This window comes from Pyxicephalus adspersus, chromosome 3 (genome assembly GCF_032062135.1).
Source record: "Pyxicephalus adspersus chromosome 3, UCB_Pads_2.0, whole genome shotgun sequence".
Lineage (NCBI taxonomy): Eukaryota > Metazoa > Chordata > Amphibia > Anura > Pyxicephalidae > Pyxicephalus > Pyxicephalus adspersus.
In genome coordinates this window covers 85342429-85410329 of record NC_092860.1, presented here as the reverse complement: position 1 = coordinate 85410329, position 67901 = coordinate 85342429, and the positions used below count along the sequence as shown (strand labels likewise).

The window sequence follows — 67901 nt, the reverse complement described above, 5'->3', positions numbered from 1 at the left end:
GTCTTATTCGCGGGTGAGTGCCTTATTTTAATTATTTAAGCAAAAATCGGGGCTGCCTTATTTGATAGGGATGCCTTATCATCGGAGAAACACGGTAGCGATCTTTCCAGAAGAATCTGCACCAAAACATGGTTGATATGTGAGCTCACATATGTTGACACTAAAGTTTACAGTACAACTTAAGTCTCAAAAATCATGTACAAAATCAACTGTAGTTGCTACATAATGCAGGAGAATCATAATGAAAAGAAAACATTTTATTTGCCTCCCTTGACTGAGCCTTATTCTCCTTCATTTGTGTCTTACATGTTCCACATCCCAAACAAACATGTTTTTGTTGCAATACATATGTTTCCTGGAAATATTGTATTTTCCTTGAAGGATTTTAAAAGTAGGACTAAAATGCCAATGTACTTTAGGCTAGGTCTACAGGGACGGTTTTAAAAACACATGTAAACGTTCCTACCGCATTTACATGCGTTTTTATGCACTTTTACTAGCGTTTTAAAGTTTGCCTTGCCTGAAAATCGTCTATGCCACGTTTCTGTGTTTTCTGTGCTAACCCATGTTAACCCTGCATTTTCATTTTTTAAAACGTTGCGGAGCGTTATCTATAATTGTCCAAAAATGTACCTCAAGAAAATGTCCTGGTGTAGATTAGCCCATTGGAATGCATGGGAATTTCAAACATGGGCTTTCAAAGCCTCAAAGTGCATGCATAGTTATGACCTCTCAATTCGTTTAGTTTCCTGTTAACCCCCCTAGAAGTATTCCCGAGTGTGACTCGGGTTGGATTTTACTTGCAAAAAGCGGTAATCCTGAGTCACTCGGAGCCGCTAAAAAACAATAAAAAAACCCTACTTACCTTGTTCCTTTGGCATCCCCTGGCATCCAGGTCCTTGATACACGTCCTCCTTTTTCGATCTTCTCCCGGAGGCTGCAAGGACGTGCATGCGTCGGTTCGTGCAGGAGGTATGGCTGGAAATTTGAAAAATGTTGTATAATATATATATATATATATATATATATATATACTATATATATAAAATAAATGTATCAAATATTGGACATTTTTCAGTGAGTTGTGCCTCATAAGAATTATAAACCTACAATGTAAAATAATGTACCGCTTTTTCCATGAAAATACGGACAGAGTTAGAACGCTATGGGGTTAACAGACTAAGGTCCTACAATTTCTTACCACACTACAAGTTGTGGCTCTTCATAAAGATACATTGCAGTTCAGGTAATATGGGCTGTTCATTTTTTGTATTTATGTGCTTAGGTATTCCTTGCAACTTGAATTCAGTTCCAGCACATTCAGTTATGTGAAATATCCATTGAAAAGGTAAAATTAGTTTTGCTAAAAGAACACCCTATATTTCTTTTGTAAATCAAACTTGCTTTTACTGTAATGGAGGGATAATACAAATAGTGATCTGGTATCTCTTGTTCTTCCTTCTTTAAGTATCTCTTGAATTGTCAGGAGACTCACTTTCTCAAAATTGTCCTTATTACTAAAGTCATCAGGAAAAGTAGTGAAAGGGGAATCTTATGAAGTGAACACTAGTTCCTGAAACATTTGTATAAGAGGGGGTTTACCACACACATATTGTCTTACTTTCTGAGTCCGCAGGGCTGGAAGTAACTCTCCCTACTTTGACACATTGGGCCTCATTTAATCAAGCTCTCCAAGGCTGGAGAGGATATACTTCCGTCAGTGAAGCTGGATGATCCAGCAAACCTGGAATGGATCTGGTCCAGGATTAAAAACTTTTGCTAGCAAAAGCAAATTATTTTAGGAAATCCATTCCAGGTTTGCTGGATCACCCAGCATCGCTGATAAAAGTGTAACTTCTCCAGCCTTGGAGAGCTGTGATAAATCATGCCCAAAAACTTTTGATATACTTTAAATAAAAAGTACATTAAAAAATATAGTATTTGTATGATAGAAAGTAATATCATCGTCAGTTTCATTAGTTCAGTTGTTATACAAAGACTCTGTATACTATATCTAAAATAGCAGTAAGATACTCAAAACACTTAGTGGGCTAAATGATCCAGTGGAAGTTCTGTATATACTGTTTCAGTAGCATGTTAGGGTTCATGTTTAGAATTACAGCCCTGTATCTTGTTGGTTGTAGGGTGCTGCATAAATAAGTGGAATATGATAAAAAGATACTTTATAAGTGAATTCATACAGCTAAAGAAGCTGGAGAAATTATAACAAAGGGTTAGCATTTCATAGCATTCATATGCCATAAGAAGAACAAATGTACTTCATTATAAATTGAGTTCTTGAAATCTTTTATGGTCTTGGGCTCTCTAAAGTGCTGTTTGAGTAGATCACTTATCCAAAATCAACAGCTAATAATGCCTTCTGATATATTTTCCTGGTGTAATTTACAATATAATACATTTGCAATATAATAAATCTTTTATCCCAACTTAGCCATTATATTATAGGAGTAGTTGTTGTTCATGTTGTATGCTTTTGCTAATACAACTAAATAAATGTGATAATCTCACTGATCACACAGATTATTTTAAACTTCTGGAGCAGGTGATGGTATGCTCTGATCATTTGGTTATTGTTAAAACTTCCCCTCAAGACAGGGTGGCTTTCAGAAGTTTTTGAGCCCTATACTAGGTAAACTTCCTGTATCCCCCTCCTACAAAAGTAAAGCTCTTAAATAGGACCCCCCCCCCCCCCCACCACCATCTGATGGCTGCCTAAAGACATACAAAAGAGAAGGTTCACATATTTCCACCTACTAGGAAGTATATGTATTTTCTGAATTTACATATTTGATATATCCCTTTTTTTATATATATATATATAAACTCTTACAAATAATTAGCTTTCCATTTCAAGACAAGCACAGGCTATAGAATGACTTTGCTCTTGGTGTTTGTAGTAATGGTTTGGACATCCGTAACATATCCTTTTAATTATCCAATCTGCTTCCATTTCCTTAGGAATTAAACTCATCAACTCTAACATTTCATGGCAGCTGACTAAATGAGCCTGCACCAATAGCATTCATGAGACTTAATTGTAGGAGTCCCTTTCAAAAAACATCATTCTTTGTTAGCAAGGGCACTATTTTATTTCTCTCCCATCCTGTGGTCCTTGAATTAAATATTGGTTTCCAAGCTGTCTGTTGTTTCATCTCTTCCTTTGTCCTTTGGATAGAAATGGTTTATCTGTGGCAGAGAAAGCTATAAATTACCCAGTGCGCAGGGCTGATTACAAATGTTCATTTGCATTTAATTGATCTATGTTCTCTTAAATGTAAGGCAATGTTGTAGAACAATTTGATCCTGATTTAAATAACACTGAGGGGAATAGCCATATTTTCTTTAGCTCTAATTATTGTTCATAAAATATGGCAAGATTTTATGTGTTCCATGCTGAAAGTATCTGGACAACAAATTATTTTTCCCTTTTGCAGTAGTTTATTATGAAAGCTTCTTCTGGTTTATAGATTCTGCTGGTATGTGGTTTGATTGATTTTAGGGTGTCTCTTTGTAGCAGGCCACAAGTACTCTTGTAAATCTGGCTGGTAACAGGCAAACTCATGAAAAGAAAAAGCTGTTGAAGTAGAGCAAAACCTGCTATTCTCACCTGTTCCCGTCTCGTTACAGAGCACCACCATTATCTTGCTTCTTCACTTCCTCCATGCCATCTTGATTGGCCCAGCCAGGATGGTGTAACTCACAAAGGTGTGTAGTTCATTCAGTCCCAGCAAGCATAGGGGAGGCTTGGATTGCTAGGTATCCTATTCTTGACAATTCCCAGGGGATCAGGAAAATAAGATGCATTATCACAATTGGGACATTGCCTGTCCTTTGCTGCATTAATGTCCTGCCTGATCGAAAACTTTTAAAGATGGAACTATATTTTCACTTTTAGAGTAATTTGACCTGCAGTAATAACCAAAACACAAGCCGGTTATATATTCATAGTAACATCCATCCATATGGCCACTCAGTAAACACATACAAAAAAATGTTGCAATGCTTTGTTAAATGAGAAGTGAATAATTTACTGTTAATTTGCCTAATAAACTCTGCTCTATATGTTTTATGTTAATTTGACATAACTGCTATTTTTCAGTTTGTAGCATTTTTAGCTGTGCCTTATATAACATTATGAGATTTATGGTGTAAAAAACTGTCTGTGCTCATAAATATACTATCATAGCAAATCCCTTGGATATCCTGCGAATAAATTATTGAATAAACTTTTATTTTTCTAGTATGGTTAAACTTTATGAAAAAAGTTGCCAAAATAAAGCAATATACAGAAATATAGAGCGTGTTAACAGTTGTTTACACATCATAAAAAACATGCAACACTAAAAAAAAAGACAAATGTGTGTGTATATGTATATCTATATATAAAAAAATTTGATGTATGTGTGTATGTATGTATGTTCCACCATCACTCGAAAATGCAAAGAGACATTTTAACTTAATTTGCCATACTTATGACTGAGACTCCTGTGAGTGCACCAGTCATCTTTGTACTGTGCTGTGCTATATGTCAGAGCTATATTTAGATGTGTGTATGTCATCACTCGGAAATGCATTGACACATTTCAACCAAACTTGCTAAAAATATGACTCATACTCATGTGAGTGCACTGCTGATCTTTGTACAGTGCTTTGCTATATGTCAGAGCTATATTTGGGGGTCACTAGGAAACACATGGAGACATTTCAACCAAACTTGCTTGTTCCACCATCACTCAGAAACGCATCAAGACATTTAAACCAAACTTGCTGGACATATGACTCAGACTCATGTGAGTGCACCGCTTATCTTTGTACAGCGCTGTGATATATGTCAGAGGTATATTTGCATGCATGTATGTATGTATGTGTGTATGTATTGCTCAGTGACAGTGTGCCTTTTGCTTATATTTTTACATCCTTTTTTTTTTGACTCTTCTACAAATTTCTGGCCTGTAATAATGCCTTCGAGAAAACGTAAGGTAATTGGCCGAGTGCAATCAATCAAGTGCAGGTAGAAAAATGAAACAACACTGTACACAAGAAAATCACTATAGCTTTATTTGATTCCTTTTCCTGTATAATTTAAGTTTGCAATAAATAATTACCCGGGCAACGCTGGGTTATCAGCTACTATATATATTTTTGTTTTGGCTGTAACTATTGCAAGTTGAGCTTCAAGCAATTTGCAGAGAAGAAAACCACATATGAAATATATCTGTAATTTTTTTACATGCCAAAAACATAGGATCAGTTATAAAGACTTGCATTGTTGATCATTTGTAAACAATCAAAGACATCCTTATGCAGCTATTTAGGCCTCAAGGTCCATTTAACCTACTGTATTGCATTTACGTACAATATTAGTGTTTCTTAGCTTGAAAATCACCCTATCTCTAACAGCACAAAAACAACTGGTGAGGTTTCATTTGAAGGATAAAATAACTTTTATGGAAATGCACAATTATTCACTTTAAAGTCATTACAAAGGACAAGTGGGAACTTTTTGCGTCAGGAGGAAAGGAAGTTTAATCCTTGCAAAAGGATGGGATTTCTCACAGTAAGGTCAGTGGAATAGGCTCCTTCAAGGGATAGTTTTAGCACGTTCCAAAGATTGCTTTAAGAAAAAGCTGGATGTATTTTTAGTAGCACTTAATATAACTTGGTATTAAAGTTTTAAAGAAATGGTTCCAAATACTCAAGGAACATCTGATTGCCGCACGGGAACAACATTTCTCTGTTGGGGCAAATTAAACCATGTTTCTAAGGGGTTTTGTCTTCCTCTAGATCAACTATATATATATATATGGTTTTATCAGAGATATGCTAATTTGTAGTATGTTTATTTCTCTAGTGATTGAACATGATGGCCTTTTTTTAACCTGACTAACTACTGTATGTAACTTACTACAGCTACTTTTTTATGTACACCTTGCTTGTACTGGGTTGAACCCCCTTTTGGCTTTAGAACTGCAATAATTCTTCCTGGCATAGATTAAACATGGTGCTGGAAGGATTCCCATGGGGATTTTAGTTCAAATTGAAATGATAGCATCACACTATTGCAGAAGATTTGTTGACTTCACATACATAATGCACATCTCCTGTCCCACCACGTCCCAAATGTGTTCTAATGGATTGAGATCTGCCAAGAAACCAGTTTGAAATTATCTGAGCTTTGTGCTCTGGCGCATTATCCTCCTGGAATTCTCCATCAGAAAATGGGTACACTGTGGTCATAAAGGGATAGACATGGTCAGCAATGCTAAGACAGGCTGTGGCATTTAAATTATGCTCAACTACTACTATGAGGGTCTAAAAAGTTGCAAGAAAAATGTCCCCCACACCATTACACCAACTTCCTGAATTGTTGAAATAAGTCAGAATGGACCCATGGTTTCATTGTTGATACCAAATTCTGACCCTACCAACCCAATGTTACAGCAGAAATCAAGACTCATCAGACCAGGCAATGATTTTCCAATTTTCTCTTGTCCAATTTTAATGAAAATGCAAATTGTGTCCTCTGGTGCCTGTTGTGGTCTTCTGCTGCTGCAGCACTTCTGCTTCAAGGTTCAACATGTGTTGGGTTTAGCAATGCTCTTCTGCATACCTAAGTTGCATTGCACAGTGACCTACCCTTGAAAATGTTTTTAATATGTTATAAATTGTATTTTCTTGTTTTTAAATTGTATTTCACAAGGCTAATGTAACACTATCATCAACATGAACATTTGTTTAGAAAACAAATATCCTAAGAACATTTTAATATGCCATATTCGCACAACAGCCACAGCCATGCATTGTTCAAACAATTCCTTAACTATTGAGCAAATACTGGTTAAAGTCACGTGGAATGAATGTACTTTCAGTTGACCTCAATGTATTTATACACTGTTGTCCCCCCAAATGAACACTAATTACATTGCATCATTGCATTTGGTTTGTATGAAATGCATGCAAATTAATTATTAAGGGAAACAATAATGCACTGTTCGAGGATAATAAGGATCAATCAAAGATGTGTTGCAGAAGACTTAGAGTCATACTGGAAATTGTATTTGGAAGATTCCACATCTATAGTTACTGGTTCCACTGCAACACTTTGACTTTTTTTGTGTCAGCAATCTGAAGACAGGATGCTGGTGCCTACAGATTCAGAATCTATTAGAAATAAAACTGATAAATCTATTTTCCTAAATAACTTTTTTTACATATTGACCCTATAATGCTGCAAATCCACAGTATGTTCTATTCACAACCTAAAAGTAATAATCCTATGTAGTTAAGTAGACTGTATCAAAATACAGATATAGTGGTGACAATTATTAATACTAATATTAATAATAACTAGTTTTTATAAAGTGCCAACATATTACGCAGCACATCACAAAGTCCACAGACAATTGCTGAATTGCTTTTACAATTATCAAGTAACAACAGTATCAGTGATACTTTTACTAAAATAGTAGATTATAATGTTTTTTTTTTAAGAATAATAGTTTTATGATAATGGTGGTGATAATTAACCTCCTGGGCGTTACACTGATGTCTAGATTTCTGTACCAAAAGCGTTACACTGTTTTTCATGAAATTTTTTTACATTTTAGACCTGTAAGTTACAGAAATATGTCCGAACAAGGGTCTAGTAAATATCATGAATATAAAAAAAAGTTTGAAACACACAATCATGTAAAAAAAAAAAAATGCACTTTTAATAAAATCCTATCCTATTTTTTTTTGCATAGAAATTTTTGTTTATATTGTGGGCTTGTAATTCTTAGGGTTAACTCCCGGGTATGATAATTATATTTATTTATTATATTAAAATCATAAATTAAAATATAATACATAAATATAAATAATAATTTAAAACAATAATGAAATAATAGACAACAATGTAAAATAAAATTAAAAATGTACTTTTATTTTTATTTCATGTTGTGTGGTGTTTTTGTACTGTAAAAACCATTTAAAAGCAGATTACATTGTACTCTGCTTTTAAATTTCCCTCCCTGACACACCCCCATACTTCACCAATCACATCACTGGAAGATGACTCATCCTCCGAGTGATGTGAGAGGGGATTTCCCTGCCCAGCTCACACAGACACAGACAGAGACGATGGATGCTGGAAGCTGCTGACATCTCCGGAGAGAAGCACAGCACAATGTAGGATTTCTGCATTGTGCTATACATCTCACTGCAGATGCCAGCAAGAGGAGCTGCGGACACTGGGTGAGTATTTTCTTTTTAGTTGTAATCCGATTGTCATACAATGTATGACAATCGGATTGCAATATAACATTTGTTTACATTTAACCACCTGGTGAGAAAAACTCAGGGTTAACGAAAATTGCAAAAGTTTTTACCCCGAGCATGCTCGGGCTTAATGGCCAGGTGGTTAATACACAGTGGTAGAAATAAAAGCAAATGTTAATTTTTGGCAAATGCATATAAAAATGTACATATGCAATGACAGAAGCAATCAATAACGTATTATTGATTCATAGGGAACAGAATAATAAATTGTAAATGGGTAAATGGAACAGATAACAACTTCTTCTTTTCATGTAATGTTGTTGATCTAAAAGGAACCATATTCTTTAAAAACATGTGGTGTGATTAAAATGTTCGGGAGATTAAAGGGACCACTGACTTAATAATGTAGGTAAAGGAGCTAAAAATCCAGTATTTGTACAGTGTTTTCTTTTCCATAATTGTGTTTTATTGATTGCAATGTGCCTTTGATTTTGCTAGAAAATAAGACTACTCAAAGAAGAGTAAATTCCCCACACATACCCTTACCTCTCTGCACATCATAACCCTCTTTTCTTATATTACTCTCTATGCTGGCTAACCTTTTATGGAGCAGCTAGGGAAAAGTGTGGGGTAATATTATAGAATGCTACTTGATTGACAGCTTTGTGTCTTCTGACATTAAAGAAGCAGAGGTCCTAGGCCTTTTGGATGTCTACACAAGGGAGGCTTTTACAGGTAAATGACAAGCATAAAACTTGATAAATGTATCTGTGGTTCTTTCTTCTTTGGAAGATTTTTATGGAAATGAATGGTCTGGCAATAGGGTTTCCTGTAGGGAATGTGCAAAAGAAATCCATAAAATCAATTTTGTTGCAAAAACAACTTAATTTTTTTTTGTTCAATGTTTCACTTCCTCTGTATTTCTTTTACAAATATCATGTCATGTTTCTAAAGTTTTGCACCTTACCAAACCTTGGCAAAAAACATAGAGGTTGACATAGGCCATAGGATTGATTTATGCAAGGAATATCAAATGCTACCACCACCACCATGCTTTGAACTGGTGTCCTTTTTTAGTACAAGAATAGGTCCAGTATGGTTGAAACAAGCTTTTGTACCAGAGACAATGTCAAACCCTGTGCATTCCTAATAAACACCTAACATCACTTTCATTTTACCTTACACCAATGGACTATAGTGTATTTTACCTTGCCTTTTTACAAAAGCTACACTACCTTTGCCACAATTCAGGCAAATCTTAATTAGGCATTTTGCTCATTGCTAGTCGAGTTACTTATTTTTCTAAGCCACGTACATTTAGGTAATATGTCAGTAAAAATGTGTTTCAATTTTCCATATTATAATCCGTTTATTCATTTATTGTACCTAATAAAATATTTCACACAATAAAATGTAATTCATATGATGGACTATGCTTGCTGTACCTACTCAGTATATATATTACAGCTACTGGGCTATCACTTTTTCCAGAAGCCTGAAATGATTTTGCGTCGGAATAATTACAACTGTCGTTCATTGTTGTTTCTTCCAAAACTCGTCCAAATCCTTGAAAGCCACAATTGCTTGGTGATAACAAGCCAACTGAAGATCTTTTAAAAAAAACAATCTTTTCTCAATTCTTTATGTAGACATTTAGACAATATCATTAGATTCATTTGTGGGGATTTGGGTAGTTTTTCTCCAAATATTTAGAATTGTGTCACAGAATGACTGGATATTAAATACATGTTACCAAATGTTTGTGGACATTTACAGACATAGCCTAAAGTTTGTGGACATTTAGTTTGGGTGTTTCTGGTAAAGTTTACAGTTAAAGCTACAGCAAACAAAGAAATTTTAGACACTGATGTTCTTCCAATTTCTAGCAACTGTTTGGCAAAGACCCTTTTTGCTCCAGCATTACTATGCCCCTGTGTGCAAAGCCTGTGTGTTATGTTCAGTGCAGAGACATGCCAGTGATTTGCATAAAACCCTAAATTCAACTTTACCAAACACAATTGAGATGAACTAGAACATGAAGGTGGAAGAAGCAGAATGGTCCAGTCAGTTTATTTGCCAACAAAGAACATGCTAATAGGAGGTGAAAGAATGGGTCTGATTTATTAAAGCTCTCCAAGGCTGAAGAAGATATACTTTCATCAGTGAACCTGGGTGATCCAGAAAACAATGAATTGGTTTCTTAAAAATCATTTGCTATGTGGGAGATTGGCTTTTATTGGGTTGCTTATGTCTTAACTGGATAAAGCAGCGCTGAACTGAAAGAGGCTGGTCATCAGACTTGGGGAATTTTTGTGATGTAAAATAAGTATTGTGGAACATTCTCCAGAATGAAGGTGAATACTGAATAGTGAAAGTGAATAGTTAATAGTGCTTTTTATTGTTTTTCTTAGTAACATATATCATATAATCCCCAAACAAAGCCTTTGTTCAGTATTCTTACAGCAGCTTCACCATAGCCTCACCTGAAAGATACCAAAACAGAACTGTGATGCCAGAAACCAAAGATCTATTCTCTGTTAGGAGGATGTATTAATATGAAACCCATAAAAAATATTTATTTTGTAGGAAATCACTGGATTCAGTAGAAAGCAAAATGTTATTGATCACTGAGAAACAAACTTGCTGTACATATCCTACAACACAGTATGCATGCAAATATTTGATGGAATTCATTTTACCTTAAAATATATATAAAAAGTGAGTAAAGATATAGGCACACTCTTTCTTTTTTCTGTTCCCCCAACCCCCTGTACTTGGCTGTGCACCCCTCCATGCTCTCTGGCAGCTTCCCCTTCCCCTACACTTAATTATTTTGCAGCCCTGACGCCCATTCCATATGACATTATCTGTTGTACCTCCCCCAATAGGGATAAATCTTGGTGAAAGGGCAACCCTTAGGCAAGGTTAAAGTTTTATAGGTTTAACCTCAGGTTAACAGTTAGGTCGATGGTTTCAGTTAAGGCTAATAGGTTATGGTAAGTGGTTTCAGATAGATTTAGGCTCAATATAAGGTTTAGACTTAGTCATTTAAGCTGAACTAAAATTGATAGATATCCAATCTGTGTGATCCAAATGCCTTTGTAAACCCAGATAAAAGTGCAGGAGATTTCTTGCTGGATTACTGAACACAGCTGATGGAAATCCCCAAAGGACATGAAGGTTCTAGTAAAAATACACATGCCTCTTGTATTTAGACAATAGTTGTTTACCCTGATTTTCAGCTTTAGGTGAAAGGACATAAGAAAAGATTTACTATGCTTGAATATTTTCAGATGGCATAATAAGTTTTTTAGATATCCTCATTTTATTTTTTATTCTATATAGGGTCTGTGTTATATACAGTATGTGTTTCTATTCAAGATTCACTCATTATTCTAATTGAATCGTATACTAAAAATTAATGAATCTAACATGACAATTGGTTAAATCTTGTGTGTAAACATTGATTATTAGACTGTTATATCTTTTTGGTATGCGCATAATAATGCAGCCATTTTATTAAGCTCACAACAAGCACACTGTTTCATATGCTTTCTTTTTATCTTTAAATTCTTTGCATTTTTTTTACCTGTTTTCTTTTTTTACAAATACATTTTCTTTAGTGATACTACAATCAAGAGATTGTAGCTGGATATAAAAAAAAAATAATAAAGGGTTTCATCGTAGATCAATGAACCCTGATTTAAAGAAGGAGAAGAGTAAATATAGATAATATAAAACAACATATCTCGTGTTTACATATTTGTTCTGTAGTAATATTAATGGTCATAAATAAAATTATTGTACTTGATGCTTATCTGTTAACACTTAAGTGACTGCAGGCTTGTGGTTAGAAATATTTATTGTGCAATCACTTATTTGGCAATGAATAATTTAGCACAGCGTGACTACCCCCAGCTGCCTATTTGAGTAAGCTGTTTATGTGCATTTAATGTGGTTGATATATCCAGTGCTTTTTTAGCTCCCATTTCTGAACAGATGTGCTTTCTGCATCTCTGTATGTGTATGGCTAATTAGCAAAATCCAAGCAATCATTTTCTGATGTGACCTGAAGTCTTTAATCTGGAGGAATCCTGCTGATAATGGCTTGCATTATTTGCTAGAGGAGCAGTAAGCTTACAAGTGGTCCAGCTTGGGGAGGTTGCCTGAGATTTTTCAGTTTTCGCACTGGCAAATCAGGCATGTAGAAAGGAAGAGGAGGAGGGAGAAGGAGAGGGTGTTGGGGATGAATAGAAGACTAGTCAATCGAAGGAGCTACTCCTTTACAGTAAAAGTCATCTCTGTACCATTTTTTCTTCTCGCACCTTCTTCCTAATTTTTTTTATACTATTATTATTTTAAAATCTTTACCAGCTGCATTTTACTAGGTTGAATAGTCTACATTCAATCAGGTGTTTGCTTTAGAATGTGCAGGGATTATTTAAGTGGCATGAACTGATTCTTTTTGTATTATATCACTGGCTTCGGAAAAGCAGGTGTTATCCTTACCGGAAGCTCTTCATTCAAAGGCTCACTCACGTAAGTATTAATGTAGATATGCATGTTGCCACAATGCATGTTATATATTCCAAAATGTTTTAAAATATGAGAAATATTTCCTTCGAGGGGGATGAGGGATATGGATTATGATTGCATATAGACACTGTTATTCATTGTTTTTGTTCCATATGTTCAAAGTAAAAGTAAAAAGATTGAGTAATAATTGTCTCACCCTTAATACTAAACCATATTACCTGCTATATATATATATATATATATATATAAAAAAAATAAAATGAAAGTTTTCATTATATCTTTTTGTTACTTGCTAAGCCCTGTTGCACAAAAAAATCAATATGAGGCATAACTGTGCCTCCCTATATTTTCCTAGTAAAAGAATGCTGCTGTCAATTTAATTTTATGTAATTATATTTGTATGGTTATATGACATGTTGTACTACAGTAGGTGGAGTATAAAAGGACCATACGTGTCAGAAGTACTTGAGAGAGGTGTTTAGGTGAGAATGTGAAATATCAGGAAACGAATAGACTGGAATCGTTCCTATAGATAGACTATTTACTATACTGTAGATAATATTATGTGTGCTCCTAGAGAGGTCATTGCTGGTGATTTCACATGAATGATTTATGTTTTACAGCACTTGTAAAGCACTATTGTTAGCCATGGATGTGTTCATGAAAGGTCTTTCCAAAGCTAAAGAGGGAGTCGTGGCAGCTGCAGAAAAAACCAAGCAGGGTGTGGCGGAAGCGGCAGGAAAGACAAAAGAGGGCGTCCTTTATGTGGGTAGGTACAAACTAATCAATAAACTGTCAGCTGTTACATTGAGGACAGCTTTTGATTTCCCTCAAGAATTGTGGGATCTGAAGAATGCAATTTGCATTTATATTCTTTTCCCATATATTTGAAAGTAGTTTGGAGTTTTGACAAATGCATCTTAATAAATGCATTTGTAAATAAATGTTTTTTTTCGAGAAAAAAAACGTGAGTTTATTTGCTAATATCAATAGGCAAATTGGTGCCATTATATATCTATATTCGTATATATATATATATATATATATATATATATATATATATATATATATTCTGATTTGTTTTACAGTTTAGGAACAAACAGATGGCCACTCTCTTTCCATTCCTAATTATTGCATGACTTATCTCTGTCACTAAACATTACCACACTTGTCAATGCGGAGCATTTTGAGAGATTATGTTATCCGAAAATTTCTATAGAGGCAGCATGATCTAAAGCTTACCACATAAGATATGTTGAAGGCTTCCTGAAAAAAGGTTAAAATCTTATGGTGAAAGCAGTTACAGGATATTATCTTTCTTCAACATGGATTCTAAAGAGACATTTTAAATTATAAAAAATCCTGATATCCATTCTCTCGCCTTTGTCTGTGTATTACCTGATCTGGGCAATCAATTGGATATGGATATGTGTAAATAAGGTCACAGCTTACTAGCTATTACAGTACATAGGTTAATGAACAAAGGCATTAATGTTAGTTCTGTGCATCATCTAGTATTACCAGGATCAATGAGATATATGGTGTGTCATTATTCATGCTGCCAAGGTTGAACATCTCTTCAATACATTCTACATTATACTCAGCTATTACTAATAGTATGGCAGATTTAAGCATTATAGGCACAATGCTCTGGGAGACAAATTTTGTTTTTTAAACGTGATAGTAATATAGACATTTTTTTAACAGTACATTCACTGAGAAAATTATTGCAGTAATCGAACACTAGTCATTTTTGTTAAAGTTGGCAATGATGGTCAACTTCACATTTAATAGAAGGGTTAGGAAACCTTATATGCCAACCTACAGTATATACCGTCTCACTTTAACATATGTAAAGAGTGGCAAAATAAAAGTGCTTTTTTTTAACACGTACACAGATTTAGAAACATTAAAAATGTGAAAAATTCTTATTGTGGGTCTGTGATACGTAGGTAATGGATGGGGGTACATAGCACTCAAGGGTAGTATAAACATAATATATCCTCTTTGTATAAGTGGGTGTATGTGTGTAAAGGAAGGATGCTTATGCCATCTGTGTGCATGCAATTGTGGCCAATTTAAGCTTCATCTTATTCTAGTTCTGTGGCTGCAGAACTGAGAACATTCAGCTTCACTGCTAGGGACATCACTTCTCTGGAGAAGCATAATGGTGACTTTTTGGAAAGGTAGCCTCTTTGATGAGGGCAATCAGTAGTGCTGGAATAAAGTGCATTAGAGTCTGTGTACTAATGTAATAGGTTCTGAATAAATGCAGGATAAGGGCTCACAAAAACAGGGTGACTTCACAAGGCACTCCATTTGTCCCACACTAATAATGCTTTCAATGACAAAACATGGCCAAAATGTTGTATGCAACGTTCCCACCAAATTTACACATATAAAACATGAACTTGGAATTATGGCTTAGTACATCCTTTTAAAGTCGATGTGTGGAGGTGCCTGGTAGATGTTGGAAATGCTCCCAAGACTAGCAATCTGGAAACAGAAATGCTGTAATGCTACAATAAGCCAATTTGAGTACAGTTGCAGCAAAATACCAAACTTCACAGTGGCACGAGCACATTCTACCCTAGGATTTGAAAAGCTGTACTGAGTGGTGCCAATACAATACGATACAAATATAACATTAATCCACTGTTGTTAGAATATATTACCATACATAAAGCCAAGCTCTAGGCAGATATAAATAGAGATAACAGTGGTTAGCATTTATTAGTTCAGCATTTATTCTAGTAGAGGGAAGACTGTGCTGATTAGAAAAGAGCAAAGTGAGCAGAGAGATGTGCTTGCCAGTCTACTTCTGTCCATTTACTCCAACACAAATAAAATGTGTAATCCACTTTTCAGTGTTGTATGAGGAAATATAAAATTCCTAGGAATGGACAGACATAAATTCCAATCCTTTGGCAAGTAAATTAAATCCAATAGATATATATTATTTATGCGTTTAGCTGTTTGACTGGAGTTTAATTTTATGGTGAATGCACATCATATGCCATGAGTGATGTGTAGTATGAGGTTGGAGCTATGCTAAATGATATATTGATTTATCAAGTTAAGTGAACTACATCTTTGAGTAATAGAATACAAATAGGTTTCCAAATTAGATTTTATCTATACAAAAACCTATGAAAAGTACAAGAATATGCTAGAATAGGATTTGCCTTATGCAGTTTATCAGTTTGCCATATATATATTATCATGTAAAAGACTGATCCCCCTTAGCATACATATTGCTGTGATATTAGCATTATAAAGATATTTTCTAAGCTAAACCATAAAAAACTATTGATATCACAATATACATGCATTGGTATGGCAAAATTGTCTCTTCATATTAAAGACGAAATTAATGTTCTCAAATTGAGTTTTTTTTTTTTATGTAAGCTTGCCAGGAAGTAGGGCTTCAGTAGAGCAAAATTCTAGCACCACAGATGGACAGCACTTGTACTTGTTAATCTGATTCAGTATAAAGAGTGAGGATGACAAATGAGTCATAAAATGAGACGTGAAGTGTGATATTAAGAGCTAATACAGAATTCAAGACGTCAAGCTGAGAAGCTAAAGCATGGTAAAGGAATCATTTTGATCAAAAATACACGACTTACAGCATACATGCTCATGTGTCTTTATGTTTTAGTCACCTTTGTCAGTGAACAAAGTACAGGAAGCAATTTAGGTCCTATTATTATTATATTGATAGGCTGCATCATTTTATTTCTTTACAGGCCAGATATTGCCTGTTGTTTTGCTCTTTAATTATTTAAAGCTAATTCAATGATGAAAACAAAAATAAATACAGTATAATGTAAATTAATCATTCTCAACAAGGGTTTTGTGGCACCCCAGACTTCCTCAAGCCTATACTAGGGGTTCCACCAACTGTGGCTGATTGACCTCCCAGTTGATGATGTCTGCAGAGATCTGGGACCAACGCCACTTAGTAGAGCCAACTCCATGTCTCTAATTATGTTTTAGGTGTTTTTAACGTCAGTAATCTAAGCACCACTAGGACATTCTTTCCACTGGTCACCAATGTGAGAGGCTTTTTTCCCATTGACCCCCCAAAAAGTGGTTTTAGTAAGCATTCCTCAAGACCTGGAAATTATTTAGAAAAGCTAACGTATTTTTTTTATTGTGTATGAAACTGGGATGCATAAAGGATTGTTGTACTCACCTGCACAACAAATAAGAAGGTGGGGACATTACTAGGATCCAGTCAGACAATAGGCCTGCCATCTTATAAATAGCTAAAGAGAGCATAGCAGCTGTCCTCACCCTTTTACCATGGGGAACCCCTTGAACTAACTTTCATGTCTTCAGTGAACTCCTCCTATAATTACTATATCCACAGCTCACAATATAATAGTGTGTAGGAAGAATAAGTTTTACATTAGCTATTAGAAAGAATGTCATCCTTAAAGATCATTGGTGTCATTTAGACTAACCTAAGAGGCACAAATTGCTCATTACTCAAGGAACCCATAGCAACCTCTGGAGGAACTCGGGTTCTACTGAATCCTGGTGGAGCAACACTGAAATAGTGGAAGGACTAGAACGATGACAACATCATCGTTGTGAAGTTCAAGATAACTGTTATAGTTCACTCATTTCTCCATTTCTTCAGTAAAGATATATTGCAAATGTACAGTCACAGTTTTATACACTGGGCTGTAAACTTTATTTGACATTAATAAAATTAAATCAGCTTATTTGTTTTTTGAATTGTGTTGACTTTTGACCTATATTTCCTTCAGGTTCTAAGACAAAGGAAGGTGTTGTACATGGAGTAACAACAGGTACTGTACTCTATTCTTTTTCTATGTCCCCTTCTAATGCATGATAATAACAGAATGGTAACAATCCGATTTAACAAAATAAAATCCACTTTATTTTATAAGACTTTTCAAGGTGACTTATTTGATTTGTTTAATGATAATTTTACCCTAGAACACCTATTGTGGTTCGATATGAAAACTATAGTGAAGAGAACTGGTCTTGATCAATATTTGCATGGAACTGTTTTGTAATGCCATGTGGCATTATAAATATCCTCATCAGTGGACTTTCATTGATGACTGGGGGCTAGACACAGTTTATCACAGTTCGCATTGTATTCCCAATAAAAATAAACTACTCATTTAACTTTATGGCTTAACAACCATTATTAACTAAATATTTATAGTATATGTTAGCTTGCATCAATTTTCAGTATTGGTAACATCACCCTATGACTATTTTTTGTTACTTGGATTCACAAAAGTATTCCACGTAATGGTAAATTCTGCAGTTAATATGAAACCATCTTTTATTAACCTAAAAAAGGACTCCAGTAGTTTCCTGACTGAATCTTTGTAAATTTGCTGCAGTCTGTTCTTGAAATACTAAAACAGTGAAGAGATCCCGGTCCTTGAGAACTGAAGTTAGACATTCACAATTTAAATTATCCAAAGTTACTTTGCCTTTCAAAGCACATAATAACTGAGTTCTGACTTAATGGCCCTGATTTATTAAAGTTCTCCAAGGCTGGAGAGAATACACTTTTATCAGTGAAGCTAGGTAACCAGCAAACCTGTAATGGATTTCCTAAAAGTCAGGCTATTTGTTAGCAAATGTTTTCAATCCTGGACCAGATCCATTCCAGGTTTGCTGGTTCACCCAGCTTCACTGATGAAAGTGTATTCTCTCCAGCCTTGGAGAACTTTAATAAATCAGGGCCAATATATTAATGACCTATTTAGATAGTCACATTGATCAAATGAATCTATATCAATAATACTAATAGTACTGTACAGAATATATATATAAAAGCATGCATTTCAAAGTCAGGATGCCTGAACGAAATTCAATGATTTTTCGTTTCTATATATATATCTTCATCAGTGGCTGAGAAAACCAAAGAACAAGTTTCTCAAGTGGGGGGAGCAGTAGTTACTGGAGTGACTGCTGTAGCACACAAAACAGTTGAGGGTGCTGGAAACATTGCTGCTGCAACAGGACTGATGAAGAAAGACCAGTCGGGTAAACAGGTATGTACAGCCTAATCTGTTTTAAGATACTTCACCTCATACGTGATATACAATACCCTTGACAATAAATATCCCCAATTATTTTTTTTATTAGTTCACAATTAACCCCAATTGAAACACCCAAGAGAAATACCTAAAATATTTGTTATTGGCTTAACCTCATTTATCAAATAGGAACTACAGTTGTTGAGGAAAAATCTCATCTAGGTCAACAACAGATTGACAACAATACAATACCATACAAAGAATTGTCAAGTGCTGTATGTCTTCAGCTTTATCTGGGTCAAAACAATGACGGATGAAAGGTATACACAGTCTATAGATGATATATGTAAGCTAGACATATATCAGGGAACACATTTTTGTGTCATTGCTTTATTATTCTGCATTAAAATGTAATTACCATAGTAAAAATGTTTAAATAAACGTTATTACAGAATTTTAAGGCATTTTTATCATTAGATTTTCACAAACATATTGATAAAATCGTATTTTTTTATGTAAAAAAATAATGCATATGTCAACATTATTGGACATACACAATGCACATTGTGGGCTCATTTATCTCTCAACGCGTTTCAAAAGATTTGCTTCTTCAGGAAAGAAAAATTGATACTATGTCCTAGTTGCACTACAATAATAATACCAACAATAACAAACACTCACATTACTATCCCATTTTTCAAATAGCTTTGAATTGAGTTTAACAAATAAACATGGTTTAACAAATGAACCCTTACATTTTATACCTTCTTCTCCAGTGTAAAAAAGTTTGCTAGTTGCTAAGTATCCCCCCTATGTGTGTAGAATCATGTGTGTGTGATGGGCAGATGAGCACAAACTTTATACCAAAGAGTGCATAATCGGACAAGGAATTCTAAAGAGTATAAAGTGCAGATTGCTGAGGCACCCTCAATGTAATTTAACATTAGAGTATCTTCAATATTGTTAAAACATATTCTTCTAAGACTGACAAACTTGTTGTAATCGATGCACAGGAAAATTATAAATTTACAGACTATTAAATTATTAATCACAGATTTTCATAATCCAGGGCATACTGTATGAGCCTTATTTATCAAAGCAAACTTGGTGATCCAGAATTTCTTAAAATCATTTACTTTTGTTTGGCAAATATTTTCATTAATGGACTAGGTCCATTCCGAGTTTACTGGATCACCAAGGTTCACCCATGATAGTCTATTGTCTCCAGTCTTGGAGAGCTATGATAAATCAGACCCTTTGTATCATGACAGGTCTCAGTGATGATAATCACATTGATGACAGACACATTTGTAATGAAAACCAAGTGTACCTTGTAACCAAGTGAGCCAAATAATGCCTATTTACAGAAAATATCAATAATTATAAGTGAGCTCAATGCAAAAAGAACATTTGTCAGCCAAGTTACATGCATGAAGGTGTCTTCTTGAAATCTGTTGAAGGTGCTTACTGTTTAGAGGACACTTTGTTCTATGCAGAATGTTGTAGGTTTTTGGGGTCCAGGCTGTTGTAGAAGAAGGGGATTCACTGGAAGTCTTGCATAATCTAAAACGTGTCACCATTTGCAAGGTATGTGTATGGGCAATTGTTCCATTATGAACATGAGCCTTACCATCTGTTGGTTCTAGAATCTTGACATAAGTTCCATGATAAATATTTCTCGTAAAGGTCAGCAAATGGCCATTGCAGGAAGTGACACTGCTAAAACCTGGTTTTGTTTTTAGTAACCTGCAAAACATTATTTAAGCTGCTTCTGTGAACATGGACCCCAACAACCCCTAAATTCTGGGGTTCATCCATCTTGATCTATCTTTGAGGATTTGAAGTATATCTATACCCTAGATATGTATTATGGATAGAATGGACAGAGGCCTAGAATGGACAAGCTTTACTACTACCTGAGGCTGCAACAGAGAAATAGACAAAATATATTTTAGATATAGATATACTCTCTCCTTTATTGCCTCCAGGGTGTCTATTGTTAGCTATTTTCTGTCAGCCCCAAAAGTGTCCACAACCTTATCTGCATCCCTTACCGGTCCCCAACTCTGTAATTGCTTAAAGATATCCTCAAGGGCTGAGGTTAGTTAGACATTAAACATTTTATTTGATATAGGAAAAGTGGTCATCACATTTGATGCCCTTTGGCCTCCATTACACTTGAAAGCCCTTAGCAGAACTTCTTTCTGGGTCAACAGAGGAGGCTGAGATGCTTTGTAATGTGTTCTAGTGCAGGCCTACAGCCAAATGGGGCATGAATCAACCTGTTGTTTGCATGTATGTATTGGTCAATTAATGCCACTATCCCCACTTACAACTAAATTATCAGGAGGAGTTCTCCCCATTATTAGTGGACAGGGGTGGCAGGGAAAAGAAAGAGGGCTGGGTAATAGATACATGGTGATATCCAGATAAACAATCAATATCTAGGATTAATTAATGATGTCATAGTTTCAGTAAAGAAAAATGAGCAACCATCAGAAGTTTAAAGAGAGAAAACATAGCTAACACAAGGAGTGTCTCAGCCAATGTGTGAAGACTGCTCACAACATTCCACAGTAACCTGGAAGCTGAAATTTCTGTTTATTCTTATGTCAAGGCATTCCAAATAGTAAATACTAATAGTACTCTCTCTCTCTCTTTCTCTCTCTCTCTCTAAATATATATATATATATATATGATTATTTGTGTGTGTGATATGTGTGCGTGTGTATGTCTCCAGCCTTGGAGAGCAATAATAAATCGGGCCCAATATGTACACAGAAGAGAGCAAATTGGAAATGTTTGGCCCTAATTCACAGCACCACATTTAATGAATTTGCTGTAATGGGACCTTAAGAGAGCTGTGCAAAAAAATCATGCTTGAAAAACTCATTGAATGGAAGCAATGTTGTAAGAACAGTTGGCCAAAATTATTTCACAATAATGTGTGAGACTAATAACATTATGCAGGGAATGATTACTTCAAGTTATTGCTGCAAAAGTTAGGTTCACCAAACTATTAAATCATAAGGTGTACTCACTTACACATATGGCTTCTCCATGTTGTCTTCATTTTGATTAAATAAATAATGACATGGTGGAAACTGTTCTTTGTCAGTTTACACCTGAGGTTGATTTCAAATAGGAAAAAAGTATATACCATACAGTATAGAAAGCTCCAGGTGACATACAGGGAAAGTAAACATTTTCCAGTATTAACCTTCTTGTATTTGTTGCAACATAGTTATCCGTTAAACTCAATACATCACTCTCTGGTGCCTCATTATTGTAGCTATAGATGAGCAAGGCGGTGTCTCTATTTGTTAGCAGCAAACATCATTACAGTTTACTGCAAGCAAGTTGTACTTGTACATACACCCAGCTGGTTTTGATTTTTACATTTTGACTAAAAAAATGTTTGAGCCTTAAATGTTTGGAGTGACATCTTAGCAATGTATAACAACTCTAACTCTAGATTGAAACCATTACTTTAAAGTTTTTAGTATGTCCAGTGATATACAGAAATACAATAATGAAAACAACTGTTAGGGCTCATTTGAATAAGTATGCAAGGGTAACACACGTCACAACACACATTCCTGCAACACAATGATACAGGTTGAGTTCATTGGTGTGTTAAATATAGCTAGCCCCAGAGACGGGAATGGACCGAGGGGCTATATGACTAAGGGAACAAAGAAGGCATAAAAGGGTTAAGATAATGCAAGGCAGTGTTTCTCAACCTGGTTTCTTTGGAACCCTAGGGCTTTTTTTACTATCCTAAAAATGTTCTTAAACCAGTGGAGTGAAGAGGGGCTGGGTGGCACTGAGTTATGTGTTATGATCAGTAAACACACAAAGATCCTTTCTTGTCAATACTAGTTGTTTATGTTTGGTTCATTTTCAAGTAATATAATTTATTGATTGTTTAATAAAAGGCTGCTGTGACCAATTTAAATTAGGTAGTCATAGTAAAATCCTGAGGGGCAGGAATTGACAAATCCTTTAGTCATGTGATGACACCCTAATGCACCTTTAAAGATCCTTTTGTTCTGTAATGTATGTTGCACTGCAAGAAAATGCAGCCTGCTCCATTTGGTGGGTATCAATGTGCATTTCATCTCATCATTTTGACATACCTCAACGTGTGTCAACACAAATCAATGTTAGTGTTGCAGCATACAATTCTTATGCGTGAATAGGCCCTAGAAAAAATCTTGAACACTTGCCAATAATATACCTTATCTTTCCTTTAACATACAAGACTCCTTACCATTTCATTTTTCAGTTCTCATACATGCAAAATAGCAAAGTTTTACAAACCTAAATCTGAATTTGGGTGTTTTTTCCCAACCCTCATTTTAGCCCACATAGCTAATACCTCCAGCTTTGCTACAAAGATCTTCACTGTGCAGTCCAGATCAGCACTGCACATCCACTGTGAACATATTTTTTACACTGTTTTGTCTCTAATAAAAAGCCTAACTCCTAACAAAAGTTTTTGTGTTGAGTGTTGTAAGTTGGAGTATTGATGGTTCCAATCTCTGCAAGGTTTTACAACCTGAAGGAGGACCTATTTTTTCCTCAGTTAAAAAAAAAGGTTGAGTTGTGAATTCACAGAAAGACCTTAGCTGTTTATCCACCAAATGATTTGTATTTGGGTCAAATTAATCCTGAGAATTGCACAGCACAGTCCAAAGAATTATGCATCTTTCCCTGGTATAGAATATTACTGCAGTGGTGACATCTCCCTGGACCCAACCTGTTGATTAGAAGTCATCTCTCTAGCATGTTACTCATCAGCACATTTACATGTAGCATACCTGGCTCGCTTCTAGAACTTCCCTTCTCAACCAGAATTCTACTGTACAGGAAGTTGCAAGAAGTTGATATCTTTGGGAAATTTTGGTGCTTACTCTAATCAAATTTATAAAAATACATTTAATGATGCAATATTGAATACAGGACCTTTCCTTTTATTTATGGCCAATGGCTAGCTTTATTATCAATTATATTTAAAAAAATTGAATCCACCACTTTTTATTTGTTTAAATTAGAATATCAGTGTCTATTAACTAAATTATTTTAGCACTTACAATGTTCAATATCATTTACATGTAAATTTAATGAAGCCATCACAGAATATGGCTGTTGATGGCATACAGTACTTACTATATACTAAATACTATACTATAACAGGGATATGTCTGAAATTAGTATGCTAGTGAGTTTTGGATATCATTTGGCTAAAAGTCTGCATTGTTCAGTGAAGTGAGACGGTATGTTACTGTTCCAGTTTACAAAAGCTGTAGCTCTGTGATGAATACAAATAAGTGGAAAAAGGAAGAAAAATGATTGTGTATATATATAGAGATGAGTTCATATTTTAAGTGTCAGCATTAGCCTCTTGTGCAGCAAAGGGTGAACCCAAACAAAATCATGTTTTCACACTGCTTGCATTTAAAAAATACTTTAATAGTGTATTACTGACAACAGAACCACAATAATTTGTGTCTTTATATTAGTCTAGAGCAACGATTTTCAACCTTTCTACCTGGGGGGAACCCTTGAAATTAACGCCAGGTCTCAGGAAACCTATGAGTAAAATAAAAATTATTAAGGGTTAGCAGAAAGAATGCTCCCATTACTGTGATAACTGTAAAAGAATGTCTTTTTATAGTGTTAGTAAAGGAACCCATAACAACCACTGGATAAACACTAGGGTTCTACACAAACACAGTTGTGGTTGGTTGGTCTAGAGGTCAGCAATAAAGCTTAACTCCAGGGAAAATCCAAAGTTGCTCTTGAACTGGAGCTTTGCCTGCATAGTAAGGATTAAGGACTGAGTTTTGATAAACAAAAGAGAAAAACAGTTTATTCACCTTGACCCTCAGTTCTGCAGCCATGCTTCTAGCTGCACGATTGCTCCCCTGAAGCCTTTGCCCTTTACTACTACTTCAGTAACAGCCACTCTGATGTCATCACATACAATGAAGGATTGGCAGTCCTGCATTGTAAGTGAGGACGCCAACAACCTGCTCCCAACAAGAGAAGAACACCAGCTGTGAGGGGGAGATAAGGTAAGTAAACTGATAATCTGGACAAAAATTAGCAATAAACCCTTGTAGAATGGAGGAAATTTTACTGGTAGTCCATCTTTACTGTATCCATTGTGAAAGTTACACAAAGGAACAGTTTTGTTGTTTGAATATTGGTTCTTTATTCTGCTGGAAACCATGTGATCCAGACTGCTGTACTTTTGGCATTGAACAGCTGATATGTGATGTACAAGAAACTAGTTGGGTAATTTATCAGTAGAGAAACATTTAGAGACATGGCTGATAAATCACTGTTAAATGTTAGGAAATAAATGAGTTTCTAGGCTGAAGCTCAAGACATAAACTTCAATTAGCTGTCACATGTATGTTGGGATAGTTGACATTATGACATCACTAGTATGAATTGTCTGGTGTTAGACCAAGAATGTTTGTAAGCATGCCTTTTAGATTAACAAATAATAGCTCAATTGAAGAGCAGATGATCGGCATTTCACCATTGCTAACCTCATCATTAACAGCATAGCAGCAGAGACAACAGAAGCCTGCCATTTGGCCTTGCAAATTATTACAGAGAGATATCAGCAGCAGTTGGGGTGGGAGTGGGACTAAACTGAACAGATGCATTAAGCAGAAAGAAGCAGCAATATTTGAAAAAGAAGAATTTACTAATTTATGAAAAGGTTATCTTCAAACCATGCAAACCATTAACTATTGTTTTATTATATAAATTTAGAGAGCTCAATATTAGCCATTATTTGACCCTTAAGCTTATGTTGAGACCTCTTTTAATTGCACTTGACCCAGCTAATGTTTGACCTGAGGGCTTGTATGGACCGAAGCTGGCCATGCTGTTGTGCTGTTGTCTTTTTTACCAACTGTGACCTATGTCATTATTAGAAAGGATTCTGTAACACTACAATATAATTACATTGATGAGTAAATGAAACATTTGACCTGACTGAAGTTCAGGGAATTGTAATAGCAATTTAATAGATGTGTTCTTAAGCAGTATTTTAATCTGTGGGTCAAAATTGTAGTTACTATGTACCATCTGTGCTGTGTGCTGGAAATGTATTTATACATATTTATGAAGTACATGCCTGAAGGAAAAACATAACAATATAGCATTGTTTTTGATAATTTTCTCAAATGATAATATAACCCAAAAAAATATTAGTTCTAGTGAAAAATGGTAATGAAATATGAGACCTTGCAGTAAAGGCATTAAAGTGTGACATAGGGAGGTGCAGAGCGTGCAGCTACACGAGGGCCCCAGGCTCTCCTTAGCTAACATGTACCCCCCACCTCCGTAGATGTGAGACTTGTAAGGCTTGCAAAGCTGCACTGAGAGAAGGACCAGGCAATGAAGGTCTCTTTTGCACACTTGTTCCTATGCTTTGCTAATACTCTATGACTCTCAAACAAAGCCAAGAGTAAGACATCTTGGTAGGTAGGATACATTGACAGCTCTGCTAGATTTCCTATTTGCTGATGCTTTTCTGTGTCATTCAATCTAAGGTGAGCAGTTTTTGGATGTAGATGGACTGTGGGTGGAGGTAGGGCATTGATGGCAAGGAGGCCACATCAGTTCTGCATGGGGGTCCACTGTCGGCTATTTCCAGCCCTGACTGCAATGTATTACATATTTTTTCTTGGGAATAGTCGTCCTTCACATGATTTTAGAATAACAAACATGTTCATAGCCTTGCGTATCAGATATAGGATCCAAAAAAAGTTTACAGTCTAGCTTTAGTTTTATATGAAGAGTATTACCCATGTCATATTTCGTTGTTGGGGAGGTTGCTTTCTGTCTCTATCCCATTCATCATTGTTAGTAAAATAAATGTGAACCCTGTCAGGAATAAATGAAAAACTAAATGTAGCTGGGGAAAAACTTTGAACAAATTTTTTGTTGACTTCAATTTTTAAGCTTATTTACACTAAAATAGGTATGCTGATTCTGAAAGTGCAGAGAGTTTTCTTCTATCACGTCAGTTTTTTTCTCTACTACTTATTTTAATGCGATTACTGTAGCGTGGGTTTGTATAGACTATTCATTTACACCAAGACAGTGTGGTCAGAGCTTGTGCGCTTCTCTACGAAGTCAATGAGCAAATTTTATTTTTCTACTTACACACGGATTTCTCTTTCAGGTCATGTCTAGCTCTGCTGTTTCTCGTCGTAAGTGCCTAAACAAACCTGATTCATTTTGTTATATCTATGGCAATTTCACCATTCCCATTCAAATGGTGAACATCAGCACATTTGCTTATTTGGCATATTTCAAAGTTAAACTTGGTAATCAAGATAAGTCTTGGGCCCCTCATAAGTGTGCAAACAGTGTGTGGAGGGTTTACGGATGTGGACAAAGGGAACACGTTATAAGATGCCATTTGGTATACCTATGGTTTGGCGAGAGCCAGGAGATCATTTCACTGACTTACTTTTGTTTAGCGAAAATTTCAAAATATAACAAGAAAAATAAATGTAACAAAGAGCAACATAAGAGCACTCTGTTCGTAAGGGATTTGACTGCCGAAGAAGGCTTCAGAACTCCTAGCATAAAGAAAGCATGAGAAAAACTTACTTGAAAAAGAAACAAGGGTATCTTACTTGCAAATCAGAGAAATTGTATTTCTGCAGTACTTTAGAACTGACAGTGGCTTTGTGCGTTGCCATAACATACCTGGTTTATCGGAGGAATTGGGAATTCCAATCTATAACTCAATTGAATGGCGACTATTCATTGATAGCTCAGAGCGGAGCTTAAAGTGTGACCTCCTTCACAATGGCAATACATTTGGGTCAGTCCCAATTGGCCATTCAGTTTCTCCTTGTGCAGAATATGCAGACATAAAGAGAGTTATTGAGTTGTTGCAATATCACCAACACAATTGGGTCATCTGTATTGTCCTTAAAATGGTATGCTTCCTTCTTGGTCAGCAACGCGGATACACCAAGTATCCCTGTTATCTGTGCATGTAGGACAGCAGAACTCGTGAGAGGCATTGGGTGGAAGGAATTGGCCTCCAAGTTCTGCCCTAAAACCAAGTGATCCAAACATTCTACATGAGCCACCTGTTGATAGAAAGAATAATATATTCCAGCCTCTGCACATGAAACTGGGTTTGATAAAGCAGTTTGTTAAAGCTTTGCCAACCGAAGGAGACTGTTTCAAGTACCTCATTTTGGCATTTCCTAGCCTGTCATTTGAAAAAATAAAGGCCGGCGTGTTTGATGGTCCACAGAATCGGCAGCTCATCAAGGATGAACATTTCATCAGGACGAAACTGGGGTCATTTCTGGATTCACCACCCAAAAATTAGTACAAAACAACTTCAAGATCTAACTCAACAAAAAATTTGTTCCCCAGTGTTATCAATTATCAGCCCTGAGCTCAGGCAGAAGACTGAGTGGGGGCCTTACAGCTGATGTATGTGCAATGACAGGGATTAAAGAAAAGTGAATAACAGTACACAAATCTATCTCTATAGTTGAGGAAGTACTGTCATAACAACTTAGAAGTGAAGATTCAGATTCCCAGTAGTTCCCAGTAAAGTAGTTCAGGTCTGAACTACTTTACACAGTTCAGACCTGAACTGTGTAAAGTAATTTCTTGGAATTATTGGTTATTATTTAATTACTCTATTACCATAAAATGGTCTTCTGATTTTATGAGAGCTTAGAGCTATTATTTCCTGATTCCCTTTTTTCATCAACTGTTTGTGAAATCTGGTAGAACATGTTAAAGATCTGAATTACCCTCTGGACATACAACCCCATGCTATACAACCTTAAATATGTTTTTGTTTTTACATAAAAACTGGGAATTCTTGGTTCTTTTTTATTGCAGTACATCACGAATCCCTCTCTGGACAGTTCTTACTCTGCTGTGGGAAATGCCAAATAATTGCATAAAGCATACTTGTTTAGACATGCCAATAAAGGATGAAATGACCCAGCTGGAAGCACCTGCATTAACCACCTGGGTGTTTCACTGATGTCTAGATTTCTGTACCAAAAGCGGTACACTGTTTTTCATAACTTTTTTTTTTTAAATTGTAGACCTGTAAGTTACAGAAATATGTCTGAACAAGGGTCTAGTAGGCATCATGAATTTTAAAAAAAGTTTGAAACACACAATCATGTAAAAAAAAAAATGTACTTTTAATAAAATTAAATAAAAAACACAAAAATCAGCTTAACCCCCCTAGCGTTCTAATTGTCAGTTTTTTGATGCAAAAAGTGATCCCATTTTTTTTTTGAAAAAAAAATTTTTGTTTATATTGTGGGCTTGTAATTTTTAGGATTAACTCCTGGGTATGATAACTATATTTATTTATTATATTATAATCATAAATTATAATATAATACATCATTATAAATAATAATTAAAAAAAATAATGAAATAATAGACAACAATGTAATCTAAAAATAAAATTAAAAATGTACTTTTATTTTTATTTCATGTTGTGTGGTGTTTTTGTACTGTAAAAACCATTTAAAAGCAGATTACATTGTAATCTCCTTTTAAATTTCCCTCCCAGACACACCCCCATACATCACCAATCACATCACCCGGAAGATGACTCATCCTAGGGAGTGATGTGAGTGGAGATTTCCCTGCCTGCTCACACAGGCACACAGACGCCGGAGCTGCTGCTGCACGTATCTCCAGAGAGATGCAAAGCACAATGCAGGATTTCTGCATTGTGCTTCACATCTCACTGCAGATGCCAGCAGCAATAGCAAATTTTTTATTGCTGCTGGAGGAGCTGCTGGGACAGGGTAAGTATTTTCTTTCAGTTGTAATCCGATTGTCATACAATGTATGACAATCGGATTGCAATATAACGTTTGTTTATATTTTTAACCACCTGAGAAAAGTTCGGGTTTAACACTTTTTGTAAGTGTTTTTACCCCGAACCAAGGTCGGGTTTAACGGCCAGGTGGTTAATATAATAAAAGTTACAATAATAATGTGGTCTATGTTATGAAGGTGTTAAAATTGTATCAAAAAATGTTGTTTGGTCACTTTCGAACAAGTAAAATAGTTTTAATTTGAAAATACAATTTTAAAATTTAAAGAAAAAGTGTTTTAAAAAATGAACAGTAATGAACCCTAAATAGAGTTAAACTATTTGCTATTTCTATTTCAAATGTTTTATTAAAGTTTTTTTAGAAATAGGTGACTGCAGTTGCGCTGTAGACATAAAAATATAACAAAACAAGTATTCCACACAATTATGGAAATATTATGGCATAAAAAAACATAGCCAGAGAAAAATAGTGTTACAACAATTTAGACAAAAAAGAGCCATTATTTATATCAATGTCAAGTGTGCACACAATTTCATAAAAAAAAAAAAAGAAAAAAGTCAAAACATAGCCACACCTAAAAATAGCATATAACAAACAGAAGTGATAACCTCACATAGGTACCACTTAAGGGAAGGGGTGGGGGAGAAAGACAAGAACACTGAGGGTTGGGGAATTCAAAAATAAAAAAAGTTCTCACTGAAAGATTAGTGTTGGCTATCCACGGGTCCAAAGTTTTATAAAATTTATCCATGTTGTTCTGCAAGGTACAGGGTAATTTATCATTTGTCATGATCCAGTTTAGTTTGTAGTTTAGAGAACAAAGCACTCTCCGCTTTTCTCAGAATGTTGATTTGTGAAAATAGCAGGTTAAAAATGCTAATCCAGAACCTTTGGACTTTATGACAAGTCCACCAAGCATGAAACATGGTGCCCAGCTATCCGCAGCCTCTGTAAGGCAGAGGGGGGATAGTAAGATTCAATTTATTATTCTGGGTGGGCACTATATACCCTCTCAGCAAGACCTTATAGCTAACTTCAATAAGGGAAATGTTTAAAGAAATTGATGACATAGAGGCAGCCAAAGCTTGCCAATCTGGAACCTCCCACTCCTCTGTCAAATCTGTGTCCCATTGAGACATATAAAACAATCTTTTGGCATTGGGAAAAAGTAATGGAACAACATAACTTCTCAAGTGCTGTGTTAGCCCTGCGGGTCGTACCGGTGCCTGCAATTAGGAGTAGCGTCACCGGCACGGTCCACAGGGCTAACATGCTGTGCTTTGGTAAGCGGGAGATAGGCCTTTAAGTTTAGATTGGATAAATTACCTGATTTGGCAATAGTGAAACATTTCTGTGGATGGGAGGCAAAATTTATCCTGTAAGTGGGAGCTACTAATGATATTTTTACCATCCAAAAAATTGCCAATACAGAAAAATCCCTTATTGTGCCACCATACTTCACGCCCCTGTTAACATCCAGGGGGAAAATATGTTTTTTACCATAATGGAGTCAAAGGAGAGTGTTGGGAATAAAGAGCTCGATTAGTTTTCTGACCATCCCACACAGAGAGGGCATAGGAAAAGGAGGGACAAAGAACTGCAGAACATTTCTTCTTCGAAATCAACTTTAATGCTTCAACAGGAATGGTTGGGCAGGACAGTGCCTGTAGATCAGTCCATTGGGGTCTAGAATTCAATAAAGTACATTGGCCCAGAACGGCTATTTCTGCCGGGCTGCTCTATGGTATAATGCCAAATTGGAAACCCCTAGTCCACCAAGCTTCTAGGGAGTATAGTGTTGTTGTATAATTCCTTTGTTGTTTACCATTCCATCAAAATTGGAGTAACTTATTTTGAATATTGCTGAGAATCACCTTGGGAATTGCAATCAGCAGGGTGCAAAATAAATATAGTAATCTGGGCTAAATATTCATTTTATTTGTTGCAATTAATTGAGGAGAGGATTGCAATCTCTGTAGATCATTAGCTAAGGAACGAAACATTGGGAGATTATTAGCTTTAAAAAGTGTCTGAAATGAAGGAGGTTATCTGAATGCCCAGGTAGGTTATGGTCTTAGGGTTCCATTTAAATGCAAAATTGTGTTTAATACCAGGATATCAGGAAGTGAGCGGTTGAGAGGTTCTGATTTACTTCAATTGATTTTGAGTCCTGAAGCCTCTGAGGGTATCGTCCGCAAACAAGCCACATTTATGTTCTGTAGAACCACACTAAATACCTTTAATGTCCTGGTTAAGACGTATTGCTATAGCCAGGGGTTCAATAGCTAATAGAATATTAATGGAGATAGCGGGAAACCCTGTCTAGTTCCACGTCAAATATTGAATAAGGGAAATTCTAGCCGTGGGTGTGGAATTTAGGGACGCCATCAGCCGCATAAAGGCTGGACCAAAACCAATTTGCTGAAATCAAGACATTAAGTAATCCCATGACAGGCTATCAAAGGCCTTACAAAGATCCAGTAAGAATAACATAACGTCACGTTTGGCACCACCATCCCAGTTCCCATGCACTGCCGAAATCAGATCAATGGTTCTCCTAGTTTGTCCTGGGGCCTGACGTTTATGCAGAAACCCAACTTGGTCATATATGTTTAAATATGTATATGTATGTGTATATATATATATGGATGTTAATATCGGTTTAAAAAAAGGCCCTAATCTCAGCGACAAAATTTTTGTCATTATTTTAAGATCGCAGTTAATTAGCGAGATGGGTCTATAGACGGCCACTTCTGTGTGATCCTTACCTGGCTTAGAGGTTACGCATATGTGGACTCTGTTGTTATCAAGCGGAACCAAATTGCCTTTACAGAGGTGGTTAAAAAAAATGGGGAGCTAGGACTTCACTATAAGTTTTATAGTATAGGTTTAAAAATTTCTGCTATTAAGAATTCTTTATCCAATAATTTCACATGGGACGTATGTAGTTTAGGTAAAGGAATTCCAGAAAAGAAAGATTTTTGATCAATTATGAGTTATGATTGTTTTTTAAGTTTGGAGGCTAATGAAATAAGTACACCTTTAATATGGGCTTTATGTGCATCCCAATTAGTAGCAGTGACCTGAGGATCATTGAAACAAAAATAAACTATTTGCTACTTCCAGCATGTTATATTTAAACCCATCTACATACCATAAATATGTTTTCAGTTCAGAAAAAGTCCTTGTCATAACTTTCTACAATCCTTTTGTTGTAATGGCATATGGTGGAACATTAAATTGTTCACATAGACAATACTCTTTATTTTACTGTTATTGAGAAAGAATCACATGGGAGACTAAAATGTGCCAAGTACTAACAAGCCAATAACACGCATTAGCAGTGTTTCTCTTCACCTCCTACATAGCGGGGAAATGTCATCACTGTCTTCAACCAAATCTGCTCACATTTATTGAGTTACATCTTTCTCAAATCACAGCCTTTTTCTAAAATTGTTTTGTCATATATTTGGAACAGATATTCTATTGTTGTTTTACTCAGATTAGTATAATAAAGGCTAGCTGGGCTAAGGACAGAAAAAATAAAATATTAAAATAAATAAAAATAAATATTAAAAATAAAAAAAAATAAAATAAAATAAAAAAAAAATTGTAACAGTAGGCTGTTTTAGCTGCATTTTCATTCCCTGATTTTATGGTTGTATGCATTGTCATTTTTCAGACAGACTATAACTGTGTTATTGTACATGGATTTGTGTGTTGAGTGGCCTCACTAATTAATTTTATAAATACTTAGATGCACCCTTTAATACTTAAAAAAAAATTACCTGCACTTTTTTTCCAACGCAGTATACCATGATGCAAATATATGTGTTACTGTGTTCTAAAACATCTGCGCTATGGTGCACTTGAGTGCTATTTAAAATAATGGCATGGCCAGAAGGAAAACAAACATTATTGCTACTTTCTGTGTTCAAATGTGCCTTTTACTTTATATTACCCCAAGGGATGAGGTTAGGGTTTGCTACAAGAATAAAATTGTCCCGGATTTGCATGTTTATTCAGAGAGCATCTGATTGCCTCATGGGTTTTTTCCCTATTGGATCAAATTGAATCATATTTTTTGATGGTATTTTTGCCTTCCTCTGGATTGACTGTGCATAAATGGTTTTATCTGGGATATGCTGGTTTGTAGTATGTTTATTTCCCTAGTGGTTGAAAATATATTTTTTCAACCTGACTAAATCTGTAACTATGCATGTGTGAGCTTCACCAAACTAAAAGAAGTTGTGGTAGATTAAGGCAGGACACATTTTGGTATAACACTATACACTATGATGTATATTATAATTAATAATTTGTGATAAAAAAAAATTGCATGAATAACCATAATGGGAGTTTATCATATGGGAGATACAATAAAAGATATAAAAGATTACCATACTATACCATACCATAAAGATTAGGGTTAGTAACAGAAAAACTGACATTATTCTTATTGCTTTGTGCAATCAACTTATTTGTTATCTTTATTATTTTGTGTCTTTTATTGTATTTTGTGGTTGATTTTAAGGTAAGCTTACACTTTTTGCCGCCAATTAGCCCCTTATCCAGACATGCAGCCTGGGTGGCCAAGAAATGAAGGGCATAAGCATTCAGCTTCCCTTACTGTAGAAGACCAAGCCACACAGTTTTTGAGTTTGTACCTTGCATGGAGGGCAGTAACCCCTATTGGGTAAATTTCTCATAGCTTCCTTTCCTTTTATTAAGTGCAGAAAACTTCCCCAACACAATCACAGATGACCATAAAACCCTGACAGAGTTTTTATTTCTTCTCTATCCTGAACCTAATTAATATTGTTGGAATGAGTTGGGCTTTAAAGTTTTCAGTCCTCTAAACAGAAGAAGTTACATCTTAACCTATCACTTTGGATATGCTTTTAAATTAAACCACCGGATTTCATAGTTAATCTTTTTTGTTTTATACTACTACATTATATTAGGCAAATTAAAGAGGTATCTATTGTGTGGAGAAATTACAGAATACAAAGAAATATTGTTACATCGACTGCTCCAAAGCATGCTGCAGAACTCAGTCAATGTAAAGCTCTGCTGTTTTCCTCCAGAGGAAATTAATGCATAAAACACAAGGAATGTGTTGTCCAGCAGCGGTATTATCCAGCAATGGGTATTGAATTGCTCAGGGTCACAAAACTTGTACAAATATGTAAAGTAACAAGGAAGCATTAATGGCATAACAATACCAGTTGGGCATTATGTAGCACTTGTGTTTGTACTGTTGGGTGCACAAAACTTAGCTCCAGGAATGTATGTAAATTTACAGTCTAAATACACATATGGAGACAGTTTCACTTGTCAAACTGATTGTAATTGTGTGAAGACAATCTACCAGAGAGCACAGTTAGTCCCTTCAATGTAGTAGTAGCAGCACAGATTGGTCAAATGCCACACACAATTTGTTGATTGGATAATAAATAGGCAGCAGCACATGGATGAAATTATCCCTCTGCTCTTTTTCTGTATGTTCACTGTCAGGACATATATACAGTTCCTAATAATGGCTGTCCTGGTAATATAGGAGGCAAAACTGACCAATTCAATTACATATGGCAGAAAAAAAAGTTCAGCTAATTCTGGTAACAAATAAATACTATGACTGGTTGTATTTTTTTCCCTTTTCATCTGCCTGCATTTCACCTTCTATTATTAAGAATAATTTTTATGACTCAGAATGTTAGAACTGAAAAATAAAGACAGGCAACTCCACTGCAGGGTCGTTTTATGTATTCATTTAAAAGAGTTTAATATTTCAGACTGTTTGCATGTTTTTGTTCCAGAACATCATTAAAGAATAATAGTAATTGTAATCCTAGTAATTGTGGAATGGGGAAATATTTTCTTTATAAAACCTTAATAGAATATTAACCACATGGTCCTGACTGTTTTTGTTGCCCAACAACACTAAATAAACATTTATCTATTTTTTTATTATTAAATAATTTAATTTTCTAAATATAATGATTTTTTTATACAGGTATTCCTGGGTTACATATGAGATAGGGACTGTAGATTTGTTCTTAAGTTGAATTTTTATGTAAGTCGGAACTTACATTTTAATAAATGCAATTAGGACAGATGTTTCTCTCAACATATTATTAGGCAGCGTGGTGTCATTTACTGTATAAAATCACACACAGGAAAAAAAACCTTTATGGAGCTGTGACAGAGTGTCCCGAAATTGTCAGGAAAACTGTATAAAAGGCTCCAGGGAAAGAGTGTGTTAATGTGTATGTAGGTTTTTGGAAGGAAAACCAGGGACTTTAGGGCCCTGGAGCCGGCCAAGGGAGTGAAAGGGTGGGTTCCTTGGCCCAACCCAAGTCTGATTTGGCTGATATTCATCTGCACTCAGGTGCAAGAGGAGATGATCAGCCTGTGTGTTGCAGGCTGGACTGTGATCAGTCAGAGACTGGAGTGTGATGAAAGGGCAGCCAGAGGGTTCCAGGTAGAGAGGAAGTGGGTTCCAGGTAGAGAGGAAGTGGGTTCCAGGTAGAGAGGAAGTGGGTTCCAGGCTGGGAATGGAGCCAGAGTCTGTTCCAGGCTGCAGGAAAAGAGGACAAGCCAGTGGGCAGACAAGACTTAAACTGTGAGTGAACAGTGGTGATATAGTGTGTGTTAGAAAGAGGGGGCATGCAGATAGGTAGCCAGATGCCTAGGCGGGCTACTGTTTATTATTATGTTGTAAAGTTGTGGAGTGTGCTGTAACACTTGGCTAAGAAAATAAATACTGCTGTTATTTTAAACTTTTTGGAGTCTGCTGCCTCTTGTCTGCCCTGTAAGCATCCTGTTACCATGATCAAACCCCCAATAATATACCACACTGCCTAGACATTCATGGAGCCAGCTGTGCTAAATTTAATATGTAAAAGGGATAGACAGATAATTTTAAAATATTTTTTTTACGTTTTTTGGGGAAAATAGACATAACTTTTGGCTTTTTGGCCCTCCTAGTTGGTAAGTATTAGGAAGATCCTTGAACATGGTAATGGCAAAGTCACTGAACAAAGTATTGCCACCAAATTTGCTTGGAAGGGCAGAGTCAGCTTTTTTTATGTTTTTTACTTCGGACATGTTTTCCAAAGTCGTCTGACTTTCGAAAACCTTCCCAAATGATCCTTGTTTAGGGGCTATACAGGAGATGGTGGCGGCTAAGATGGTGGCTGTATTTTTACAAATTTTCATAAAAATGTTATTTCTTTTCCCTACTGCTATTCACTAAAGAGAAAAGTCTTACAGTGGTCTGTTGTTAATAAATAGTATTCACTCCACTCAACTTCACTATCCCACTCTCTGGAATTCTTTTCTACCCCCATTAGGCTTGCTCTTACCTTCAACACAATTAAGCAAGTCCTCAAAACACAAGCGTCCCTGTCCACTTCCCTTTCTATCCTAATCATTGCTACCTATACTAAACTATCTCTTAAACTGTAAGATCAGTTATGCCGGGTAATCTTCTCCTGTGACATAATCCATACTTGTTACAATGTAGAATTGTCCTCAGCCCCTTTTTATTGTACAGAGTTGCATAGCATGTTGGCACTTTATCAATAAAAGATAGTAATAGTACATTGGTGTTAATTGCACAGAAGAAGAATATAACGCATGGCCCTTAAAACCTCCTAAAACAACTACTGTTGTATAAGATAGTGAGGTGGCTGGCTGCCTATACATGTAAGTAAAAGAATAGTACTTGTAGTGCTGTTCTAGTAATTTACCTGAGAACTTACCATCTAAATTTTGGATACATTTTTCAACCATCCTTCTGAATAGTTTATTCACACTTAAGGCAAAAGTAAAAAAATGTCTTTAATAACTTTTCTAATATATGATTTAATTAGCATTTTATCTGTTATTGGGAACCACTAAGAATAAATAAAATAACTCTTAAATTTTTATTTATACAAATCATGATCCAATTACTTCTCACAAATGAATATTTTTATGTTGTAAATAGTCTTTTATCTTGGCAAAAAACAAGCATTAGAGTAAAATGTAGACACGTGTTTAGCTTATCCTTCCATCTTACCTGCCTTATACACTAATTGACACTGTGATTTTTACTCCCTTAGGCCATTTAATTCTCGAGTAAGCAGAATGAATATAAAAAACTTTGCTTGTATTTTATGACAGAGCTGATGGATTCTTGGCAAATTATGAATTCAGGTGATTAGCTGCAAACACCTATAATTGTATAATATTTAGCAGCAATAAAAAAGCGTAAAAGTTGAAAAAAGGAAATGCATTTTTTGTTTACTTGTTTTGAGAGAAAGAATGCCTCTATAATTTTATGATTAGTCATTATGCTTTAGTTTCACAACACAGAACATAGAGGACTAATACAAATTTACTTTTTTATGCTTTATTTATTAGTAAAATGTTATCAATAAATGATGCCAAATCAACAGTTATAAGTCTTGGAAGTTGGGATTCTTGATGTTGTTTGGTCATTTAAGACATTATTTTTTTATTTATTTTTTTTGGTAGTTGCCAACATACATGATATAAACAAATAATATGAGTTAGTCATAAGGACAACATTTCACCAGAACATCAGGTGAATGGGATAAAGGATGACTTCACATTATTATAGGTTTAGCTACAATTTTCTATTGTAAAATATATAACAGATAAAAAATGATTATTAATATATTATTCAAAGTTAAGTTTTATTTAGGTATGGATAGTATAGGGAATGGTCAAAGCAACATTTTGGGTTTTGTTTTGTTTTTTAGACCTGAAAGATTTTCATTTTTGTTCCAGAGACATTCCTCTGTTTGATATGCATACAAACAGAGGAATTTGTTTTACCTAAAAATACTGTAAACTGTTTTGACCTAAGTATAAAGCCAGGGCACAAAATGAGGCAGTCACTGCTAACATTCAAAACACTAATCAATAGCAATGCCTATAAAATTAATGTGAATAAAACATTCATGGTGTGGTATCTATAAAACATTTAAGGTAAAAAAATAAATAAATAAAAGCACTCAGACTGTTCTCTCTTTTTTACCTTTACATGTTAAGTATTTTGTACTTGCTCTTAAAATATTTTTTGTGCATTATTGTTGGCCACAAATAGATACAGTGAGGAGTGTGTAACAAAATCATGTCTCATGTGTCTGATAGCAAGTTAGATTGTTATACACTTTACATGATGACACCTTACTGATGTAACTCGAGTATAAACAAAAATACTTTTTCTGATAGCTTTTTGAGGTGGGAAAAAATCTATTTTTATGCAAATACAGATAGAAAATTAGTTTTATTGCATTATTATTGTTTTATTAAGAGACAAGAGCCTGTCCTTTCTGCTGTAAATACCATACCTGCTCATATTTTTTTATTTGTTTTAATTTAATTGAGATTTAAAGCAACAAAAACATGACTGTCATCAGAGCTTAAAACATAGTTTTGCCTTTTTGTACACCTTCTTTTTTATTAAGATAGTTGGTATTGTCAGGATGGGAATGAGATGATTTATAATAAATTACTGAGAACATTGTTGAATGACCCTAGTAAATGACTATTGTGTTAAAGAAAGGGCAGATTATGGATTTTCTATTCCAAGGTATTTTTAGAATTGTGGTTTATCTACACATAAACATTTGTATGTGTATTTTTGATACCAGTGATTATACCGGTCAGTTTAGTCTCTGGTTAGTTTAAGTTGTAGCATGGAGAATTGCTTTTGGAGGAGCTTGCTGAGAAGAGTACTATTTTCAGAAATAACTTATTTGCAGGAACTCAATTTCTTTCAGAACTTTAGTTCAGAAGTCATCAGTGAGTAATGTAGCTGGTGTGAACAGGTTGGTACTTACAGCAGCAGGAGTTGATGGCTTCTGTATAATGAACTCAAAATTCTGTCAAGGACTTCTCGCTAACACACTGCTTTGCATTTTTGGGATCGGTGATTTTCTTTGGAGAACGTCAAAATATCAAATTAAACACTTTATACAAAAGTTCTAAAGTGTGTGGAGGTCATAAAATTAAATACTTCACTCTAAAACACCTCCTAAAATTCCAAATTTATAGTAACCTGTTTAGGATTGCCTCAATTGTGTGATGAATTTTAAAAGTTCAATAGGTAGGGGCTAATTAGGACAAGTGATGTCGTAATAAAGTTAAGTGATGTAATAAGGCTCCCTATTTAATGTACAGCGCTGCATAATATGTTGGCGCTATATAAAACCTGTTTATTATTATTAATAATAATAATAATAATAAAAGGTTGACCCTGTAATGGGTTTGACTCAAATTCCTGTAATTTACTATGCCTATAAACCTACTTAGAATCTTAAGCATACAAACTTAGGATCCCATAATCCACTGCTTGGCTGTATGACCTTTCAGAATTCCACACTACCACAGGACAATGGATCTGTCAGTTCGCAGAAGGATTGTGACCTGTTTACATCCTTATCGCTTTTTTTAAACTCTTCCTTGGAATGGGTAAGGGAACCTACAGGAAACTAGCATTCTAGAGGGGCTGGATGTGGGTGAGAGGTGCTTTAGCACTTAGGACTAGGAAGTTAGCCTATCAATCCTAAACACGGCAGGAATATAGTGGTAAAGAATTGTCTTGTCTATTAGGAGATTCAAATTTGTCTTGTTTTAGCTATTAGTGTATAAATGGTATTTTGAGTAGCACTGTATATTGCATGTGGATTCTTCTAGGTGCACTACAATTCTTGAAAAGCACTGAATGTGCCTTGCAATAACATTCAATAACATTTTTTTTTTTTGTCTAAAAACGATCCTGGACACCTAGCTGTACATAGGAGGTGCACAGACAGGTTTGAACAAGCCCTAATAAATCCCTTATTGCATATTACATTCTGTTGATCTGTGTAACTAGGATCACAACTATTGTCTTTATACTTTTGTACTAGTAGGTGTACTAAAAGTGTACTAATTACAGATACTCTTTGAAACATCTGTTGGATCCCTCTCTGTTGGAGAGAGATTATCATATTGTGTGAAGGTGAACAAATTACCTAAAAATTTGCATACCAGTATAATCATTTTGTTAGAAACACATATTTTATATTTTTTATGCTTTTATGTTTACATTATGTGTTTTATGTGACATGGCATACACTAGCATTCCCATTCAGTATCTCAGGAGATGCAAGTGGGAAAAATGTAATTTGCAGCATCCAGTACGTTTTACTTTAAATAACTTAATTAAGAAAATTATTCATCTGTCAGTGTAATTGTACTGGGTATATATTAAACTGAGGAGGCTAAACCAAAGAAAGATGATGCATGTTACTTATTATAGTAATTATATATCCACTGTAGATAAATTACTACCACTAGGAACTGGAATAGCTATATGCTCATTACACAGGTCAATAAAAAATTAGTTTTGATAATCATCAGAAACAACAGCAAACTTTTCTACATCAGTTTTTCGAGCAGTTTTTAGATCTGTTTGCAGTTTTTCCTTAACACATTCCTGAGTTATGAGTACTATTATAGTTAACATTGTACGTGCATGTATTTTGTACTAAAATGTAAGCATCATTGAAGTGAATGGTAATACATCTTCAGTGTGAAGTAAAATAAGTCACATTGTGCTATACATCTACTGAACAGTGTCACTCAGGTACCATTGTTTCTTCAGAAATGCTTAGAGTATGATTTTCTTGTGTACCCTTTGTCTGGATTGTCAGCATCCAGCAGTAGTCAGGCATCATACTTTCATTCCAGAAACCTTGGTAGCAGTGCTACCTGAATGTGAACTGGTGAAAATGTTCTTGTTTGTCACTCACCATATTAAGATTTTCCTGGGAAGAATTCTAGATGTGAGTGCAAGAAATGTATTTTTAATGACGTGCGACAACCCAGTTTCTGGTATGAATCAAGCAGATTCTAAACTCCTTTCTTGTATGCAGGAGACTTATGGTTGCCCAGAAAATTTTCACACAGCCACTTGAATAGATCCCAAGCTTCTAGCTCAGCTGCTGAGATTGTTTGAAAACAACATCTTGCAAAACAGACTTGATCTGTGGCCCTATAAATATACCTTCCTTCATTTTTGCAGTGCTTATGTTTGGAAACTTCTTATCAAGGTACTGAAAACCCATGGAGTTTGATTTACCCATGGCCTTTACAAGGTTCTTCATCGAACCTAACTTGATATGGAGAGGTGGCACAAATATTTTATGCGGATCAACCAGAAGCAGAAACTTGACACTGCTTGTTCTGGGCTTATAGGTATCTCTTGGTAGCCAATCACGATTGACATAATGGTCTCCCGTAGAAAGGCTTTCCCACAGGCATAGGAAACAACAATATTTTGTGAATCTTCCTTGAATTCCCATCAGCAAGCCAATGACCTTTAGATCCCCACAGATGTTCCACTGGTGTGCTTTATACTGGATTGCTGCAAGTAGTAACTTCATGGTGTCATAGGACTCCTTTAGGTTAATAGAATGGGCAATTGGTAAACTTGGTTTGGAATTACCAATATGCAGTAAGACTGCTTTCATGCTGCTTTTGGAGGAATCAATGAAGATACGCCATTCAGATGGAACATGCTCTTGTGAAAAACTGAAAGAGTGCATTTATATCATGACAGTAGCACAGTGAGCCCTCATTAGTGAAGAACATTGTCAAGTTATGATTTCGTTTTCTGAAGTGAGTTACAGTTACACCCCTTGCAAGCAAGTGCTTCTGTTTAAGCCATGAAGAAAGAAGTTCTGCTTTGTTTTTGGAGAGATTTAGATCACAAACAAGATCATTCAGCTCTGCTTGTGTAAAGGTCTCTGGTTCTGAATCTTTATTGGCCAAGTAGTCAGGATCAGGTGATTCAGGGTTGTAACTGGCTGCAACTCCAGCGCATTCCTCATCACCTTCTACAGAAGCAAGTCCATCATGTGGTGGTCCCGGAACTGGCAATGAATCTTCATGGGGAAAAGCCTAATTGCAGAATCGAGGCTGGGATATACAATTTCGTGCTTAGTTTTACTTGAGAATCCACTTTTGTTGACATGGTAAAAATAGCAGTCGATTAGATGGTCTCATGGTTGTCTCCACACCATCAGGATTGCAAATGGTATTGCTGCTTTACATCGATTTAGCCAGTCATGCAGTCCATTGGAACAACTGGTACAGATGACATGTAAAGCCCAAGATTTATCCTGGTCACCAAGTGGACAGCGGAAATATAATTTGTATATATTTTTCTGTGGTAATTTGGCGATGTTGTGCTTTCGTCGTGAATGAACCACACGTGTAACAGAAACTGTCTGGATCATTAAGGCAGTTTCTAAGCATGATGACAGTTAGTGCGGTCTCTAAGCTTAAAAATAGAAAACTGTTGTTAAATACTGTAATATGTTATGGCTATTTATAACGAATTTCACACAATATATAATTAGCTGCAAAAACTGAACACAGATTTGAAATCCGCATCAAAAATACTACAACGACCACATAAAATTATATCTGATGAAAATGACATGTTGACCTGTGTTATGAATAATTCAAATGATCAAACTTAAAAACAAAATAGGATATTGCTTCCTCTGTTCATGAGTCACCAGTTGTATAATTCAAAAGTACAATTCCCTTACATCCATATATATATAAAGTTCTGCAACAACTATATTGCTGGAGACCAATCTCAAATTATAGAAATACTCTAGATACATTTTAAAATTGAAAACTAGAAAATGACATTTTTTAAACTGTATGCCTGAGATAGACTGACATACCCTAACTGACAAGAACTAAGATGGTATTTAGTTCATAATCCAACAGTTTAAAGTATAACATTGTAAAATCCTGCTTGTGTTTCTTATCTGATAGCAGAACAAAATGCAGTGACTTAATGATTAAAACTTTTCCTGAGTATATTGGATCCTGGGTTTATTTTCCCCTTAGTTTAATGAAGTTTAATTTCCACATGTATAATATTAATATAAATGAAGTTTAAATGGCAAGAGGGACTGGTAGGGGCAGTTTCCTCTGAGTAAAAATATATAACAAAGCATAGAATTTCATGTTGATGGGCTTGGTGAATTATGGGTGCTTACAAAGGACATTTTTACTGTGACACAATTTTTGATATCTTCTAAGATATTTGTAGTTGCTTGTATTCATTCACCAGATATTTCAGGCTCACAAACAGGTGTGGTACTGTAGAACCTCATTTTAGATGCTTTGTTTGCTGGTCTAAATAGGGAGCCAGTAGTTAAATATTGGTATACTGGTACACGTGTTTATTACTGCAGGTCCCACTCTGAACAAGGTCAGAATGATGAATTGGTTTGTGACCAACCAAACATTTTTTCTTAGTATTGGTATGGAAGGCAGATGTTACCTTGCCTTACAACCCTCTCAGACCTTTCCCAATTCAAGTGAATTATAAAAATTTACTTAGATCAATTAGTCGTACAAGAGATCACATTGTTTATTGACCTTGAGCTAGCCACTGATGTAGGAGGTGTTACCATAAAAAGTGCAAAGTAAGGAGATGGTGCTCAAAAATTGTAGGCCTGAGCAAGAACGGAATAACCTAGAGCCATGATATTTCATATATTCATCACTAAGTTTAACATACTTGACATCATTTCTCAAACTTTTTTACAGCCTTCAAAACATTTAGATGCCTGATTTGCTGTGTTAATACAGAAACTAGACCCAAATTAAGAATAATCAGGGATTTAGGAAAAAAATTTTGAACCTCCAACTCTACTCCCACTATTGACAAAAGATCTGCTTTGGAACAAATTTGTACTGTGTTGAATGTGATATGATGAAAAACTGTTATTCTTTTATTGCACTATGACGAAATGGTCACAATTTCAGCAGTCCAAGGTTTCTTAGTAGTTTCTAAGGCCCAGGTTTCTTAAAGGCTGTGCCAAGAGTTATCAATTCTGAGTTTTTATAACATGTACTTACTCCTGAAGAAGCTACATTTTTAGTGAAACACATATTCCTGTACACACAGCGCCATTCATCTCAATGGAGAAGGTAGGGAGGAAAACAAGTGAGCAGCACCCCAGTCTGCTCTTTTGCATAGGAGTGAACAATGGTCATTCCTGATTGGTTCATCAATTTGCCAGAAAATAGTGTAAGTGAATCCAGTCAGATTTTTTGGTTGATCTGACCAGATTTGACATGCATTGTTCTATTTTGTTCACCTCTAGCAGATTTTTGCTGCATTTCTACAGCTGCTATTGAGTAAATGTGGGTTTTGGTACCTTTACCTGGTCTAAGCCGAGTCAGAATTTGTATTTTTTTTAAGGAGCTGTACTATAACTGTCAAGAATAGGAAATCAATAATCAAATTGTTGTTCCGATATAGATGGTGGTAAATCTCACACACCCAATCTCCTAGCCAAAATAGGAATACATAATACATCAAAAAAAGGCAAAACCATACCTAAAAACTGTTTTTTTAGATCATATAAAAAAACATACATAACAATCTATACAATGTAGGTTGGATACAAAAAACATGATACTTGTGTGTTGCTCCTATAATGAGAGAAATTGGTAGATCCTTGCACAAATATGGAACACCTCAATCAATTTCACTCTCCTCCTCACTCTTCCTTTTCTCTCTCTTTTCTCAGTCAGTCTGGTAGTAACTGGCTACAATGAATGGGGTGTGGATATGGAAATAATGTTATTGCTATGATCTTAGTATATCAGATTGGATTGACTTGTCTTTTCAGTTTCCACTGTCTTGCAGACAGTGGAGTTTTTTCTTCCACAAATTATCTTCCTTTTCCAAAATTGCAGGGTGGGGATTCTAGTAAGAGATTGGTTCTTGAGGTCTCATTCCAGAATCTTCCATATGTAATGTGAAAGCTATCCTGATAACTCTGACCGCAGATAGGCCTGAGTGGCTTAGCCATTCCGGCTGTTGGACTATAACAGCTGTCATAGTCCGGCTGATGGATTGGCTGAGGCTTACTATACCTGTCATTGACAGGCAAAGTGGGGCATAGCCAATGCAACCACCAGATGGAATATCTCTAATTGGAAGATGTGACCTCCATTAGTACTTGCAAAAAATCCAACAAAGTTAAATGGCATCTGATCAAAACACTTTATATTTCTGTGAGATAATTTGGCTCAGACAGAAACATAATATTTTGAACTGCAAATCTATGCCATTAATGAAATTGAACTGATTGGCATGTAAAATCATGCTAGGTCTACTGCTGTGCTATATCCATCACATGCTTTTTCTATTCCTTAGTGTGATATTTTTTGCAAAGTCAAAATATGAAGCTTCTTTCCCAGAATTTCCTTATTTAAAATTCAAAATGGTAAACCAATCATTTATCCAACAAATTACTACAGGGCTGAAAAAGCGCTGGCACTATAAAGCCTCATATAAGTGCCAGGAATGCCTACAACAGTTGGCATAAAGTATTTGGACAAACAAAGCATTCTATAATTCTTTGTTTACTTAACTGAAATAAAGCAAAATGAATGTGCCACTGTTTAAAGAGGATACCTAAAGGGTCCATAAACAGATCAATACAAAGTTCTGGTTTATTCTGAAATAAAGGTGGTATTATAAAATTGAAAATATTAAGTAAAGGTTATTAAAACCACATTGCAAGTGCACCTAATATAACACCCCCTCCCACCACCCCAGATGTATACCTGCCTGAATCAGGTGATCCTGGACCACAAGATTTTTTAGTACCTCTGACTCATCTTTCTCTTTTCTGTTTCTGTGCATTAGAACAACATGGACTTCTATGGTTTAGTTTCTTAGGCAGTATCAGTGATGCAAAATGTCCCTATTAAATTTTGTGATGGTTTAATGCACAGAATGTCAAATTAAGAAAATTGTGTTTCTCTTCAGGTCACTGTTGTTATATTCATTGACTGATAATTACTTACCAGTGCTTATGGGGTTTTTGTTGACTATGCGCTGGCCACCAATGACTTAAGGTGGTCTTAATGTAATTAAGTTCCAATACTTTGGGGGAGTGAGTTGATTCATATTGTCTTTGGCCACCAATGATTGTAGGGTGAATCACCAATATTTGTTGGAAAGGTATTTTGTTCCTCTGACCACCAGTAATAATATAAGTATTTTTAAGGCCTCTGACCCACCATGTAATATGCATCATTTAATACTCCTTAACACTTCTTTCTATACTTTGAGCTGTATGTTATGTACTTCTGAGCCCTGCACTCTATATGTTCTACATTACATAGCCCCGATTGCGGCACTGCACTATGATTTGCATTACCTGACTTCTGCACTGAATACACTATTCTGTACATATAATAGTCATCATCCATGTATAAGCACACACCACAGATTTTCATTTAAATGGATTATGCAGCTGGCAATACATATGTTGTAAAGAGTGATGGCCATTTCCCAAGTGGCAGTGGCAGTTGTTTATCTTGCTGAACAGAAGTTTACAGGTAACATTTTTCATGTAACAATATGCAGCAAAAGTATTATTTTTTCATATTCCTGTTAAAACATTCCTTAAACTCCAATCACAGAATTTGCTGAGTTTGCCTTATTGAGCTATATATATGTTACATACTCCTGAAGACATCATTCTGTATGGAGTTAGTTTTCTCCCTTCCAGGGATTGTAAATTTGTAATAGGCCCCAAGGAGAGAGGCTGAGGCAGAAGACTGAATTGTGTAGAAATTTTGTAAATGCAGCAAAGTCCCGCTTATGTGGCAAAATTTACATGATTATGTCATATCTCAATTCATGATATTAACCATGAATAAAAATGGCCCTGTCCTTCTGGAGAGAGTAGTGGACTTAGGCATTGTCAGAGGTGAGATTTATTGAATACCTGTAAGTGTTAGACCTGCACATTAAACAGTAGTTATTGCTAGGTCTACTTTAAAAACAAAAAACAGAAAAACTTCTAAATCAGAATACGACTTCTGAATCCTGATTGATTTGGTTTGTTATCTAAATGCATGCAACACTAAGGCATATATGCACTTTTATTTCAGAATGAAGAAGGACATAAGGAAAATGCAGATGGGCCAGCAAATGCAGATGAGACGTATGAAATGCCAAATGAGGTAAACTGATCATTATATGAAAATTATGTGTCTTTATAAACATTTTCCAAAAAACAATAAAAAAAACCCAGTCATTTGGTTGTTGAAATTAAACACGTTCAATTTAGAACAAAAATCGATTTTGACTTGCCTTTACTGGGTTGTTGCTTTAAAGCACATATGCTAATACGTGTTATGACAAATGAATGGGCTAAACTTATGACTTTTAGTGGGACATAAAATGTTCAATATACTTTAAAAGTATAATAAACTTTGAAACTTTAAAAATAAAATGCCTATACTGAAAGTCCTTTATTCAAGAATTGGTGGTGTACAAGCAAAAGTAAAGATAAAAATAGCAACCACAGCATTAAAACATGCAAAAGACAGACTTAGATTGGTGCAGCTAATAAAAAAGATCAACATCCAATGATTTTACCATGAGGATAGAGACATGTAAAGTCATCAATTCTACATCTCACTGCTTACATCAGTCCCCAGTAATTACCTGCATTAGCAAATTGGCCCTAGACTCTGATAATAGGAGGGATACAGTGACATGACTATGGACTTCATTAAGCACTACATATTGTTGATGCTACATAACTAAGAAAATTATTTATTGAAAAATATTCCGAAACACACAATAATCCGCATTAATTATACACAAATACCCATATTTAATTATTAAATTATTGGTCCATTAATTTATCATGTTGTTTCCACTGCTAGAAACATTTCCTATTTACCTATAGAGTTAAATCGAAATAACCATGATATGAGTGGCAGCAAAAAAAAAAAATTAATTATGTTATTATATGAATTAAAGATGATATATTCATGCCCCTGTACAAAGCATTAGTCAGACCACATCTGGAATATCCAGTCCAGTTGTGGGCACCAGTTCACAAAAAGGACATTGTGGAATTGGAGAGAGCACAGAGAAGGGCAACTAAACTAATAACACAAATGGAGGAGCTCAGCTATGAGGAGAGATTAGCTAAACTGAATCTATTCTCCCTTGAGAAGAGACGTATAAGGGGGGATTTGATCACCCTGTATAAATATATAAATGGTCCATATAGAAAACTCTCCTCCCAATTATTCACTTTGAGATCATTACAAAGAACAAGAGGGCACTCTTTACGTTTGGAGGAAAAGAAGTTTAAGCTCCGGATAAGGAAGGGATTCTTCACTGTAAGGTCTGTGAAAATGTGGAATCGGCTCCTTCAGGAAGTAGTTTCAGTAACTCCTATAGATTGTTTTAAGAAAAAGCGGGATGTTTTTCTGGAAACACAGAATATAACTAGGGAATAATGTTTTTTAAGTAAAGATAACAGAGACTTTTGGGCCAGGTAACATCCAATTGCCTCATAGGATGAGGAAGGAAATTTTCCCCTGTTGGAGTAAACTGAACTAGATTTTTTGCCTTCCTCTCAATAGATTATGCATATATGGTTCTATCTAGAATATATAGGTTTCTAGTATGTTTATTCCCCTAGTGGTTGAACATGTGTCTTTTTTTCAACCTAACTATAAATGTAACTATGATACACCATATTGTTTGCCTTGTATAAAGGTTTTACATAGCTTTTCTGATTTGGCTGTACAGTGCTTTACAGTAGCTGTACAGTAGAGACAAACAGCTTTAGGACAATCTATATACTCAATTCACAAAGCTTATAAACCAAGATCCCCACAGAAACAAATTACGTTTAGGTCTGATGGGATTTAGGAAATATATTTATATGGCTGAAAAAAAGATTCAGATTTTTATTGAAAAGCAATGTGAATTCCCTCGTTTCCTTTTTAGGTGACAAAATTGACAACAGAATGAACAGTTGGTGGGAAGAAATCACCCTAACAATACAAAACTGTTGCACTGGTGTTTTTTTGCCCCTTGAAAATGAATCCTTACTTCTTGTCTTAGCGCAGTTGTCACTAAAACAGAAAAGAAACAAAGCTTAATAGATGCCCTCTAAAGCAGGAGTAAATTTGCCCCCCCCCCCCCTTCATTCTTCAGTGGCTCTGACTTTGTCACCTGGGATGACATTCTAGAGAAGACTGCAAACATGCATGTAATTTTATGTTATTGCAGAAAAGACAAAATATTGTCACTTGTGCAAAAACCTGTCTGGATTTAATTAATCTGACAGAGAAACTATCCTTTCCAAAGAATATTCAAATCTGAAATTAACTGTTTTTGACTGGAGTGATATTTTAAAATAAAAACAGATTCAGTGGATGTTCTTGACATAAATACAAAAGATCTTGTTTTTCACATTCTAAAAAAAGCAAATTGCTGTCAAGAAGCTGACAATTTATGCTGACATGAGGAAATATTGTATTACTAACTCTGTCATTGTTTGTTGCACATATCTTATGCTAAACCTAACTGTTTGTTTTCTAACAAAGCAACGGGATCACCTTGATGTGAACCTAGAAAGATATACATACATGTATTTAAAACTAAATAAATAAAAGCTTTTGTAATCCCCAGGTATCATATAAAACCCTTCACACTATTAAAGACCATCAAAAAATCCTTCAGGCAGGGTCAACATCGCCTACTGTGTCATTGTTTGTATCAATCTGTCATTTGCAACTTCTATTTAATGTACAGCACTGCATAATACATTTGCACTTTAAAAATACTGTTTATTATTATTTTTATTATTATTAATAACATTATTAATTATTATTATTGAGAATAGTAAATAGTGTCAACATGTTTCTACTTTACAGATTCAATCAGCTGCCTTGTTGTTTTACCTTTTACGGTAAAACAACATTAAAAATATTTGAAAGAAAATCTAGTTAAAAAAAAAAGATTTTGTTTTTTGCATGATTGGATAATTGATGTGAACCTCTCCTGTAATAAATCAACCTAAGTTTCTTTTTCTCAAGTTTAAAAGAGCATTGCTGATATCTTTTTATAACCTATACAATAAAACATATTTAATCCTGTACTTTTTATCTGCTGAAGTCCTTGAAAATTCTGATATAAAGTAGATTTTTGCTTATATTTAATTTCTAGTTGCCCCTAGCTAAATTCAAAAACCCTTTCAATCCCATAAAATTAATTTGTGTATGACTATCATCATTTAACAAAGTTTGTATTACTAAATAGGACATGAAGAATAAACCAAGTATCTTAGTCTTTGATTCTTTACAAAGAAAAGTAAAAAAATAGACTAACATGTTTCACTCTAACAGACTTTCTCTCAATAAAGTAAGAAGTAAGTAAGTGAGAAGAAAGTGAGAATCTTAAGTCACATTGTTCAAAAGTTTTTAATGGTTGTTTAATGGTGAATTTTATATTACTTTGCCCATAAATGGTGATCTTTAAGCTTGAAATTTGCAGAATGCTGAATTTTTAATGTGTTTTTATTTGATTTGTGTAGGAAGGGTACCAAGAGTATGATCCCGAAGCATGAAGACTGTGAGCAAGTGGCATGACAATAGATATTCATAAAACATTCCAATGTACCTAGTATGAGATTTTATTTCTTTTTTATTTAATAACTGTACTTGGGAGTCTTCCATCAGCAACATAAGGTCCACTAACTACAGCCTATTGTCTGGTTAGTTATTTCAACCTCATTAGGAAGATCAGCTGTCAATGGGGTCTATGTGTGTGCTATGGATGTGAAGGGTTCTTCCAAGGAAAAAAAATCACCTAAGTGTCTATTAATGTTTGACTTTCTACTTGTATTCCCACTTGTTTGCCAGTGGTTTTGTATTGTTTCTATTTTCCTACACTTTGAATGTTTCATATGTTATTTGTTGTCTTAATAGGTGAGATAAAGTGAGTGAGTAAATTGATTCCCTAAGCCTGAGATTTGAATCCAATTATGACATATGTGAGGATTCTTACATATTGCCTGATGAGCTACTAATCTTCCATTTATGCTCTTTGATTTCTATGACTTTTTGTAACTACATTTCAATAAATGATACAGGGTTTAATTCAGCTAGCCATAGCATCAGAGAATCAGTTGACTTAATAGCCAGGAACAATGTAGATCTTACCCAATGCTAATAGTAATTCATATCATCCTTAGCATTTGGCAGGTGCTTCAAAATTTCATACCCTGCTCAATTGATGAACAACACACTTATGTCCTGAAAGGTGATATGGAATAGGTTTATCTTACAGAGAGAGTCAATGTGTGATAAATGAAGTATTGGGTAATTTCTTTAGCTTCCAATAAATTATTAAAGGGACAAAGTTTACCCTTCCAAGAAAGTTAATTTAGACACCATCAAATGACTCTCAGTAAACCATTATAGCAGTTTGGGGGGGGGGGGGGGCATAGCAACAAAACTCCTACAACTCTTGCACACCACCTCCTTGGTCGGTGGTGTTTTTTTACATCCCAATTCTATTCACAACTATTGTGAAGTTTATTTTTTGTATTTAAACAAATTGCTAGCACTAAACATTTGTGGATATGCAGATTAATCCCTAACATATTGGGCCTGGTTTAGTAAAACTGCAGATGATGGAAAAACCTGGAATGTATATATCTGATCCAGGATTGAAAACATTTGTAAACTAACAGTACATTATTTCTGGGAAATCTATTCTAGATTTGCTGTACCACATCTTTCATAGTCATCTATCTTCTCCTGTCTTGGAGCGTTTTATTAAAGCAAACCTATTGCATCTTGAATGGATTGGGTGAATCATCAGCTGTATGGATTTTTAAAAGTTTTCTCCTGTCAACTAAACCCAATATTTTGATATTGTACTATATATATATATATGTACTTTTTTGCTTTGTGTCTCTCAAGCCATGCATTTGAAAACATGTAACACACTATACTGCTTTAAATATTACTTTATATTTTAGTTCTGTTTCAAAAAGTTGTTTTAGAATGTTTTATACATTCTGATAAACAGGAAGATACTAAGATACTAAGCACAAAAATCTGCACACCAGTACATTCATTTGGATTTTTTTCTTCATAAATAGATTGTTTTTTTAAAAAACTATCTTGTAGAGAAGCTATTTTTAAATTTGAAATAGTACAAATATTATAATTGTTTTTTACGGCCAGCATGAACTTTGTTATACCACATTTCTAACATTATCCCAACATTAATTTGTTGGAAGAGCAAGAGTAAACTGATAAGAGTTTGTACCCCCTGCCCTTCTATGTTGAATATGAGTTGAGATGTCTAATAATAAATATGGCTGATTCCCCCTGATAGGTCAGATAAGGTTTAAAAGTGTTGTTATCACTAAAAACTCACCCTCTATCTCAAGCCTGTCAACAGTTCCAGATCTACCCACAAACATTGTTACTGACAGCATTGTGGTGTCCATATCACCTGTGGTGAAGCGCTAGCATAACTGACAAGGTTCTCTCTAAAATCCTGGCTCTTTTGACTATTTAGGGATTAAGAAAGCACAGGTCCTGTTCATAAATTCCAATAAAAAGAAAGCAAAAAACAAAGTTGGCTGTTGTGAGTATCATTCTTGGCTTTTCCTGTCACCAATAGTTCTGTATAAAACATTTAGCCTAACTATAGATTTTAGTAATTTCCACATTTTACATCCAAACATTTTGGGGTATAAACTAGTGATTGGAAAACTATTTTCAGAATAAAGTAATTAATATATATATATATGTATTTATGGACAACAAAAAATATTAAGAACTATTTCTATACAGACATATAATGTTTTTTTAAATTATACAATGATTTCTAGCATACGCCACTGATAAAATATTTGGTGTACCCAAAATGTACTATTTAGAAGTTTATTTGTCTTTTAAAAATATATATTTAGCTTTTATGCTTCAAACCATGTATTTGCATATTGATTTTAAGATATCTTCTCTGTGTTAAACCTTTTATGAATCCAGTGAAATTCAGAATTTGGTGGCGAGATAGAACAATTTGAGGATAAATTAGGTAAATTATTTGCTGATCTTTATAAAAAAAAAAGGACCCTAGAAATAGTCAGTATGAAGTTAACATTTTGAATAAAACTGTTTTACTCTATTCATATTGTACATTATTGTAATTTAACAGATGTTCTGTATTTCATTGTAAATAAAGAAATAAATGTTGCTTGTGTCATATTACCATGTGATGTGTTTTTATTTAGCACAACAGTATATTTAGAAGGAATACAGTGAATCAAGTTCAACTCACAGTCCAGACCACAGTCACACTGGGTCCCCGACATAAAATCATTGTTAGGATACGCCAGGGGTTCTGTGATGTGGGCAACTTCAGTATCCCACGTGGCTTTTTTTGTCCAGTGATGTCACTGCAGCAGCAGTAAAGAGAAAAAAGAAAAAGAAGCATCTCCTGTTTCCCTTCAGCTGTGCAGCCTGCGGTATACTATCTCAGCATCCCCTGCACACACTCTGAGGCTGTGAACAGCTGAAGAAGATGTTAGGAGCAGATTTGTCCCTGGTTGACTCTTGCGCTTCCGTTGGCTGCTAGGACTACATAGCCCCTCAGTTCCCATTCACCAGTGCCTACTGGAGCGTTAAGCTAGGCTCACTAGGTTGCTGGTGTACTTATTTGTCTGATTTACTGTTGCTCACCTTGCCTGTTTCTGACCCTGCGACTGTATGCTGCCTGGACTTACCTTTTGCCTGTGACCCAAACTCTATTTTTGTTTTGCCCTTTGTTTTTGTTTTTTTTTTTCGAATTATCCGGGTCTGTATTCTGGATTTGCCTGAATCTTGGTATCTTTTGGCTCCTGGTCCTCTGTCAGTTCTCCCCCACACACCATTTCTTGTGCACACAATTCCTGGGGCAACAGTGTACTGGGACAGTGCCAATGGGGGTTTGCTATAGGCAAAGAATGCGGCGTTAGATTGGGGAACTGGTGTCTGGTGAGTACAATTGCTGGACCAGAGCCTTACACTCATAGTCCCTGAGTCAATAAAGCTCTCTAAGGCTGCAGAGGATACATTTTTATCAGTAAAGCTGGGTGACCCAAAAAAAGTGGAATGGATTTCTTAAAAGTCAGCTATTTGTTAGCAAATGTTTTCAATTCTGGACCAAATCTATTCCTGGTTTGCTGAATCACCCAGCTTCACTGATGAAAGTGTATCCTCTCCAGCCTTGGAGAGCATTATTAAATTAGGGCAATTGTCTAAGATCGGATTGCTAGAGCTAGCTGTCTGGCTGTCATGTGAATTCAGAGAATTCCAAAATTTCATTCACTAAAGAGAGCAAGGTATAGATGGAGCAGTAGGCTTCCAGTTTGTCCAGTTTATCTCCTTTCCAAAGTGAAGGCAGCTATCTATTTTTTGGCTAGACCACTAGTGAACTCTATATAAAAGGAATTGAAGGGGGAGAGTGACACAATTTTTCACCCCTCTGTTCTCTGCCATGATAAAATCCCGATAGGGTTTGGCAATTTTTCCTGTGAACAAGTGGATTTCAAATTGTTGTGGAATCATTTTCCCATTCAAATGTTTGGTTTATAAACTTCGAGCCATTGACCTGAAAGAAGTAGACATCAGGTATATTTCCTCTCCTTGTTCCATCGTTGAGGCCGACATCTCATCTTGTTTCCCATCTTGATTAGCCAGACCAGAATAACATACCGGGAGTTCATTCACTCCTGGCACCCAGGTATGCCAAGATCATTTAATAAAAGATTGACAACAGGTAGATACATTTGTTGTATTTCAAATAATATGCTCCCTCCAAAAAAAGCTGTCTGCTCACAATTTTTATTTTTTAAGTTCTACTTTAGGTACTGTTTGTTTATTCCGATTTAGGTACTGAAGCTGAAAGCAACCAAGCAAAAATAATTTTCAGAAGGTGGCCAAAAAATTGTTATTATGTATTTCTTTCAAAACAGGTTTGCAATTTTCTTTATATATACCCTGCATTATGTGATTCTAGAGTCCTACAGTCCTGTCCTGTGTAACTTTCAGGCTAAGCTCAGCCATGGCAGGGACTAGTAGGTATAGATTTAGGGAATGGGTGAATAGCATTTGGCAGCACATAGTCCTAAAAGTCCAGTTTCTAGTAAAAAGATAAACCCACTTTCAAAGGGATGCAGAAGAGGAGAGTTATCTCTGAAAAAGCACACATCAAGTGTCTTGCAGGGGCTGACTTATATTGTTTTTACTTTCATATTTAGGATGCCAACAACTTCACTGAAAGCAAACTCAAATGTGTTCCCTCCCCCCATGTGCTAACATTAACAGGTAAAACCTAGCAGTTCCTCACAAATGTGTGTTGTAATGTATTTACTGGTGTGAAAACACACACATTTGGTGGTTACTTTGCCATTGCTGCAGGGTGGTGCAAGCTTTGTAGTGCATCTTTTACTCTGTCCTGTACTAGCCAGATAGGGGGAGCTTTTTATTGACACTAGTGGATCCTCAGAGTTGTTTGCAAAAGATTTTTTTTTTTTAACGACCAGGAGGTGTTCATCAGACAAAAACATCATGAGATTTAATTTGCTCATAGTGGGGCTTTAACACACTATTTACTTATATGGGTCAATACATGTATGACTTTAGGAAAACATTTTTGTTTTAGCACATAGAGAGAAATGCAGAGCCCCTGAATACTTCAGGCCCTATTTCTCACAATGGCTACACAGCACCCTTGTTAAGCATAGAGCTTATTGTCAGGGATATAAAACATGATAATTTGGCATCTAAACCCCTTTCCATTGCACTTTAATGTAGAGTGGCTTGTATTTTATGTTTACTGCCCTTTTCAGAAATAATTTATGTGGAAACGCTGGCAAGATAGTACATCTCATTAGTATCCCTTTTTAATCCACAGTCTGACATTTTGCTAACATTTATTTTTTTTATTATTCATACTTGCAATATACTTCTATTATTGTAAGAAACTGTGTCAGTACAGTCTTGCATTTATGACTCAGACTGGGTATATATCCATCTCCCTTTTTAAGTCACCATCACTATTTTAACAGTTGACTGCCAAGAAATCATGTGTATTGTAGATAGAATTTTATTGACATACAGCCATACTGTATGTTCATAGTATTATGGCATGTGCATTGTAATTAAGCTTTTTATTCTGGAGTTGCATTAGGACTTTTTTGCATATCAAAACACCTTTCATTTTTTTTTTTAAATATTCAAGAGACTGACATCATAAAATTTAGTTTATATAAACATTTTCATTCTTTCATTAATAATACAGCTCAGTTAAAAAGAGCTTTTACATTTGTTTTATCTGTTTTAGAATTTAGTATTTCTTTATGTTTTATTGCTAATATAACATTTACCTGAATTTTCATTATATGCATTTTTACATGCTTGCAGTTTCATGTTTTTACTATAGGTCAGTGGACAGTTGAAGACCTATGTTTCCGTATGAAAAGTGAAAACGGCTCTCTGGAGACTCAAAGGTATACAAAAGGAAGTTCAGTGGGAAAAAAAACAGATCAGAAAAAAACATTGTTCATAACTGTGTCTCCTTTTAAAAGCACTTATTTTGAAATAATACACATAGTGGTTCCTGTATTAGGACATAAAGCTTTTTATGGAAACAATGCAATTCCATTTAGCAGCCTTTTAGCATAACATAAAAGCAGCAAACTATATATATTTATATATATATATATATATATATATATATATATATATATATATATATATATATATATATATATACTGTATATGTATGTATGTTAAGCTGGGGGTGGACAATTTATTGCACAATATATATACAATATATAAGTATATACTAGTCACACCATTGTTTAATATTTGTTTAATAATATATGTCCCTAAGGCTGCAGTTCCCCATTCACAATGTAGCAGACTAAAGATTCCCTTAAAATTTCCCAGGTGGGAATCAATGACTTACGATGAAACACATGGACCTGGAAGATTTCCACGAGGGTTCCCCCTTTGAGTTTTCATGATACCCTCATTTCTCTGTATAAGTAAAATGTAGCCAGCCATTTGAGCTGATAATTTAACAAGTAAGTTTATAATAAAACAGTTATATCATGACTGCACTCGGCCACTCTGTTTTCTCTATTGAGGTCTATTGACTTTTCAGTAGAAATTCATCCTGTGTGATTACTGGGAGGACAACATAACATGGCTACTAGCTATACTATTTTCAAGGGCTATGGTATGCACAAATGTTTTTAGTTTTTTAAAGAGTAGGGAATGGGTAAATTTACTTCCTGTCAAGCAGAAGCACTTGGACAAGTGTACAATATAAGGATTAACTTGCCCATTGGTTCTATAAGCAAGCTATTACAATTATTGTATTTTAAATGCAAACATAGAACTATTTTTTAGACTAATAATGCTGCTTGCAAATGTGCAAATTTAAAGCCAAATCATTTACTAAAAGAAGAACTCTAGCTCCTGATTTTCTCTATACTCAACTTCCATCTTTAAGCCTCTCTCTTCCCAATTTTTGTTCAGATTTTTTTTATACAGATCTTTTCTCTTGCAGTCTGTTGGTCATTCCAATAATGTAATGTAATAATGTAAGTAGTGTTAGCCCAGGTTGTTGTATCACATCCCCAGGGAGTAAGTTTATGACATTTTTAGGCTTACAGGAAGCAAACAAATATAAGCTGTAAAGCCTAATTAAGGAGCAAGTAGCACAGCCAGGATATATAACAAGCTATTATTTTTGTGTCTTTACACATTTTAAATTAAATACTAAAAATAGAAAAACATTTATTTTAAATAATCTCACACATAAACTAGATTATTCCTCTAAAGAAGATCACATTGTAATTTCCTATTAAAAACTCCGAAGTAATCAAATATAATGAATCAGCAACTAAAATAACCAAAAAGGCAAACCACTGTTTAATGGGTTATACAATAAAAAATTAAAAGCATAGCCCCTGAGTGTTCACTTAAAGTTATTTTGCATCAATACAGCCTCAATTAAAAGTGTAAATAATAAATTCCTGCTTGTCACCTTTGAATGTTTAATGCTGTTTCACAATTCTGCCCATCAGTGTTCATTAATATTTGATAACATCCAAATGAAACTGTATCTAAGTTAATTTGTCAATATTACCTTTTAAGATTGTAATGTAATTATCATTTCCGTTTTTCACGGATTATACGCATGGATATAAATTATTATATTATATTTTAATGTAAGGAATATTACAGTAAGTATATATACAAAACAGAACTGGTCCCTGCAATCTGGGATCTACTCATAAATATTTATTTTCCTGCCAGCTATAATTGTTAAATTAGTAATTCTGGATGCTCAAGTTAAACAAAATGTATTCACCATTTTAAAGTGCAGTTTGGACCTTCTTTCTTTTTTTCTTGTCTTTCCTTCTTTGGCTTCCATCTGAAGGTTTTTACTTGGTTTGCAGAAACAAGGATAATTTTTAGTACCTAGTGCAGCTTTATTTACCTGCAGATATTAACATACAAGTAGGTGCAGATATGTTCCATGTCTAACTTAAAAAAACAAATTTAAACTCATACATCGTACAAATAAATTATTGATAATCTCTTTTATGTCCACTAGTTGCAGTAATGTTCTAGAGTTTGCATACCACTGTAAAGGAAAAACTAGCCCCCACTTGCCTAGCCAACTTTATTAATCAGCATGTGCCCAGCATTTACCTAATGACTTACCTCTCCCTAATATTTGAACCAGGAATACATTTTTCACACAGGTATTTCTCCCACAGCTTAATGCCTAAAATTAGTCTGTATATCAGAAATCAACATGACAAAATGTCTGACTTTGGACTTTTTGGACATTAAAGAAAATTGCATGTCCCCAGTCTCTGGTCATAATATTACAGTTTAATGACTACTTGTTAGATACCAGTAGTTCATAAAATCTTCTTCTTGAACTGTTTTTGAACTGTATTTGTAGTACCATTAATTTTGCTCTTTGATTTTAACATTTAGGAAAAAGCAAGTTTACTAAATTATCTTTCTTACATGGTCTCTCAAACAGAAATGTACAGACTTTCATGTAAGTTCTTTTTATTCACTCAGTTGCTTTTAATTAATATTAACCAGCTATGATTGATCTCCCAGGTAACCTACATATATACTTGTACCCTAAACATTTCCAAAGACATTTACAACAAAAATTATATAGGATTTGGATCCCTGTGCACCCAGTTCATCAACAGATCAAAAATGGTCCATCATAAATATATAATAGTTAAAACTTCAAAACACTGGAAACTTAGCAGTACACTTTGGAAAGCTGTTAAATATCCTTATTAATAATCATTGGCAAGTAAAAGAGACTTTACAATAAAGGTCACTCATGCTGTACTAGTGATACATAATTTATATTTTCTTCTCTTCAGTTCCTCTCATCTTACACTGGTACTGATAGAGATGCTAAAGGATTTGGTCTACTGGATTACTGATAAATTTACAAAAAAACGTAAAACTAAGAGGTGGAAAATCAGAGAGATTGGGTAGTGCTTGTTTTAAAAAAATATGACTGCTCAAAAAATGGGAATAATCAAGAATTAGGATATAAGATTTAGTCTCGTTGGTATATAACCCCTGTGAAATTGCATAGCCTTTTCCCTTCAGTATCCAACTTATGTTGGCAGTGCAGACAAGGAAGGGGTAGTATGCTGCATATTTTTTGGTCATGTCTGCTACTCCACCACTTCTGGGACCAGGTGGGCTTTCTTATCGAAAAGGTCCCTACTATTAGTATACCATCAAATCCTGTTTTTTGTTTGCTCTGCACCATAATACCCGATCAGAAAAGATTTACAAGGGCTCTATTATCAGACATCTTATCAATTGGGTTATGGCTGCGCAAGATAAATGACATTATGATGATAAAAGATCTCATGGCAAGTGCACAGGGATCCTCAGACAAATTCAACGCCATATTGGGCAGTTGAATATTATACAGGGTAACCCCGGAGTTTAAGTGCCACCTGCACCCTGCCCTTTCTTCAAAATACATGATAAGTGTTGATATGTTGATTTTAGAGATATGTGCCTTACTGAAATGCCTCCTTGAAGGATGATTCTGCTATCTACCCTCTCTTTTCAGAAAAAGTATTATTTGGGCTTTTCATACTACATATATTGCTGTAGTTACTCCAACCATAGCTGACATTGGACATTATAGTGCATTTCTTGTCTATCTATGTTTATTGTAAATAGAAAAACTTTGAAATAACGAATGTTTAAAAAAAATGTGTTACTGCTTATTAAGGATTTGAATAGCTTATTGTGTTTAGTCCATGCAAAGATGCACTTTAAAAAAATTCATGTTGGCAGCACCATGCATAATAGAGATTTGGGTACAAAAAAACTTAATATTTTTGCTTTTCTTGGTTTCAGGAACTACTTTTACAATGGCATTGCCATCCTGTATTTATTTTCCCTTGTAACTAAACCTACGTCATACCCAGACCTGTGCGTCCAAGCTTAGAGAAGCTTGAAAGAGGTTCCACAGTTTTTCCAAAGTGCCACCACATTTCTACACATCTGTGTACATTATGTTTGGGAAAGCTCTGATTTTAAAATATTTCATACATTATTGGGGAAACTGGATATCACTGAATATATTATCTGTCTCTGGAGAAATAAGAACATTGAATGGTTTTCCTGCCATCTAGTAAATGCATCAATAAATCGATCAATGTCTTATGTAAAAACAGGATTATATTTCAGTTAGAGTTTACTAGACATTCTTGTGCTTTAGTTGTCCTCTATCTGTACACAGTGGACATACTGGTGCAACATGCCACAAAATACTAAAAAGACTAAGACAACAGCAATGCCATAATTGTTCTCTGGTAGCAAGGTAAACAAGCAAGTAGAAAGCTATTCTCTATTTTACCTTCAACAATTTTGAGCACATCCAGTGGCATTAAAAAGGTGGTTGTGATTGAGACTGAATCACAATATTTTTCATTGCCATATCACCTGATTTCTGTCTTCCATACCAAATTCTTGTTTAACCCCCCTGGTGGTATCAATAATGAGGTATTTTAAATGGAAAAGTGGTACTTTTAAAAATCCTTATTTTCCATCCGGTTCCGCCTACCTGCCCAACGGTCCCACCCTCCAGCCTAGGACGGCCGAGCAGATGCCCTGGCTGGCATCTGCTTCTCCTGTCCTCGCATCCCCAACGTTCACACGCCATGTACGCAGATGTTGGGCATCGCCAGGCTACACAGATGCCTGGCTGGCATCGTTAGGAGATGCCGGACATCGCTGGCACCGCTAAAGGACGCAGCTGGAACGTGGGAACAAGATAGGAGTTTTAATCTCCCTGGAAATTTCACCTTGAGTGTGGCTCAGGGTTACCGCTTTTGGTATGAAAAATCCACCCCGAGCCACACTCGGGAATACCGCCAGGGAGGTTACTACCATAGTAATAAGTGACAACTATTAATACAATTAATGAAATGTGCATTGAGAGAAAGCATGTCAATAAAAAAAAAATAGGAGGAGCTAATTATATTTTATAATAAACTTTAGTGAAAGCTTTTTTTAAGGATTTCCATAAAACTTCATAGCAATGAAATAAGTCTTTTGAAAAAGGACTAATCCTTCCCTCTCACTACAGCTGATGGTAAAGCAACCATATCCTTACCCTTCACAGTTGAGTTTTTGCCAGCAATTTCATTGCAAAGATTGGGCAGCCTAGCTAAGATAATAACATGCTGTGGCCAGGACATGAATAAATCACTCATGACATTAATTACATTATACAGGATGTACATTATCCATGCTGCTGGTTGCTGACAATGATGGTGAATAATAAAACATTGGGAGGTAAATGTTGGGCTAGGTGCATTAATATTGGTTTTGTAGCTTTATTTTTGGAAGCCCCAAAATACCCTAAAATTCAATCTAACAAAGCCCCTGGTATGAAATATACTATATATAATTATATACTGTATGCCGGAAAGAAGAAGCTTTCCACTTTATGTGAATTCAAAGAAGAACTTGGTACATTTTTAAAAGTTAAAAGAAAAGTTTGTAACCGCACTGTGTAAAAATGACAGTGAAATATTTCTAGCCTGGAATACAGTAAAAATGAAAAACAACTATTTATAACTCCCAAAGGGAATTTTTTCCTTTCACGGATTTCAAAGATGAAGCAATTGCACTAGTTATACTGCAGGAATAATTTATAAAAAGACAGATATTAGCAAAAGAAACATTTTTTTTAATTCTCTTTTTGGGGAAAATAAATACTGTTGGCCAAGAATATTTATTTATTTTTAGGCATTTATATTTTAAATGTATTAAAAGCCTAAATAAGTAGTTGATACATTTATGAATAAACAATGCTGTCAGTGTACTGAAATGCACACAACTCTTGTCCTTTTTTGTATTTTAAAAAATAAATTAGTTTTAAAATAACTAACTGTCTCCCCGAAGCGAACAGTCTACCATATACACTGTATACTGATTTCAGTTACAGAAGGACTGGGTAGGGTTTATAGGGGATACTACCTTCCCAGCCAATACTATGAATACATGTTGGACCAGAGACCCTAACGAAGACGTCTCACAGTTCAGACTTCAATCAAAGCAGGACCTGGTCAGTGACACATAATATACATTATATTATTGGCTTCTTCCCATTCAAACTTATGATTACAGCAACTGTCAAAGGCCAGTCTTCCAGCACCAATTTTCTATGGATATGAGTACCACAAAGCAAGCTTATGCTGGTAGAAAGGAAATCACAATGAATATTGTCCTATTGGAACACTGACTTTTTATCTGTATGTGTACACTGAATGTGCATACCTCCTCCCCACCCAACCAATGAACATTGCCAGACAAAATGGTAAAAGACTGGGAGAAGATATCAGTGGTAGTAATTAATATTATTATTATTATTATGATAGTGATTGAGCAACAAGAGACTACAGAGCTACAGAACTAATTTTGCTTTAGGAGTATTCGGTTTTCGACAACACTACACTAATATGAAAAGTAAAGGCAGAGATGCTCTCCTTCATTGACTCTCCATTACACAAAGTACCACATGCCTCTATATTAATATTATTATTACCCAGTATTTTATATGGCGCCAACATATTACGCAGCACTGTACACAGTCCATACTCATGTCACTACCTGTCCTTCAGAGGAGCTCACAATCTAATGTCCCTACCATAGTCATATGTCATTACCACAGTCTAAGGTCAATTTTGGGTGAAGCCAATTAACCTAACTACATTTAACCTAATTAAGCAATTAACCTAACCTTATCGTAGTGTCTCATGCCTCCCATTTACAGTGGCACTTTAACACTTCTTCCACTACCATACAGAAATATGTACTGCACAGCATAAAACAGTGAACCACTGGACATTGGCTTATGCCATCTCTAATGGAGATGCTGGGGTAGGATCTTGCTAGTAGGGCATACTCTGTTCACCAACATTGAAGCCATGAGGCGGGATATCGTGCAGGCTTTAATATGTTAAAGAAATTATAAGGAGTCTTTGTAGCAGTTCTATATATTTTATAATGTATTAAAGAAAAGTGCAATTACCCTTTCATTACTTATGTGCAACTCTTTCTGCAAATCTGTTAATATACTGTACATACAAATAGTAATAGCAACGAATGCAGATAGCTTAAAATGTAGATGTCAGATGGTGGTGACTAAGACTAATTAATGTGTAGGAAGCATCTAATTGGTATGCAAATTCTCAAGTAAAACAGATGATTCTAAACCTTGTTACTTGCTTTAAAGCTTAGAAAAATATAATGTGAGGAAATTGAAAACCAGCTAGCAATGAGATAATTGAATTTGTCAGAAAAATATTTATTGGAAAGTAGGTTTTTGGTCCTATTTATTAGAGAGTATTTATTCCTAATTGCTGTAACCCATTGCTACCAATCAATGAGCTTTTGATACTCTTATGTTACCAGTATGAACTTAGACTATTATGGATGAAGCCATTTAACTGAATATTTTTTTTACAAGGGAATTACATGCCTTGTACTTAGAATTTACATATTTTTAAATTATATCTATTTAGAAAAATGAGTGAGAGTTATGTGAATCTTTTGTAATAACATTTAAATACATCCCAGGTGTGCATGTGATATTTTGCCATTTACCTATTATAAAAAATAATTTCTAAAAAACAGTTGGCATTTAAAAAAACATGTGGGACATTAGGATATTTTTAGGGGGTCACAATGGAAGCAAATTATTATTAATTTAAAGGAATACCAAAGCAAATTGTCTTAACCTATATCTAAAAAATACCAGCAATAATTAAGTTAATATTGCACTATATTGATTTCCTATTTCTGACAATGTGAAATAATAATATAATGATCTTTGATATGTGTGAAGAATACAGAAAACATATATTTAATGCTTTATTTATTTAGGAAACATCATTAGAAACAATGCATGTTTTCAAAAATGTGGTATTTATTAATAGACAAGGAAACAAAGTATTTATTGGTAAATTGTTGTTTTGTTATTGTAATAACAGAAAATGCTTTTCTGAATTGTAGATAAGTTAGATACTGTGGATGTTAAACCCTCTTGAGAGTATTCAAACATATGAAATGTTCCAGTACTGGAAAGTATAATGTGTTCCAGACAGTGACAGATCATCCATGTGGCTGACTAGGCAAATACCTAAGGCTCTGGAGGAATTGTCCTAAGCATAACAGAAGTTCATGCTGAGATTTTTAGAGCTATTTCTGCTTGTAAGACTCTTTGGGGTCTATTTAAAAAGCAGTGAATCTGACATTACCGGAAACATTCCCTGGTGGGGAATCATTTACTGCAATTGAAACACATGGACCTAGAAGTTTCTCTAATAAGAAATGTTTCAGGGTAGGTCAGATTCACTGCTTCCTAAATAAACCCCTTTGTTACAACTTGCTGAATAAGTTTTGAAAAAAAAACAAGCAAACAAAAGGAATTCAAATCTCCAACAAAGCTTTGGACATTAGAGCAAAGGCTGTCCACTCTAAAGGACAAGAAGAGACATAAAAATCACACTTTACGCATGAGTGATTTTAGGCTCATTTCTCCTAATATCTCTTAATTTTATATTCTATGACAGTGCCATGGAGGATGAATAATTGATTATTCAGGGGTTCCATGCAACCATAAGAGAATAAATTGAAGCTAATATAAATTTGTGATTTCTTCTTTCTGATTCTATTTTCCTGAAAATGTAAGTATTATTTATTTTGTTTGATTTTTTTTATTATATGCTAATACAGTTATTGTTATTACAATGTCTGTTCTGTATTTATGTGTACACAGTAGGTGTATAATAAAATGTGTTATATTATCTCAGCATCCCAAATATTTGTTTTTTATGTAAATTAGCCTGTGCTCATCCTAAAGGCAGAACTACTCATTTACTATAGTAAGGCACCTTTTTTCATTTCTAAAGTAGAATAAAACCTTCCCCTGACTTTGTTTTAATTCTACATCTTTAAAAAAAATCTATTTTATCTTGAAAAAATCCTCTTATATCCAGTGGCAGCCCTGTGTAAAACACTGGCTGTTAAAAAATTAAAGGACAAAAAATGTCCATTAGATTTAACTAGTTGACAAACATACTATTTTGCATCTGATAATATCCCTAATTTACTTTGCAGATTATGCACAGTGGCAGGAAAAATGTGTAATACCCCCAGCCACCAAGCTATTCTGCAGTACCTAATGCAACCTGCAGTAAATATAAGTGGTGACCCTTAACCAGAGAATGCTTCCAGACATTGGCTAGATGGTCCAAAGTTTATTACACCATAGATTTACATCTGTCCATCCTAATGTGTTGTGTTAACACATATGTGTTAATGGCCACTTGGACACACTTTAAGGTGTATTGTGCTAAATGAGCTTATTCAATTAAATAGCCTGCCAATGCACCAGAATTAATAAAAAGACATTCTGTATGTTTTTATTTTCAAATGCAGCACACCACAATGCACAATTGTGTAGAAAATATTATATGACATAATCCAAATGCTTGAAATATTACTGAATGCTTGGCACTTAACAATAATTTTTGTTAGCAATGCTCAACACTGTATATCAGCACTGTAAAGTGAAACCACATTTTACACATCAAATTGTAATAGGCACCATATACAGGCAGACACTTCCTGAAAAAAGGGAGTAATATGTCATCTGTCATCTTCATATTTTCCAAAACGCAACATTAAGAATCCTGAAAGTAGAAATTATTTGCACCAAGAACTATATATATCCTTACCTCTAGCTCTGAAGAAAGAATGGCTATTGTCAAAGAAGGGAACAAACTGTAGTATTTTCTATGTCACCAGTTCTCAGATGTGGTTGCTTTATTCATTTTCTTATTTTAGACTAAGAATGTTTTCAGCAAGTACAGAGCAAAGCGTTTTGTTGTTGCCAGAAATGAAATGTTGGCACTTTCTGTGAGATGAAAAGGAAGCAGAGAACAATGAGGAGAAGAAATGTAGACTGTTCTATTGCAAGGTCATTTTCACCTAGCTTTATGAATGTGGTGACCTAATCAAACACCATAACAGTGGTGCTCTTTAAAGGACTGCCAAGTGAAAATAAAAGAAAAAAGTCTGCAAAAGGAAACCCAATTAAGTAATGGTATAACTAAAAATTAATGTTTAGCTGTTTATTTTTTTAAATATGCTTGACCATACATGTATTTTTTTTCAAAGTCATTCACATTTCATCCCCCATCTCTCCCCATCAGAACTACAGTGGAGTATAAGGACAGTAGATGGTATCTGATTCAGTAATAAACTACATTCTGCTGGTCATTTTGCTTTCTGTAAAGCAGGGAAACTGGACAAGTACCTTTATAAAACATACCATGTCACCACCCTAAAAGGCAGATGCTCAAGTGCATGTGTATTGTGAATGCAATAATGCCAAAGGTAAAAACATTACAAAAGTAAACAATATAGAGTTCAGCAATTTTGGTTCACTAAGTTGTCAACTATGAAAAGTGAGAAAGCTGCATGAAAATGTTTCTGTGTGGTACAATCAGCTAACAGGAAGAAGACTGGAAGTATTTTAGGACTGCTAAAAGAAATGATGAGAAACCAAGCTAAAAGAGACAGAAATAATGAAAAGAGTGCTAGCTAAAATATATAAAAATAAATTGTGCCTAAGCTTGTG

The 67901-nt window shown here is 35.0% G+C and overlaps 1 protein-coding gene across 1 annotated transcript; it reads left to right on the top strand.

The window, feature by feature from the left end:
- Positions 1-12323: 12323 nt before the first annotated feature.
- Positions 12324-53887, top strand: SNCA (synuclein alpha). Its single transcript, XM_072405565.1, has 6 exons — positions 12324-12819; positions 13440-13585; positions 17595-17636; positions 18721-18866; positions 47741-47812; positions 51196-53887. The coding sequence occupies exons 2-6, from the start codon at positions 13465-13467 to the stop codon at positions 51226-51228; spliced, it is 414 nt and encodes a 137-aa protein (XP_072261666.1). The 5' UTR covers positions 12324-12819; positions 13440-13464; the 3' UTR covers positions 51229-53887.
- The last annotated feature ends 14014 nt before the right edge of the window (positions 53888-67901 follow it).

Bases quoted from the DNA above. Each gene is read 5' to 3' on its own strand.
- SNCA (XM_072405565.1), top strand. From the start codon at position 13,465: ATGGATGTGTTCATGAAAGGTCTTTCCAAAGCTAAAGAGGGAGTCGTG. The intron at 18,867-47,740 runs GTATGTACAGCC...CTTTTATTTCAG, and splicing joins AAGACCAGTCGGGTAAACAG to AATGAAGAAGGACATAAGGA. The intron at 47,813-51,195 runs GTAAACTGATCA...TGATTTGTGTAG, and splicing joins CGTATGAAATGCCAAATGAG to GAAGGGTACCAAGAGTATGA.